Raw genomic sequence first — 70,686 nt, forward strand, 5'->3', positions numbered from 1 at the left:
CCCATACAAGGAGTGTGTGCTCCTGTATTTGATAAGTTTGGAACATTAAAACAAATTGATGTGTTCCTTACCCAAGATATATGTAGATACCTGCTCCTTGTGAAAACATTAAAGCAATACAAACAATGTTTTAAGTATCCTTTGACCACAGCCTCCAACCTCACCAGTGTCTACTCTCATAAGAAGTTACCACTGTTGGGACACCTAGATGGCTCAATCAGTTAAGCATCTGCCTTTGGCTCAGGTCATGATCCCAGGATCCTGGGAACGGGTCCCACATCAGGCTCCCTACTCAGTGGAGAGCCTCCTTCTCTCTCTCCCTTTCTGCCCCCCCGCTTGTGTGTTCTCTCTGTCAAATAAATAAATAAATTCTTAAAAGAAGAAGACACCACTGTTTTCATTTTGGTGAATACCTCTGCAGTCATTAAAAGATGCCTTTTTCTGTTAAGTCGTAAAAGAATATTTTTATTAAGCTGAAAGCAAGACTGCAAATATATTACGTTTTGCAAAAGGACATTTTGGGATAAGGTAAACACACAGAGTGACTTGGGGTCTTCCGAGCGCTGTCTCGTCTCTGGCTTGAGAATCCTCTATTTCTTTGAGAGGCCTTTGGCCGCCATTCCAACCTTCTCGGCAGGTGACAGTATTTGGGGTGCGTACGTGGGCAAAGCATCAGTGACGGCATTTAGAAGAAGGTGCTCCGATCCATCCGCTTCCGGTCCAGGTGGGGTAATAAGAGACACAGTTGTGGTGCGGGGCTTCACATCTTTTTTCCGGGATGTGGATGCTAGGGTAGTGTTCAGACGTGCTGGGCCTTTTTCATAGCCAGTTTTCCCCTTCCTCCGGGATCTGGGGGCTTCACGTCATGAGCAGAGGGCTTTGGTGGTGGCAAAGCTGAATGAGATTCCGCTTCTAGAAACTGGACGAAAAGCCCTGAAAAAGAATTCTTGGCCATAGGTCGGTGATTTGGCTTCACACGTGTGTTGGGGGCGCTTTTGGATCCAGGCCCCCGAGTCATCCAGCTGGTAACACCACCTGGCCCTTCATTGAACAGCTGCCAAATCTGGTCTTCTCGGATCCCCAGCATGCTTCCCATCAACCTTAAGGCTTCCTGCCGTTCAGCGTCAGGGGCTTGGAAAGATCCCAGGAAGAGTCTCCTTAGTAGGGTTTTGTCCACCATTCCTTCGGACTTACTGACTAAGTTCATCAGTTTCTTCTGTGTGTCCTCCAGGATTTCCTGCTGGACCTCATTCTGTTTCTGGAATTCTTGGAGTTGGTCTTCCTTCAGCTCCAAGTCAGCATTTGTTTTATGTAATCGTCCCTGCAATGACTTCAGTTTTCCTTCGAGGCTGTCTGCCTTTTCCATCCATTCGGCGAGTTCCAACTTGAGGTCAGCTAGGATGTGACCATACTGCCTTCCTTCTTCCTGCGAGGCAGCAAGCTGGAGCGCAGTGTCCTCTTTCTGCTGGGTCACCACGTGCAGTTGCTCCTGCAGCGACTCTACCTGCAGACTGGCTCCTCGGCTGGCATTTTCCATGGCAGTGGAAGACAAAACGAGTCTTCCCTGCAAGACCGTCACTTCCTTCCTGAGTTGAGCCACTTTGTCTTCTGAGGCCAGAGCTTCCCGGCGATGAGCGTCTTCGGCTTCTAGAGCGAGGTGTCGCCGTCTCTCCAGCTCCTGGGTTAGGCGTAATTCGCTCTCACGTAAATGGCGAACCTCCTTCTGGAGGGCACAGGTTTCCATTTGTTTCTGTGTCAGGGCCAACAGGACTTCATCTCTCCCCTGTTGGCACAGAACTGTCTTTCCCTGCATTGATGGAACTGCACTGACCGGCCGGTTCAATACCCCGGTCTCGTGCTCTTCTCTCTCTTGCGATAGTTGCTCCAAAGCAAGTGCCTTCTCTTTCATCGCAGCACCCTGGGATGCCTCCTCTCTCCGCATCACTGAAAGCAGCCTATCTGTCTCTTGCAATGCCTCATCTCCCACTGCCTTTTCTCGAGAGTTTTCCTCGACTTTTGCATTTTCCTCTCTCGGTTGACACACATCCATTTCCAACTCTGCTATTCTCTCCTTCAGATTGGTGACCGTCTGCCTCAAAAGTTCATTTTCACTCACTTGGCTACGGAAGTTCTCCTGCAAAGAAAGCAAGTCCTCACTTTTCGCTTGGATTCGGAGCTCCTGATCCCGAATGAAGTTTTGTAGAACGGCCTGTTTCTCCTTCAGCTGCTCGATGTCGGAATCCCTGTGTTCCTGTTCTGGGCCTTCTCCTTCCCACGTGGCAGCCACTGAATCAGTCCATCTCTGCTTATCTTCCTGGAGGGTTCGAATCATCCTATCTTTTTCTTGCATTGATTTTCTCAGCTCTTCTACCTCCACTTGGAGCAACTCAGAAGCCTCACCCACTCTGTCAGATTTCACGGGCTCCAGAGAGTCCGCTGACTCTGAGCAGTCGGGGGAGGGCTCGAGGAAAATCACGTCCAGTTTCCCTAGAAGGAGATCCTTGGCATTGCAAAGCTCCCCGATGCTGAGCTGAATTTGTGCCAGTTCCTTCTCTAAATGTTGTAATTTTATTTCATTGCCTTTGTACGTCTGCATCAGGTCACTAGAGGTCGTCGGTAGTTCAGAATCCTTCTCGCTGCTGGTGAAAGCCCGCGCCTGGAGTTGTGCCAGCTCTCTCTCAAGCTGGGGTGACTCACGCTTCATATTTTGGACTGTGGTCATCACCTGCTGTTTCCACTCTTCCATGATCTTCACTCGCTGTTTTAATGTGTCCCGTTCCTGTAGAAGCTGCTTGAACTGATCCATATGAACGCCTCGAACCTCATTACCAGGGCTGGAGGGTTGCAGGAGTGTCAATAAAGTCTGACATTTCTGACTTAACGCATCCACTTCGAGGTCTTTTTCTCGAACGATGTGTGATAAATTCTGAATCGTTTCTCTAAACATCTCCTGACCACTACTGTCCATTCTAGTGGACAGTTTTTGATTTTCCTCTTGCATCCGCCGGAGGTCTGCTTCTGTGGCAGCCATCCTATCCGCCATTTTGTCATACTCTGTCCTCAGATTGCTGTTCTCCCTCGTTTTCTCATTTAAGACCGCCAAGACCTGTTCGCTTTTCCAAGCGTACTCTTGCAATTGCCGCTGAAGTCGCTCCACGTCCCGGTTCTGGCTGTGAGAAGCCGCAGAGATCCTGCTGGAAAGACCCTGAATCTCCAAGTCTTTCTGCTGGATAATCTGAGTTAGTTTACCAATCTCCTCTTTGGAGAGCCGATCGATCTGTTCCGTCAGTCGGATGTTCTGTTCAGTTAGAAGCTTCATCTCCAGTTCGTGTTCTTTGATTCCTAGGACTGATATTTGAGTTTCGGCTTCACGTGAATCAAGCTTTTCACTTGCGTTTTGTCTGGGAAGAGGCTGACTGGTTGGGACTTCCACATCATCACAGTCTTCTGTCGGAATGTGCTGGCTTTTGTCAGGCAACCGGGCTTTCATTTGGTCTATCGTGTCCTGCAAATGCTGAATCTCCTCGTCTTTCGCTGAAAGGAGCTGAGCGTGTTCAATATTCATCTGCTCCTGCCGGTATTGGAGCTGCTCCACTTTCTGCTTCTGCTCTTGTAAAGAATGAAGCAGTCCTATATTCCCCTGCTGCTGGTTGTGAATGATCTTCTGCTGCTCTCTGATTTCCTCCTCGAGATCATCCTTTAACTCCTGGAGTTGAAACACCTCACACTCCAGTTCTATGATCTCGTCTAGGATTTTAGGGTCGATGGCAGGAAGAGAGACTCTGTTGTCTTAGGCTCTCCAGTTCTTCTCTCAGATGATGATTTTCGCTTGTCACGGATGGGAGACACCTGTCTTTGTCCTCCACGGATGGCTGGAAAATGTCATTGCTTCTGAAGGTTTGGGTAGACTGACCGAATTCCTCCTGAAGCTCTGGACTTCCTGTAAGTTCTTCAATATACATCTCTTTCTCTTTAATGAGTTGTATCAATTGCTTCTGCTCCTCCAGAGCAGAGGACAGCATTTCCTTCGTTTCTTTATGGTCGGCGTCCATCTGCTCGATCCTTTTTTTGAGGTGTACTATTTCCAGGTCTTTCTCTTGACTGTGTTGAATGAAATGCACATGCTCTAAAGGGGACAATTCTTTGATAGTTTGCTCATCCTTGTTTGGTTCCTCCAACAGCTTCTTTTGCACCCGAGCCAATTTTGCTATTAACCGTCCTTTTTCTATTTTTAAAGCCCTCACAGCAGTGTTGTTTTCCAGAGAATCCTCATTGTTCTGGACAATAGATTCTTCCAGTTGATGTCCTACATCCTGGAGCGCCAAAACCAACTTTTGGTTTTCTGCTCTGAGATCAGAAGCAACGTTGTTTAAACGGTCATTCAGCCGCTCCATTTCTGCAAGTTGTTGCTTCAACCTTCTAAGCTCAGTTTCCCTTTCTTGAAGTAAGTCATCTTTCCCATGACCGGCAGACTCTTGGTGTTGCAGGTCTTCTATCTGTGTTTCATACTCGAGGAGTTGTTTGCGGTGCCTGTCAGTGATGTCGGCCAGTTTTTCTTGATGGACACTGTGCAGTATCGCAACTCCGAGTTGATGTTCCTCGATCTCCCTCATCCGCCTCTCTTCTAGGTCCCTGATGGTGCTCTTCAGTTTCCAGATGGCATTGGAGTCTGAGCTATTTGGTCCCTTGGACAAATGTTTCCAAAGTGTAAGATCAGCCTCCAGTGTTTCGATCTCATTGAGGAGTGCCTTGGTTTGTGTCTGCGATGATATAACATCACCAAAGTCCATGGTGAGATCCAAGTTGTAGCCGGTCAAGGAAGTCTCACTGCCATCCACTCCCCCCTGGGAATGGCCTAGGCCAGAGCCCAGGCCACCAACCCAGGAGCACATTTTTGCAGGTCATATTAACTGTCGTGGTCCGCTGTGGAAAAGTGTCCAGCGCAGTCGGACTACCCCGCCAAGTGTCCCAGAACCCCTGCCTGCGCCAGGCTAAGAATCAGAAGACAATAGGCAGTTCTAGGCAATGCTTGCGTGGGTCTGGCACCCACCTCCCCTGCGCAGGCAACGTTGCTAGGAAAGGCCAAAACCTTGGGCCTTCCCAGGGCTGACTCTGGCCACCGCTCCCAGTCCCAGCCGCTCAGCCCCACGACTTCCCACACAGGGCTGGGCCCTTTCCCCTGTTCCCCCTGCTTCTTGGTTGTCCTGGGTGGGTCCCTAGTGAGTGCTCCTGCCTGACTGGCCCCAGGTGCCCGCCCACAGAAAATGCATCTGGCCCTGGACTTTCCCCCTAAGTGGTATCTTGGTACACAACTCCTGCGGCTTGTGCTTTCCACACAACAGTATCTTTTTAATCGAGGTGACTAGTACACAGTTACATGCATCCATTCACCTAGGAGAGCAGATCCTAGGTGCATTTGACAAATATCTACACCTGCACAGAGGCACAGCCCTCAAGGAGACTTTGGGCATTTCCGGCCTCCAGAGGCTCCAGTCTATTGATTTGTGTCTGCGATGAGATGACATAAGCAAAGTCCATCGTGAGATCGGAGTTGTGGCTGATGAAGGAAGTCTCACTCACTCCTGAATGACCTGTCCCTCCCTTCCTGGCCAGGTCTGTGGGGACAGTGTGTCCCACAATGGGGTTTGGTGGTTCATAGGCTCTCGCGAGCACCCTGCAGGTGAGCTGCCTCCCTCCTCTCTGCTGACTAGTCCTGGCAGGGGGTCGCGGGCCGCGATGGCGGGCCGGGTTTGGGTGCTACCCGCTCTGCACTGGGTGGCCTCAGGTCTCCCGCTGAGGAGGCCAGGCTGCTTACTGCGCCCCTGGCCTGGCCGGACAAGGCTTGGCGGGTGGTGCTTCTAGATGGACGTGGTGAGGGCGGGTTGCCGGCCTAGGTGGGGAATCAGTGTAGCTGTGTTGGTGGGCCCCAGAGCTGCCTGGCCCGAGCCCCACAGGTCGCCGCCGCCACCATAAAGAAGCAATTCGACCACATAAAGCAGCTGGCCAACCAGACCATGGGCAGGGGATTGTTCAGATCCAGGCTGGCCTCAGGAGCGCCCGGTGGAGACCGGGCCGGGGGCTGGGGGTTGAGGGGGTAGGGACGGAGGGTGGCCGCTCCGCTGGCCCCCTATTCTGGTCCTCCGCTGCCTCCCTGCGCCAGGGTCGCCGCCGGCCCGTAACCGTAAGCCATATGAGACTTGTCACCCAGCTCTTGGCCGCCAACCGGGTCCCCGCTGTCGATGGTTCTGGACCCGCCAAGCATGGCTGTTGAGTCCATTACCTCTCAGTGTGGACTGCTTCCCCCCGCCCCTTTCCCCCCGCTCTACAGATTCCCTCAGGAGAGTGTTTCATTTCTAGCCGCATGAAGTCATGGGTTTTTGTTTCTGTCTGCAGCTATTCACACATGGTGCACATGTTCTGGGTGTTTATGGGGAAAGGGAGCCGGGTGGGTCTGCCCCATAGATGGCTGTCTTCTTCCTGAGGGCATGCCAGTCCATCTCCCCAGTGCTGGAGTCCACAGCCAGGAAGATCATTTTGTCCATGGCCAGAGTGGGAGCCTCAAGGCCCTGGATCCAGAGATGAGTCCCTGGACGCGCTGGGAAGCAACAACACTAAGAGAAAGCAAGTGTGTGGAGGAGGGGTTTTGCACTGGGAGAGAGGTGGAGCACCAAACGGCCGACCCTCCACTTTTGTGTTTCTCATCAGCTCCTGGGCCCTGGGCTGCCATGGATGTGTACCTCAAAACCCTGAGGGCTCTGGAGGACACACGATAACAGGGAGAGGAGCTGCAGTTCAGGATATGGGCAAGGCCACTCCCATTGCCCGAACCACAGTGACTCAGGAAGCAGCCAGGGAGCCATTCTTACATCTCCCTGGAGTCCCGGCCTCCTTCCTTTCCTCTTCTGTACAGTATTTTATCATATATGTGTGTATCTCTAAACATTCCTTTTGCTTGGTTTGAACTTTATAAATATGTTCTATTTTTTCACTGCATATAATATTGCTTAACTTCAGCCATTGATGCTTGTAACTGGCAGCTCTAGTTCGCTTTCACTACTACACAGTTTTGCATTGTACCAGTTTTCCGCACATTCCTTCCTCCACATCTGAAAGGCGATTATGTGCGCAAATCCCTTACTTAGCACAACTCCTGGAGCAGATTGGGCGCTCGAGGAACATTTATTTGTTCAGTGGTTGAGACTGAGCCCCGACTAACTGTAACACTAACACTTGTTTCTTCCGGCTGAATTCCCTGTGCTGACGATCCTGGTACCTTTTCCCCTTTGTGAATGACAGCCTAAAATGTTCTGAGCAGCAAAAAGAAAACCCGTTCTCTCCTGGGGCACCCAAAACTACAATTCCCAGAAAGAATTGCCGTGCTCCTTTGCGTCAATTTCAGTTTACTTCGCCCCCTGAGCGGGCTTCCGGGTTGTGTGGGCGGGAACGAAGAATTATCCAATGATCGCAAACGCGGGTGGAGGGGGCGTAGAAATTGTCCAATGAGCGTCTGGATTGAGGCGCCAATGAGCCGGACGGTTTCTCGGGGACCTGACCTGAGCTGCGTCATTGAGCCGCGCGAGCTGAGCGCGGTGGAACCCAGCCCCTCTGTCTTATCCTCCAGGCGGCTGGCTCGTTCCCTCCGCGTCTGTGGACCCCGCTTCGATGTTCTCGGTGGGCGCAGCACCCCGGAACCTCCACGGCCATGGCCACTAGTCTGAGGACGCCCTCTTTCAGCTCCTGTTCTTCCTCCTCGACAGACACAGACGACGAGGGAGTGCGCGGCACTTGCGAAGATGCTTCTATGTGCAAGAGGTGTCTGCCGGGCGCGGGGTCAGGGGCCGGCGTCCCCGGGGGCCTGGGGCCTGGGTGGGGGGCGGGCCTGTGTCTCCGGAACACGCTCGTTCGCCAAAAGGGCGCCGTCACCTCGTGCGACCCTCGTTTCGCACGTGTGAAGTGCCCGGCGCGGGGCTTCATTCCTGGAGCGGAGAATGACCTCCCTTGTGCTGTGCGCCAGGCCTGGGGGGAGCGTGACTGGGAATGCGGCCTGCAGCAGGCCGGCGGGGTCTTGGCCTCCTTGGGGCTCGAGTCCTTATGGAAGCCCGACGAGAAGCAAGGAAGTCTAGCGTTGAGAGGGGAGGAGGAGTGCAGGTTCTTCCTCTTGCATAGGTCACATTCCGTTGGGGATCGTCAGGGTGCCCGTTGTGCACCTGAGATCAGGTCAGTCAAGGTGTGTGTGTGTGGCGGGGCGGGGGTGGGGGGGACCGGGGGGCGGGGCGGTGAATGATCCGCCCAGGAGCACGTAATATTGGTGCGCAGAACCAGTACTTTCCAGAGCTCTTGCGTGTCTGCCACAGGAGTCTACATTCTAGGGGTGCAGTGGGGGCAGCGTTGTGAGCAGATACGTGTCACATATCGGAAAGCAAGAGGCTGGAGTGTACTTCATTCGTTCACAGAAAGTGTTAAGAGTGTACTTTTTGGTAGGCCCTTCCCTTTGGGTGGGTGGTGGGTATTCAGTGATTGGGAACCCATGGTAAATAGGACTGACATGGTGTCCGATGTACTCACCACCTGGTTGGAAAAGACAGGAAGCAAATAATTACCCATGAAATACATAATTACAGTTTTGCGTTGAGTGCTGAGAAATACAGCGTGCATTATAATTTGTAATTTAGGCAATAATGGTTAACCTGAGAACAGAGGGCAAAGAACAAAACCGGGATGTGTGTGTGTAGGGGGGTGTTCACTTAGAACAAGGAAGGGGTGTGAACTGTTAAAGGAATTGAGAGAATGCCCTTGAAGCTGGGGCCACGTAGGGACTGTAGGGACTGTAGGGTGGGCAAGCCAAGGTTTGGGGTTAAGACTTGCACTTTTTGTAGGTTCCTGGAGACTAAACATAGTGATTTAAAGCATGGAGTCCAGAGCCAAGCTGATCGTAGTTCTGCCTCTTATGAGCTGTGTTCCTAAACCATTCTGGGTCTCAGTTTCCTGATGTGAGAAATGGGGATGATAATAATACCACTTCATAGATGATTGTAAAGATTAAATGATACTTTAATGAAACATTTAGTTTAATGAAACACTTAGAGCCATGTCTGACATGTAGAAGGTGTTAGTGGTGTTTGAGTCCATAAATAGATAAATACATACATTAAGTATTGAAGGCTTGGAGGCAGTCTGTGGTGAAATTTGTGAATTTAAATGGCTTCCACCCAACTTCATTTCTTCTCCAGTGTTCAGGTGCTGTAGACCACATGTGTAGAACTGTTGAATTAGAAATAATTTTTCTCATACCAACTGTTATTTGCTAAGAGAATCTGAAGTGCCATCAAAATGATCAGAGAAAAATAAAATACTTTTCAGGGGCATATCACAATTAGGTGTATTTAAAATTTGTTAATGATTTATTTAATATTTGTTGGTAACAGTTTGTGCAAATTTGCTTACTTAAAAAAGGAGTAAATTAACTGTAGAGTAACTCGGACACAGCGAAAGAACAGGGAAGTAGTTTAACTATAGCTTGCATTTTCTTGACTCTCCATTGGATAGTTTTTATAATTTTTCTGTTCTTGCCTGCGTCAGTTTCCAATGCCCCCTGTGTCTGCAGACGTCTAAACATTGTAGGGGAAGTTTGGGTTTGGAATGGCAGAGACTACAGTGGTACCCAGCCCAAAGTGCACTTCAGCAGAGCCTGTGGGTCTTTTTAAAGAAAATACAGATGCTCTCGTCCTCCTGTAGACTCACTGAATCAGAATCTTCTGGGCTAGGTCCCGGCTATAAAGACCAGGTATGTTTCCCATCTGGAAGCATTTCATGAAAGCTTTTTTTGCGCTGGGCTTTCCTTCAGGGGAACAACATGCAACAAGATTGGGAGAATCCATAAGTTAATATCTGAAAACATTTTGCAGACCTCTGTCCTTCATGTTCTGTGATATCTTGATCTGCATCTTCAATGTAATGTGTTAAACCCTTAAACCTTGTCAGAACGATGTCGTTCAGAAGAAAGGCACTCGCTCGTATCAGCCGGGAGAGAGGAGGATTGGCATTTTGGGGTGGGCACGACAAGCTGGTTTTTGTCTGTTTGGACAAAAGAGCAAGTTAACATCGGGATTCCTTGCATGAATCATGGCCATATCACTTTATGCCTCAGTCCTCTCTTTGGAATCAGGATAAGATTGGAAACCCAGCACAGAGTGTAGCCTTCAATAAAGTATTATTACTACTTTTGATTTCCCTCCATTCTTTTTTTTTTTTTTTTTTTTACAGATTGTATTTATTTTAGAGAGTGACTGCATGACTGTGGCGGAGGAGAGGCAGAGGGAGAGTGAGGGGGACAGAATTTCAAGCAGAATCCACATTGATTTTGGAGCCCACGTGGGGCTCGAACTCACAACTCTCAGATCATGACCTATGTCAAAATGAAGAGTCAGACGTTCAACTGACTGGGACACCCATGCGCCCCTTGATTTCCCTCCATCTGAATATTATTTAGTTGAAGTTACTGACTGTGGGTTAGGCTGGTTCCTGCTGCCCTAGGTTACAGCCATAAAGCCCCTAAAACCGCACTAAGAAAGCCAGTTAGCCTCCCAGGACACCTAGGATTCCCTCCAGGAGAGGGAACCATCCCTTCCTCCCGTGACGGTGGTCAGCATCCTCCACAAAGGCCACGGGAAGCACAGCTGTCGTTAAACACAGTGGCTTCGTTACTCATCCTGAGGGAGAACCCACGTCATGGGGACTGTGGGGCTGAATCGTAGGAAAGAGGGTGTTAGAAAGAACTTACAGGATTTGGGCTTTGGGCGGATGTTTTTGGGAGTGTTCAAGGAAGCAGGGGTGTGCTCTGGACTGGGTGCTGAGGCGAGGCGAGGCGAGACAGTTCTGGGATCGGGTAGCTCCATCAGTGTTTTCTAGAAGGAGGTGTGAGGAGCGTGACGGACGGTGTCATTCAGAAGGAAGACACTCGCTGGTATCAGGCGGGAGAGAGGAGGATTGGCATTTGGGGGTGGGCACGACAAGCTGGTTTTTGTTTGGACAAAAGAGCAAGGGGTCCTCTTTGGTGTCTCTTCATCACCGGGGCCACGGCACCTCAAGCTGCTGTTCTGCGAGGTCATTTGCGTGCAACCGGAGAAGCACGTGGCGTCTCCTGGAGCGCCAGGCCCGCGGCGACCAGCCGTGCAGCCCGGCTCATGGTGCCAGGCCGCCTCCTCGATGTCAGCACTGCTCTTGCTTCTTTGCCAGTGGAGGGGGGAAGCCTTCAAAAGACAAATAGGTGTTTGCAGGGCAGAAGAAACTAGCCTGGCCGTGGAAGCCCAGGGCTGTGTCATCGGCACCTGACATTGGGCCAGGGAGCGGGGAGCAAGAGAGAATTCTGGGGAGGTTGTCAGAGAATGACTCGTGCGAGGACCAAGGGGTCAAGTGGGGGAGCTGACGTGCTCCGGGTTTTCGGACGGTCCCCAGGAGCCTCGTGGGAGATGCACTGCTGACAAAGAGCAGGTCTGTTCCCCTTTCCTTCCCTGTGGCCACAGCCCTGGCTCCGGTCCCTTCTCCTACCTGCTCTGTTGCAGCAGGTCCCTCTTGTTCTGCCTGCTTCTCATCCAGCTCCCTCTCCCATCCACGTGCTCCTGCTCTGGCCAGGGTGATCTTCTTGGAATCCCACATCTTCTCCTGTTACTGCGTTCCTCGAAACCCTTTGATTCCCCATCAGCCACAAGGTGAGAATCTGTACTGTGTGGCGACTCACTTTGCTTTTCCTGATCCTCTCACGGTTCCCTGGGTCTCCCGCTGCCAACGGGAAATCTGTATTTCAATGTCTCCGAATTAGGGCAAATCCATTCTTTCCAAAACTTCTCAAGATCCCCTTCCTGTGTTCTCCTCCTCGCCACCCCCCCCCACCCCACCCCAACTCCGTGAATCGGGCCACTGTGTCCTTCAGTTCCCACGTGCAAAAGGGAGGAGTCCTCTTGGAACTCTGCTTTTACTTCCTTACCCCCTTGTGTGATCATTCTCCCAGACCTGTGATTTTATCTGCTAAACATCTCTGGATTCTACCTCCTTTTCTCCACCTCTGCTTTTGCCCTCTCATTCCGAGTTAAGGTCATTTGTGGTCTGCGCCATGGTTCTAGTCTGCTTACTGAGCTTCCAGGCGCTTCTACCGCCTCCAAATCCCTATCTCCCCCTGAAGCCAGAGGTTTGTGGAAGGCCCATTCGTTCATGTCACTGCCTAGTTTCCTGGCTTCTTGTTGCCGTTCGAGATAGACCCAAACGTTCCTTCTGTGTGTGCACGGCTGCTCCGTCCTTCTTCTCCAGTCTTGCTTCCCGCTCGCCTTCCCTGCTGTATACGATCCAGTCATTCCTTCCAATGTGCCCTGTGCCCGCCGGCCTTGGGGCGGCTCGGCTGCTCCCTCTGCCCAAGTTGCTTTTACCCCACGCCTCTTGCTCACGAGCTCTCATCTTCCCTCAGATGACTGCAGTCACTGCACATTCTTTATTGAACGCCTACTCAGTTGCCAGAGGCTCGGTTCTTGTGCGCTTCCAGATGTGACCCAAACAGACCACGGTGGAACTGTTAGTAAGCCTTTCTTCCAGTGAGAGAAGCAGCCAGTAAACACAGAGCCAAGGAATCCAGCGTGTCAAGGGTGCTGGATCCTGTAGGAGGGTTGGAAGGGGTTGTCCTCTGAGCTGGGATGGCCAGGGAAGGCCCCCTGAGGGCAAGGGTGGGGAAAGCCTTGCAGGAGGTTGAGGGAGTGGGCCCTGTGCATGTCTGTGGGAACAGTGTCCCAGGCAGAGAGAAGGGCGAGTAGGAAGCCCTCTGTGGAGGGAGCTGGCCTGACTTGTTCCAGGAATGACGAGGCCAGAGTAAGGGAGAAGGGGGAGAGTAGCAGATGGGGTGTTAGGGACCTGGGGTGGTGGCCACTGGGGGATTTTGAAGCGACGGATGAGGTGACCCGACTTGGGTTTTAATGGGATCACTTCAGCTTCCATGTTGAGAATAGCGAGGGTGGAAGCAGGACGATTAGTTAGTAGGCTACTGGAATATTCCAAGTCAGAGATGCTGCTAGCTTAGATCAGGATGGTAGGAGTGGAAGTGCTGAGAATCAAGCAGATTCTGGGTACATGTTGAAGGGAGAGCTGATGGGATGTACTGACAGATGGTATGTGTGTGAGGACGATGAGTCAAAGAAGGTGCCCAGCCTTCTGGCTCATGTGAGATGTGGCTCCCTCCGGAAGCCCCTGACAGCTGCAGACAAGGTCTAGCTCATTATCTGTTCTCTGTGCATCTCCTTTGTGGCAGTCAGTCCTGTTGCTACGCAGACATCTCGTTTAATGTTTGTCTCCCCCGCGGGAATAATGGTGCTGAGAGGGACCATGTGTGTCCAGTGCCATGTGCCTTGTAGACCCCTAGTAAGTATTTCTGAGCCCCAGAGTGATGAGGAACTGAATGTAGATGCTCAAGGTTGTATTTCCTGATGAGGTCTCCAAATTCCCATGTTCTTTCTCACTGGTTTTGAGTGGTGTGTGTGTTTTAGAAACCAGGCCAGGGCTATAAGATGGAAATTCTATTGTGAGAATTCCAGAAGTTTTTCTGTTGTCAACTGCATCGAAAATGTCCCCCTTGACATGCCAGTGGGTCAGTGGATCACCTCTTGGGAGAGGCAGCATTTTACGGAGGGCCTAGGCCTTCCAGCTTACTGATGGTATCTACACAGCTCTGTCCAGAGTGCAGGGCTGAGATTGTGATTCAGATATTCTGAAGGTGAGGGCTGCTGCTTTCCCTCCCCAAAGAAGACATGTCGCTGTATTTATTTATTTATTTATTTAGATTTTATTTATTTATTTGACAGAGAAATAGAGAGCACAAGCAGGGGGAGCGACAGGCAGAGAAAGAAGCAGGCTCCCCACTGAGCAGGGAGCCCGACGTGGGACTGGGTATCAGGACCCTGGGATCATGACCTGAGCCAAAGGCAGGCACTTAACTTTAAATGACAAATATGAAGTGATTTTCCCCACTTAGTAATCTTATTTGAATAGATGGTGCATATAATTTTTTGCATTGTTTTTTTTAATGGTTGAATGGTATTATACAGAGTGGTTGTATGTTACGTGACCATCCTTGTGTTCATGATTTGGGTGGCTATGATTTTGTTACTAAGATAGGGTTCCGAGGGGCGCCTGGGTGGCATAGTTAAGCGTCTGACTTCGGCTCAGGTCATTGATCCCAGGGTCCTGGAATCGAGCCCCACATCAGGCTCCCTGCTTCGCAGGAAGCCTGCTTCTCCGTCTCCCACTCCCCCTGCTTGTGTTCCATCTCTCGCTGTGTCTCTCTCTGTCAAATAAATAAATAAAATCTTAAAAAAAAAGAGATAGGGTTCTGATGAACATCTTTGCATGTGTGTTTGAGTTTTCCAGTGAAATGGATTTCAGGGGAGAAGCTTCTGCAAAATGGTCGTCAGAAGAGGTTTAGTCACTTTCTGTTCTCACCCATAGTAAATGAGATAATAACCACAGAGTATTCTCAGTCTCTTAAATTGTTTGTCAACTGGCAGGTAGAAAATAATGCCTCTTTTAAATACATATATATTTCAATGATGTATTTATATGAGAGAGAGCACGGGGGGAGGGGCAGAGAGAAAGGGAGAGAGAGAATCTCAAGCAGACTCCAGCTGAGTACAGAACCTGACTGGGGCTTGATCCCACAACCCTGATCCAAAGTCAAAAGTCAGATGCTTAAGTGATTGAACCACCCAGGTGCCCCTTAAATTTATATTTTCATAATCACTAGTAAGACTGAGTATTTTTAGTTGTTCACTATCACTGATAGCTTTTTACATGAACCCTCACTCCTGACCATTTTTCTGCTGGGTGGTTGTCTTTTTGTTTGGTTATTTATAGTTTTATTATCGATTTTGAGGAACTTTTTATATGTAGGATAGTAGTCCTTTGCCTCTGTAATGTTGCCGTATTTTCTCTCAAACTGTTGTTTATCTTTCAGTTTAGCTTGTACCATACATTTCATGATATGTTTCGTTCTGAATCTTCATGGTGCCAAATCTGGCAGTCTAACTTTATGGCTGGTGGCTTTTGGATTCTGTTTTAAAAACCATTTTCAATCACTATATTTTCTTTTAGTACTTTTATTGTTTTGGCTTCTATTGCTCAGACCATTCATCTGTCTTTATTATTTTGTATGTTATAAGGTAGCAGTTTTTGTCCCTACACCATCTAGTGATGGTCTGTATCCCCCAAGGATTTAAAACATCATTTAGATACTAAATTCTTATATATACTTTAATACAGCAATACCTGTATCATTCTTCACTTCCAGTTTGACTTGCTTTTTTCATTTTGATCCTTAAACATTTTGACTTGTGATGTAACTTATCTGTGAATTGATTGAGAGCTCTCATAGGTTGCTTCTAGAGTAAGAATAGGTTTGTACCAGGGAATAGCACCGTTTTCTTAGTTCATTTTAAGCAGCTGTACTCCAGGAAGGAAGAAAAGAAAGGGACACTGACAAAAGGTATGTGTCTCAGTCTGTGAAAGCAATAGCTTTTCAGGAAGCACTACTGTGTGGACTTCAACTTATGTGTCATTGGCCAGAACTAGGCATGTGGCCCTACCCCTAGCTGCAGGAACATGTGGGAGGGGAGAATTTCTCAGGGGGCAGATTATTACCTTGAAGAAAATTGGGGTCCTCTTAGTAAGGAAGAAAGGGCAAGGGGATATTGACAGGGGAACTTAGAGGGTCAGCTACATCTCTCATCTTTTTTTTTTTTTTTCTTTTAGAATTTTCCCAGGTAGGGGTGCCTGGGTGGCTCAGTAGGGTTGAGTGTCTCTTTTTTTATTTTATTTTATTTATTTATTTGACAGAATAAGACATAGTGAGAGCAGGAACACAAGCAGGGGGAGTAGGACAGGGAGAAGCAGGCTTCCCGCGGAGCAGGGAGCCCAATATGGGACTCGATCCCAGGACCCCGGGATCATGACCTGAGCCAAAGGCAGACGCTTAACAACTGAGCCACCCAGGCGCCCCGGGTTGAGCGTCTCTTAATCTCAGCTCAGGTCTCGATCTCAGGGTTGTGAGTTCAAGTCCCACAGTGGACTCCATGCTGGGTGTGGAACCTCCTTAATAAAAAAGAAAGAAAGAAAAAAAAAGAATTTCCCCAGGTATTCCTTTTTTTTTTTTTTTATGTTCTGTTAATCACCATACATTACATCATTAGTTTTTGATGCAATGTTCCATGATTCATTGTTTGCGTATAACACCCAGTGCTCCATGCAGAACGTGCCCTCTTTAATACCCATCACCAGGCTAACCCATCCTCCCATCCCCCCTCCCCTCTAGAACCCTTAGTTTGTTTCTCAGAATTCATCGTCTCTCATGGTTCGTCTCCCCCTCCGATTTCCCCCCCTTTATTCTTCCCTTCCTGCTATCTTCTTCTTCTTTTTTTTCTTTTTTAACATATAATATATTATTTGTTTCACAGGTACAGGTCTGTGATTCAACAGTCTTACACAATTCACAGTGCTCACCATAGCACATACCCTTCCCAGTGTCTATCACCCAGCCATCCCATCCCTCCCACCCCCCACCACTCCAGCAACCCTCAGTTTGTTTCCTGAGATTAAGAATTCCTCATATCAGTGAGATCACATGATACATGTCTTTCTCTGTTTGACTTATTTCACTCAACATAATACCCTCCAGTTCCATCCACGTCGTTGCAAATGGCAAGATCTCATTCCTTTTGATGGCTGCATAATATTCCATTGTATACATATACCACTTCTTCTTTATCCATTCATCTGTCAATGGACATCTTGGCTCTTTCCACAGTTTGGCTATTGTGGACATTGCTGCTATAAACATCGGGGTGCATGTACCCCTTCGGATCCCTACATTTGTATCTTTGGGGTAAATACCCAGTAGTGCAATTGCTGGATCGTATGGTAGCTCTATTTCAAGTTTTTGAGGAACCTCCATACTGTCCTCCAGACTGGTTGCACCAGCTTGCATTCCCACCAACAGTGTAGGAGGATTCCCCTTTCTCTACATCCCCGCCAACATCTGTCGTTTCCTGACTTGTTAATTTTAGCCATTCTGACTGGTGTGAGGTGATATCTCATTGAGGTTCTGATTTGGATTTCTCTGATGCCGAGTGATGTTGAGAAATTTTTCTTGTGTCTGTTGGACATTTGGATGTTTCCTTTGCAGAAATGTCTGTTCATGTCTTCTGCCCATTTCTTGACTGGATTATTTGTTCTTTGGGTGTTGAGTTTGAGAAGTTCTTTATAGATTTTAGATACTAGCCCTTTATCTGATATGTCATTTGCAAATATCTTCTCCCATTCTGTCGGTTTTCTTTTGGTTTTGTGGACTGTTTCTTTTGCTGTGCAGAAGCTTTTTATCTTGATGAAGTCCCAGTAGTTCATTTTTGTCCTTGCTTCCCTTGCCTTTGGTGATGTTTCTAGGAAGAAGTTGCTTCGGCTGAGGTCGAAGAGGTTGCTGCCTGTGTTCTCCTTTAGGATTTTGATGGACTCCTGTCTCACATTGAGGTCTTTCAACCATTTTGAGTCTACCTTTGGGTGTGGTGTAAGAAAATGGTCCAGTTTCATTCTTCTGCATGTGGTTGTCCAATTTTCCCAACACCATTTGTTGAAGAGACTGTCTTTTTTTCCATTGGACATTCTTTCCTGCTTTGTCGAAGATTAGTTGACCATAGAGTTGAGGGTCCATTTCTGGGCTCTCTATTCTGTTCCATTGATCAATGTGTCTCTTTTTGTGCCAGTACCATACTCTCTTGATGATGACAGCTTTAAAATAGAGCTGTAAGTTCAGAATTGTGATGCCGCCAGCTTTGCTTTTCTTTTTCAACATTCCTCTGGCTATTCGGGGTCTTTTCTGGTTCCATACAAATTTTAGGATTATTTGTTCCATTTCTTTGAAAAAAGTGGATGGTATTTTGATGGGCATTGCATTGAATGTGTAGATTGCTCTAGGTAGCATTGACATCTTCACAATATTTGTTCTTCCAATCCATGAGCATGGAACGTTTTTCCATCTCTTTGTGTCTTCCTCTATTTCTTTCATGAGTATTTTATTGTTTTCTGAGTAAAGATCCTTTGCCTCTTTGGTTAGATTTATGCCTAGGTATCTTATGGTTTTGGGGGCAATTGTAAATGGGATCGACTCCTTAATTTCTCTTTCTTCTGTCTTGTTGTTGGTGTATAGGAATGCAACTGACTTCTGTGCATTGATTTTATATCCTGCCACTTTACAGAATTCCTGTATGAGTTCTAGCAGTTTTGGGGTGGAGTCTTTTGGGTTTTCCACATAAAGTATCATATCATCGGCAAAGAGTGAGAGTTTGACTTTTTCTTTGCCAATTTGGATGCCTTTTATTTCTTTTTGTTGTCTGATTGCTGTGGCTAGGACTTCCAATATTATGTTGAATAGCAGTGATGATAGTGGGTATCCCTACCGCGTTCCTGACCTTAGGGGGAAAGCTCTCCGTTTTTCCCCATTGAGAATGATATTCGCTGTAGGTTTTTCATAGATGGCTTTTATGATATTGAGGTATGTACCCTCTATCCCTATATTCTGAAGAGTTTTGATCAAGAAAGGATGCTGTACTTTGTCAAATGCTTTTTCTGCATCTATTGAGAGGATCATATGATTCTTGTTCTTTCTTTTGTTAATGTATCATGTTGATTGATTTGCGGATGTTGAACCAACCTTGCAGCCCAGGGATAAATCCCACTTGGTCGTGGTGAATAATCCTTTTAATGTACTGTTGGATCCTATTGGCTAGTATTTTGGTGAGAATTTTTGCATCCATATTCATCAGGGATATTGGTCTGTAGTTCTCCTTTTTGATGGGGTCTTTGTCTGGTTTGGGGATCAAGGTAATGCTGGCCTCATAAAATGAGTTTGGAAGTTTTCCTTCCATTGCTATTTTTTGGAACAGTTTCAGAAGAATAGGTATTAGTTTTTCTGTGAATGTTTGGTGGAATGCCCCTGGGAAGCCATCTGGCCCTGGGCTTTTGTTTTTTGGGAGATTTTTGATGACTGCTTCAATTTCCTTAGTGGTTATAGGTCTGTTCAGGTTTTCTATTTCTTCCTGGTTCAGTTTGGGTAGTTGATACATCTCTAGGAATGCATCCATTTCTTCCAGGTTATCTAATTTGCTGGCATAGAGTTGCTCATAATATGTTCTTATCATTGTTTGTATTTCTTTGGTGTTGGTTGTGATCTCTCCTCTTTCATTCATGATTTTGTTGATTTGGGTCATTTCTCTTTTCTTTTTGATAAGTCTGGCCAGGGGTTTATCAATCTTGTTAATTCTTTCAAAGAACCAGCTCCTAGTTTCGTTGATCTGTTCTACTGTTCTTTTAGTTTCTATTTCATTGATTTCTGCTCTGATCTTTATTATTTCTCTTCTCCTGCTGGGTTTAGGCTTTATTTGCTGTTCTTTTTCCAGCTCCTTTAGGTGTACGGTTAGGTTGTGTACTTGAGACCTTTCTTGTTTCTTGAGAAAGGCTTGTATTGCGATATACTTTCCTCTTAGGACTGCCTTTGCTGCATCCCAAAGATTTTGAATAGTTGTGTTTTCATTTTCATTGGTTTCCATGAATTTTTTAAATTCTTTAATTTCCTGGTTGACCCATTCATTCTTTAGTAGGATGCTCTTTAGCCTCCATGTATTTGAGTTCTTTCCGACTTTCCTCTTGTGATTGAGTTCTAGTTTCAAAGTACTGTGGTCTGAAAATTGGCCCAGAATGATCCCAATCTTTTGGTACCGGTTGAGACCTAATTTATGACCTAGGATGTGATCAATTCTGGAGAATGTTCCATGGGCACTAGAGAAGAATGTGTATTCTGTTGCTTTGGGATGGAATGTTCTGAATAGGTCTGTGAAGTCCATTTGGTCCAGTGTGTTATTTAAAGTCTTTATTTCCTTGTTGATCTTTTGCTTAGAGAATCTGTCCATTTCAGTGAGGGGGGGTGTTAAAGTCCCCCACTATTATTGTATTGTTGTCGATGTGTTTCTTTGCTTTTGTTATTAATTGCCTTATATAATTGGCTGCTCCCGTGTTAGGGGTATAGATATTTACAATTGTTAGATCTTGTTGGATAGACCCTTTAAGTAGGATATAGTGTCCTTCCTCATCTCTTATTACAGTCTTTGGTTTAAAATCTAATTTGTCTGATAGAAGCATTGCCACCCCAGCCACCCCACTCTCCTATTTCCAATGACAGCCTAGCTGGATATAGTATTCTTGGCTGCATATTTTTCTCATTTAATGCTCTTAATATATCCTGCCAGTCCTTTCTGGCCTGCCAGGTCTCTGTGGATAGGACTGTTGCTAATGTAATGTTTCTACCATTGTAGGTTACAGATCTCTTCTCCCGAGGTGCTTTCAGGATTTTCTCCTTGTCTCTGAGACTCGTAAGTTTTACTATTAGATGTCGGGGTGTTGACCTATTTCTATTGATTTTGAGAGGGGTTCTCTGTGCTTACTGGATTTTGATGCCTGTTTCCTTCCCCAAATTAGGGAAGTTCTCTGCTATAATTTGCTCCATTATACCTTCTGGCCCTCTCTCTCTTTCTTCTTCTTCTGGGATCCCAATTATTCTAATGTTGTTTCGTCTTAGGGTATCGCTTATCTCTCGAATTCTGCCCTCGTGATCTAGTAGTTGTTTATCTCTCTTTTTCTCAGCTTCTTTATTTTCCATCATTTGGTCTTCTATATCACTGATTCTGTCTTCTGCCTCATTTATCCTAGCAGTTAGCTCCCCCATATTTGATTGCACCTCATTAATAGCCTTTTTGATTTCGACTTGGTTAGATTTTAGTTCTTTTATTTCTCCAGAAAGGGTTTCTCTAATAACTTCAATGCTTTTTTAAAGCCCAGCTAGTATCTTTAAAGTGATGATTCTGAACTCTAGATCTGACATCGTACTAATGTCCGTATTGAGTAGGTCCCTGGCAGTCGGTACTACCTCTTGTTCTTTTTGTTGAGGTGATTTTTTCCATCTTGTCATTTTGTCCAGAGAATAGATTAATGAGAGAACAAAATGCTAACAGGGTAACAACGTTCCCAGAAAATATACTCTAAACAAATCAGAGAAGACCTGAAGCAGTGGGAAAAGAAAGGGAAAGAGAGAAAAAAGAAAAAAAAAAAAGGAAAAGATAAGATAAAAACAAACAAAAACAGAACAAAACAAAAAAAACCCAGAATGTGATCAAATATGATCAGGCTGGTATATAGATCAGTGCCACACACTAGATTTTGGGTGTATTTGGTCTGTTAGAAGAAAGTGCCTCCCAAAATTTTAAAGAAAGAAAAACTTATATATGTACAAAAATAAGGGTTGATATGATGTAGGGTTGGAATATGACTGTAAAGATGGAAATTATAAAAAATTTTATAAAAGGAATTGATAAGAAGTTGTTTGAAAAAAGAGAGAGAAAAAAAAAGGGAGAGAATGTGATCAGGCAGGGGAGTAGAAAAAAACCATACACTAGAGATTTAGGGTATATTTTGATCTGTTAGAAGAAACTATCTCAAAATTTTAAAGAGAGAACAACTTATATATATATATATACCAAAAATACGGGTAACTACTATGAAGGAATAGAATATGACTCTAAAAATGAAAAATAAAAAAATTTTTTTTTAAAAAAGGGATTGATAAGATGTTGGTTGAAAAAGCGAAAAAGCAAAATTCAAAAAAAAAAAGTTAAAAAAAATTAACTTTGAAAGACTAGAGAATCATGGTAAAAAAGCCATGAATTCTATGTGCATTATTCCCCTAGTGCTGGAGTTCTGCAGTTCTCATTGATCAGTAAACTTGGTCTTGGCTGGCTGTTCTCGCTGATCTTCTGGGGAGGGGCCTGTTGCCGTGGTTCCCAAATGTCTTTCCCGGAGGCGGAATTGCCCCGCCCTTGCCCCGTCAGGACTAAGTAATCTGCTCGGGTTTGCTCTCCAGAGCTTTTGTTCCCTGCAAGCTTTCCCTACAGCTTTGGAGGCGGAGAGTGAAAATGGTGGCCTCCCAATCTCTGCCTCGGAGGAGCGGAGAACTTGGGCCCTGCTCCTCAGTGAGCCCCCAGAGAAAAGCCGCCAGTCATTCCCGTCTCCCCGGTCTCTGGCCACACTCCGTGCTCACCCGGCCTGTGACCGCGCGTTTCTGTCTCTGGCACCCGACCCCGTGTGGAGTCTCCAAACCCAGCAGATCCCTGCGGTGCGCTCCCGCTCGGCTCCTCCCAGGGGAAGAAGGTGAGTCTCCCCGGATCTGCCGCTTGTTGGGTCCCTGCTGAAGAAGCAGGGACCCAACTGTGCCGCGGATCATGGTTAATGGCAACCCCGAGCTGAGATCCCGCGCCTCGGCTCCGTCTCTGCAGCCGGCTTCCCCACTCCGATACCTGGGAGCTCTGCCACCCTTAGGCACCCCCGGTCTTTCTGTGACCCCGAGGGTCCTGAGACCACACTGTCCCACGAGGGTTCCACCCCCCGCTTAGCCATCAGAGTGACGTCCCTCAGCGGAGCAGACTTCTAAAAGTTCCAATTTTGTGCTCCGTGGTTCTATCACTTGCCAGAAGCATTCGATGGAGGCCCCTCCCCAGCCGTCTATCCTCCCAAATATTGCCTCGGATTCACTTCTCCGCACGTCCTACCTTCCAGAAAGTGGTTGCTTTTCTGTTCAGAGAGTTGTTGCTCTTCTTTTCTTCGATCACCTGTTGAGTTCGTAGGTGTTCAGATTGGTTTGATCCCTATCCAGCTGAATTCCTGAGAGGAGACGAAATCCAGGTCTCCTACTCCTCCGCCATCTTGCTCCGCCCCCCCCTATTTATTACTTATTTTTATTTTTATTATTTTTTTATTTTTTACTTTTTTTTAAAGATTTATTTATTTTAGAGAGAGTACGGGGCGGGAGAAGGGCAGAGGGAGAGAGAATCCTGAAACAGACTCCTGGCTGAGGACGGAGTCCGCCACGGGGCTTGATGCCAGGACCCCGAGAAAATGACCTGAGCCTAAACCAAGAGTTGGCCGTTCAACTGAGCTACCCAGGTGCCCCTCCATTTGGTTGAAATGTTAAAGACATTTATTAATTCACAAGATATCCATTGAGGGGCAAGGGCCAAAATGGCTTCACATGGCCTTTGGGATCCAGGCTCCTTTCCTTACTTCTCATTGTCCTAAGGCTGGTTTCCTCACGGTTGCCAGAAGACCTTCAGTGGTAATCTGGGCTTCAGCTCCCTGGTTTAGAACACTAAAACTTTGATTCCTTGTAGTGTAGACGGGATAGAGTTTAGGCTACCATAGCATTTTGCAGGTTGTGTAGACCAGAGAGTGCAGGCTCTTTCTTTTTTTTTTTTTTAATTCTTTATTGTACCAAATTCGACTTATATTAGGTGCTGAAGCATCTGAAGTTCAATGTCCTATTATTTATTACAGTTTTTTTTTTTTAATTTTATTATGTTATGTTAGTCACCATACAATACATCATTCGTTTTTGATGTGGTGTTCCACGATCCATTGTTTTCGTATAATACCCAGTGCTCCATGCAGTACGTGCCCTCCTTCATACCCATCACTGGGCTAACCAATCCCCCCTCCCCTCTCCCCTCTAAAACCCTGTTTTTTTCTCAGAGTCCATAGTCTCATGGTTCATCTCTCCCTCCAATTCCCCCCCCCACCCATTTTTCCCTTCCTTCTCCTAGTGTCCTCCATGCTATTCCTTATGTTCCACAAATAAGTGAAACCATATGATAATTGACTTTCTCTGCTTGACTTATTTCACTTAGCATAATCTCCTCCAGTCCCATCCATGTTGATGTAAAAGTTGGGTATTCATCCTTTCTGATGGCTGAGTAATATTCCATTGTATATATATATACCACATCTTCTTTATCCATTCATCTGTTGAAGGGCATCTCGGCTCTTTCCACAGTTTGGCTATTGCGGACATTGCTGCTATGAACATTGGGGTGCATATGGCCCTTCTTTTCACTACATCTGTGTCTTTGGGGTAAATACCCAGTAGTGCAATTGCTGGGTCATAGGGTAGCTCTATTTTTAAATTTTTGAGGCACCTCCACACTGTTTTCCAAAGTGGCTGTACCAACTTGCATTCCCACCAACAGTGTAAGAGGGTTCCCCTTTCTCCACAACCTCTCCAACATTTGTTGTTTCTTGCCTTGTCTATTTTTGCCATTCTAACAGGTGTAAGGTGGTATCTCAATGTGGTTTTGATTTGAATTTCCCTTATGGCTAATGATGATGAACATTTTTTCACATGTCTGTTAGCCATTTGTATGTCTTCTTCAGAGAAGTGTCTTTTCATATCTTCTGCCCACTTTTTGGCTTAATTATTTGTTTTTTGGGGGTTGAGTTTGAGAAGTTCTTTATAGATCTTGGATACCAGCCCTTTATCTGTAGTGTCATTTGCAAATATCTTCTCCCATTCTGTGGGTTGTCTCTAGCATTTTCTAGGTTGTAGCTGTTGTGTTTCTTTGTTCCTGGTTTTCCCCACTATGACGTGCTGAAAGCAACGACTGGTACCTAATACAGAGCCAGGGGAAATGCTTAGGTAGTCATTCGTGAGTTTTACAAAACAATTCTGGATCTTCTTTCCTACAGACACAGAACTTCTGGTCGAGCAGAGTTTTCTGACTGGCTCTTGCCAGTAAGTTTGCTGAGGGAATAAGTGGTGGCAGGTCTTCTTGGTGAGAAGGTGAGGTTCTGTCCTCTCTAGGGTTCTGGGGAAGGAGTTAGCCACATGAGTAAAGAGAGGGAAGAAATGGGCGCCGTGGGGAGGGTGAGGGGCCGTGTGTATGAGCACCAAGACGGATGGCTGAGTCTGCTGACATTTGTAATGGAGCACCAGACGTGCCTCTGTTGGTCTTTTGAGGTAGATGATTTTCCTTCTTGACCTGGTTCCTGAGAACTGGGTCAGATCCTACTGACCTCAACTCACCTGCCTCCTTTCCTCCTTTCCAGGTTTGCAGTAAGCCTTGGCTACTGGCATGACCCTTACATCCAGCATTTTGTAAGACTGTCTAAGGAGAGGAAGGCCCCCGAAATTAACAGAGGCAAGTGACCCCCTCCCTCCCAGCATCCCCTCATCAGCCCAGAGACCTGAGCTTTTAGGGATTCATTCTACAAAAGAGAGAGTTCAAGTGTTCATTCTCTCCAGTGGCGTATGAAAGTGCTCATTTTCCAACATCCTCACCAACACAGTGTATTAGGAACCTTTTCATCATGGTTAATCTGATACATGAAGGATGGTATCTTACAGTAATTTTATTTTATATTCCTCTTATGTGGGGGTGAAGTTGAAGATCATTTTTATGTTCTTAAGAGCCATTTATATTATTTTTTACTGTGAACTGTCTGTTCAAGTAAGGAATTACTTTCTTGGCCTTAGTAAAATGATAGTAACACTGTCAGGCTCTGCAAGTCCTTTGTATCAAGTCAGTGAAAGGATTTGAGACAGGAGGGTGTCTCAGTCTCAGCGAGATTGAGAAGTTCACCAAATGACCACAGTCCTTGTGCATGCAGGGAATCCTGGCCCTAAAGATGGAGCCTATGGGTAGATTGTATAAGAAATGCAAAGAAAGTGTAAAGTGGTGGTTCCTGAGAATAAGGACATGGACCTTACTTGGAGCTGAGGGTGAACCCAGGCATCGGGGAGATGGGGCCAGGCCTGGCTAAGAGGCCTGAAGACTCCCTCCCGGGCTCCTGAGGCAGCTTTCCTAACCACGCTGCAGAGGTGGGAACCCACCTTGGGGCCCCGGGAGATGGGCGCCCCAGGCAGCGTGTCAGCTGACCTTCTTTCCTTCTTTCTCTGCCTGGGCTGGCATCTCCAGACTGGGGCCCACTAGGAGAGTGCTTCCCTAACAGTGTGTTATGAGCCTCTTTAAAGTTTTGTTCCAATAACCAATCTGTTGTGGACAATATTCTATAACATACATTAAAAATGATTTCCTAGAAAAATAAAATGCAAGAAACACATAAAATAGAAGCTCAAGTTCCTTATTAGGATAATCAATAGACATAGAATTCCTTGTCACATTGCAGTAAGTTTCTAAATGCTACTCAAATTTTGTTCTTAAAGTAGTTATACTTAAGTAGCAGGGCTTTAGAATAGATATTATCTTCCTTTCCCTCTATTTTTATTTTTCATTGCCTTTGCTCCAGCTTCCCATTCCCTTGGAGCTGAGCAAGTCCATTTATCAGCAATGCAGATGGTCTGTGAGGCCATTTTATTTATTTTTGTTATTTTTGGAAAGATATTATTTATTTGAGAGAGAGCGCAAAGGAGGGGGAGCGGCAGGCAGAGGGAGAAGCAGGCTCCCCACTGAGCAGGTAGCCCAACATGGGGCTGGATCCCAGGACCCTGAGATCATGACCTGAGCTGAAGGCAAACAGTTAATCGCTTTAGCCACCCACGTGCCCCGTGAGGCCATTTTATAAACAGAGGCTCTTACCCGCACGGATGGAGATGAAGGGAACACGGTAAGAAATACGGCCTTTTTTTCTTTCTTTCTTTCTTTTTTTTTTTGCTGTGACATTTATCTGTCCCATATAATGACCCCAAAATATTATTTTCATCATGATCTCGTCATTTTGACTTTTTGCTGAGTCCCTAGTAGCTTTCACCTAGCCACAAAAAAGCACATTTCCTGAAGGAATATTTAGATCCAACTTGTCTTTCATAAGTAAATTTACGGACCATTTTATTTTTAAGATAGTTAATTCTACCATTAAATAGATTGTACTTACTTTGGTTCTAGCAGCTTTAAATTAAAAAAAAAGGAAGAGAATGTGAAAGTCATTATTTCTCCCATGAAGTCCAGAGATAAACCACTGACCCCGAAGAAGAGCAGAAGAGTCCTCATTTGCTCTTCTCCTGGGGTGGGCTCTGCAGGGATGATTTCTGACCTCACTGAGCGATAGCTTGTCCCTGTCTCTCTCTCAGGATATTTTGCTCGAGTCCATGGCGTCAGTCAGCTGATAAAGGCATTTCTACGGAAGACAGAATGTCATTGTCAAATTCTAAATCTTGGGGCTGGGATGGATACCACCTTCTGGAGATTAAAGGTAAATGAAAATGCCCCTTCTTTCCCGAATTGTTTCATTTGTGAAGGTGCCCGCCTGGTTCAAAAATGTTAAAAATATATTCAGAAGGAATGCAGTGACTGCCTGTCTCGCGCCCCTGTCCCCAGCTGCTTGTACCTGCTGCCACCCTCAGCCACATACGTGATGTCCCCAGGGCCTCGCTGAAGGATAGGTGCCTGGCTTCCCATCCTTTGCTGTTGCAACAGGGGTTATGATAAAAATCCTTGTAGACATGTCCCAGCACGTGTGGAAGAGCCCTGCCAGTGGAATTGTGAGACCCAGAGCCCCTGCATCTGCCATATTGACGATAAGGAAGATTTTATTGTCATCGTGACAGTATCCTCAATACAGTTTGGGGATGTGCAAGGCTGGGTGATGGTGATATGACACAAGGCCTTTTGTAGCTATTCCCTGATTTGATCCCTCACCTGCTCTGTTAGGGGGCAAGAACAGGTGTAACTATGCTCACTCACAGGAAAGGAGATGGGTCCGGTTAGTGCAGAACCAGGACCAAAGCGCTGGTCTTGGATTCTGGGCTGGAATTGAAGTGCCCAGTCTGTTCCCGATGACACCCTCACCCATTGCATTTTCTTTCCTGTACATTTGTACAGAATTTTCTGTTTTTTCTCTTAGGTCAGTCATGTGGCAGTGATGGGTTCGGGAGTTTCCCCAGAGTTATTGCAGACATACACCAAGATAAATTAGAGCATGTGGGCCTAACGCGACCTGCATATGTGTTTTGTCCCTAATGAGCTCTCCTGATAAGAAGGTCTTTGGTCATCAGTGTTCCCGACCTTTCTGTTACTCAGGAGAAAACTCAGCAGCCTCAGCCTGGCCTGAGTATCAGTCATTTGCCTCTGCCTTTTTCATTCAGGTTAGGAGAGCTCACGTTTATGAGGTGCTTGTACTTCCATGACCTCATGAATTAACTTGGGAGCTCTGTGGGGCGGTGGGTTACACAGATAGGGAAAGGGGGGGCGCAAGAGCCTGTGTCTCCCCCAAATTGGACAGCCAGTGGGGCTGGAGCGTGGAACAGACAATGGACTGCAGCTCCTCCAAGTCCAGGTTCCTTCCCTGTTCTCTACACAGAGCCTTGTGCTTGTTCAGGGGGGTCTTTGTGGTCTTCTGTCCGTGTTGCGTCTGTACCTCAGTGGCTATGGTGTGGTTGAAGGAGCTGGAACAGAATGCAGGGGCAGAACGTGTGCAGTGTGAGCAGAAGCCACTGGAGAAAAGCCTCCTCTCGGCCCAACTCCCTTTTGCCTTGGTCCCGAGGTTTGGTTTCTCCCCCTGTCATGTAGGTCGGTTAATAATGAATAAGTCTGACATTTTTATTTCTGGTCAAGGTACACCGAGACCTAGGTACCCCTTCCAAGAGAAAGGTTATCTGTCAGGAGTGAGGAAAACTAATAGCCTAGGGTCTAAAAGATTTTATGGAGGAATTTTGGTTTGTTTGATAATTATATTGGTCCAAAGGTTTTTTTTGTTTTTGTTTTTTTTTTTAATCTAAGTTTCTTTAAAAAAAAAATGCTTGTTTGCTCTTTGGAGTCTAGGTCAAATGGGCGAAACTTGCCTGCCCTCACTGTGGGGGATGCTTTGTGATATTTGCTGTTGTATCCTATTTGATCCCCCAAATGCTGGTCCCACCCTCCCCCCACATTGGTTTCCTGACCCTCCCTAATCTGTCTCAGTCTGGGTTTGGGAGAAGTCTGTTAGGTCCTACTTCCCCAGCACCTCTCAGTGCCTCCCCACATCCATCCCAGGGGCGGCTACCCCAGTTCAGGCTCCCCATGACTTCTTCCCTGGACCTTCTTCCTGGATGGCTGTGAGATCCTCCTAACTTTTGTCCTCCATCCGTTCTCCATGCGGAGACCAAAGTCACCTAAAAAATACATTTCTGACCGTATTGTTCCTAATTTAAGGCCCTAAGGCCCTAAGGCCTTTGCTGTTTGGGGCCTAGTGTTCAGTACGTGAAGATGGTCAGTCAATGTATGAGGGAATATAGAATTCGAAAACTTACTGTGTGTTTGTCCTCAGGATGAAGATCTTCTCCCAAGTAAATATTTTGAGGTCGACTTTCCAATGATAGTCACGAGAAAGCTGCACAGCATCAAGTAAGTGTGGCTTGGACCAGAGGACAGAGCCGGGTAGATTCAGAGGCAGCGGTCAGTAGGGGGCTGATCTGCATGCTGGAGACCTCATTTTAGGGGGCTCTTCCCTTGGCCCCCCCCCCCCTTCTTTCTTGCTGGCCCCAGGATCCTCATTCCATACCTGTCGAGCAGTCTTCCAAATGCAATACACACCCTCCCTTGAGACTCTTCTGTCCATGAATGTCATTTCTCTGAACCTTGAAAAGAAATGACCTACAGTAGTTTAATCATCGGAATTGTTCTGTGTCTTTTGTCTACTTCGATATCTCCAGGGCATAGAGAGGTGCCAGACCCAGAGCAGATGCCGAGTATATATTGTTCGAGTAAATGATGACGAGGCTGAATTTAGTCATATGTGAGATTTTCCAGGGGCGACCCTGAAGCCAGGTTTTAAAAAGTTTGCAGAGTTGTAGAGGATGAGTTTGTGAATCTCTGCTGGGACCTTTTGTAGCACCATGTGAAATGCTTCACTTGGATCATCATTCAGTACTCAGAGCAGACTCGTGAATTCTGGGGGGAACCCAAGGCTCAAAGCAGTGAAGCGAATTTCCGTCAGGGCACCTGTGGACGAAAGGGTGGAGCTGAGATTTAAACCCTGGCCTCAAGCCCAAGGTCAAGGTTTCTTAGTGGTTTTAACCTGTACTCCCTTCCCTGTTTTTAAATGAGTGATTTCAATAAAATGCCAGGTCTTTTTTTTTTTTTTTTAAAGATTTTATTTATTTATTTGAGACAGAGAGAATGAGAGACAGAGAGCGTGAGAGGGAGGAGGGTCAGAGGGAGAAGCAGACTCCCTGCCGAGCAGGGAGCCCGATGCGGGACTCGATCCCGGGACTCCAGGATCATGACCTGAGCCGAAGGCAGTCGCTTAACCAACTGAGCCACCCAGGCGCCCTGCCAGGTCTTACATTTAAAAAAATTTTTAGTGAACCTAAAAGTTTCAGCTTGTCCTTCATAGATGTCTGATTCTCATCATCTGGAAATACTTTTCAAGTATGAGGTTGTTCTACTTTATCCTATGAAAACAAGGTTTTCACCCTTTCCAAATACAAGATTCTGTTACAGTAAATATGCTTTTTACTTGCCGTCTGGCGTCTGAGGCTGGGCATCTGCAGAGGACAACCTAGCTTGTTGGATCCCCAAGTGAAGTAAGAGTAAGTGGGTTCTCACGTAAGCCCAGAGGTGGCTTCTGGGCTGAAAAATGCTTTGGCCTTTGTGTATGGTTGTTTGATAGAGGATTCGGCTCTCTGAGGTCTGATTTTTGCATATTGTGAAGGAGGAGACTCATCACATAAATGTTACTGACTTCAGGTCTGAATAGGAGTCTGTTTTTCAGTTAACTGTGAGAATAAGCACTGTGTTAAAAATTTTGTTGGAGAAGAGGCAGGAAACGAGAGACGGCTTGGAAAACACTGGAACATCGGGAACATTCTTGATGACTTATCTTGATCAAGTTCTGAGTCTTCAGTATTTATGATCAGACTGTGACTGGACATCCGATTCGGAGTGTCCTGCTTAGTGACCTCGCCTGAGCCCCGATCCACTGAAGTGTGAGTGCGTGTGCCGAGGGCCAGATGTCATGAAGCAGAAGGCCCTGTGCACCGAGTGGCCCTTGCTTTGAGCAGGAGCAGGATGTAGTTGCCGCTTCTGGAGTGGGTGTTTGCAGTTTTGCTGAAACTGAGCTCCTGGACTCAATTCTCTCGCTTTCCCATCTCCCCACAGAGTCAAGCCTTTCTTATCACAACCCATTATAGAATTACATTCAGAGGACCCACTTCAAAACGGCAAGTACCCTTAACCTACGTGGTGCAGTACGGACTGTAGAACTCTCTTTGCTTTTTTCCCCCCTTTTCTTTTGAAATATGGGGTGTGTGTGTGTGTGCGCGCGTGTCAGAATGTGTGTGTGTGTGTGTGTGTGTGTGCGCGTGCCCATGACGTCACACAGCGGGTACTTCTGCGGATACATTTACACCGCATCACATTTACCGTGGAGGAATTTAAAGCAGATGTCCATAGGTCCCCGTTCTAAAGTCTTTTACAAAATGTGTTTCAATGATTTGCAAATGGTGCAAAAATAGATTTTTTTCCGGAGAATCTCCGTTTCCAGCTTTCCTTGGGAACATCCAGTCCGGCCGCATCAGACCCTCCCTCCTACATGGCTGCCTCGTGGAGGGGGGCTGTCACCCTGCAGTCCTGCCCCCGCTGCTCCCCGCTGTGTGTACCTGACCTGCTCCACCTATTAGGTCACCTCCTTGGCCCCTGTGCTCGGGTTTTCCCCCCTCACGTTTTAATTATGAGTGTTTGCAGCAACACTCTGCTCACTTCTAAGCCTTTCGAACCAAGGGAAACCTCTTCCAGAATGTTCCATCGTTTTCTGTCTGTCTGGCAGAGTAGTTCAGGGACTTATTAATAATTCAGGTCAGAAGACCTGCCCAGAAGGATGGCCTTCTTGGATGGTGGACACAGATGCCACAGGAAACATCAGACAACTAGACAGGCCTCTGTGCAACCACAGTGCCATAGTCATGCTCCTCGTGAAGAAACTCCTCCAGGAAAGAACATCTCCCCCATACTTTGTTTCCTCCTACAAATTATAAGTAGAACGTGTGCAGCTTTGCCCTGTGCTGGCCTAGCTGATTTCTCCACACTGTAGCTATCACAGTTTTCTGTGTATTTGGTGAGTACTTGTGTCAGAATGATTACCTGTAGTGGAAGAGCTAACACTTTGCATCACCTTTGATCCATCAGTACACAAATGTATGAAGTAGAAAGTAAAGACCCTCCACAATCTCTCCCCCCATCAAGATAACCAGTGTTGGGGCGCCTGGGTGGCTCAGTTGGTTAATCGACTGCCTTCGGCTCAGGTCATGATCCTGGAGTCCCGGGATCGAGTCCCGCATCGGGCTCCCTGCTCAGCAGGGAGTCTGCTTCTCCCTCTGACCCTCCCCCCTCTCATGCTCTCTCTATCTCATTCTCTCTCTCAAATAAATAAATAAAATCTTTAAAAAAAAAAAAAAGATAACCAGTGTTCAGAGTGTTTTCTCCTGTGGATGAACAATGCACCTAGAGACGGATCAATATCACACATGAAAAAACACACACATAAATAGAATCCAGTGCTGGCACCTAGAAGGTTCGATAAATTTTTGTTGAAAGAATGTATATACACATTGAATAAATACAGAGGTTGTAGTTCAGTATGTATCTGTTGAATGAGTGAATCTATAGTTCTCAAAATAAATAGATCTATGTGTAAATTTAATAAAGTGAGTAATTTACACATCCTGTTTTGTAACTCGCTCTTTCTGCATCGTTAGTGATTCGTGGCTGTCTTCGTGTCATCATATATAGGTCTGCCTCATCATTTCTGATGGCTTTCTAGTTCTCCTTGGCATGAAATTCCATTTTACTTAATGTATTTGGTACTGACGGTCCTTTACATAGCTGAGTTTTTTATGGTTTTCTATTAAACAGTGTTGTAGAAAGCACAAATATGCACACGTGCATATTTGCAGGAATTGCTGGTTCAAGGGATTGTCCTTTATGAATTCTAATAGCTACTGCCAAACTGTTCTTCGAGACCCTCTTTAGTAAATTGTATTTTCACGAGAGTAGACGAGGATTCTCTTTCCCTACAGCCTCACTGACAGTGGCTGTTACCATTAAAACAAAAATTTCTGCTTATCTTCCAAACCTATTAATTAAAAATTTTTAAATTAACTTTGAAACTGCTCCTGAGATGGAGTATCTTCCTTCCTTTTTTGGCCTGCAGGATTTCCTTGTAAATGTCCATCGGGAATGTGTCCATGGTATCGTTTCATTTTCTCCTCAATTGCTAGGAATCCTTTAGAACATAAAGATACATTCTTTGATAAAAGTCCCTCATCATCTTTTTTTGGGCTGATTTTTTTGTTAGTTGTTTGCTTGCTTTTGAACTCTGTGTTTGTGTCTCATGTACACACATTTTCTGGTTCTGTGCTTTTAGTTTTTGATCTTGCGGGCATACCGAGGAAGGAGAATTCGAATAAAACAAGGGAAATACAAATGTGAGTGAAGGCCTGACAAAAGTGATAGGTGGTCATAAAAGTGGCACAAATTTCATTGAAACATTACCCTCCTTCATCAAACATATGAGGCTGTGATTGTAAGATTCACTGCTATTTCTTTATCGTTAGGAAAGACAACTTGCTGGCAAATTAATGGGTGTGTTCTTGACTGTTCGATGCGTCCTGATTTCAGGAATGTTAAAGTGGAAAAAAAGACGCATCTTTGAATTGACACTTTTTTTAAGCTGGACTGTGCACGGGGAGGAAAATTCAAAGTATATAAACGGGCACCCAGTGAAAAGTCAGAAGGAGTAAATCAGGTTCTCTTACTCCCCTGCTTAAATCTTCCCGCTGGTTGGGATCCGCACGGTTAAGCATTCCTCTGTCTGCCTCCTGATTCTACTTTTGACTACAGTAACTCTGATCTGGCCACATTGTCCTGCTGTTGCCTGTCACCTTCGGATCTTCCACTTCCTTCTACCATGGAACTCTTTTCCCCTAATTTTGCCTACCAGGCTCCTTCTGATCACCTCTGTCTCAGCTTAGCTACTGCCTCCTCTGAGAAGCCCTCCATGACCACCAGGTGAAAGACTGAACCCTGTCCCTTCTACTCTTTTTTTTTTTTTAATCACCTTTTATTTGCTTCTTAGCACTTAATACTCTGATATTCTCTTAATTCTTCCTTTTTTTTAAATTTTTTTAAAGATTTTTATTTATTTATTTGAGAGAGAGAATGAGATAGAGCATGAGATGGGGGAGGGTCAGAGGGAGAAGCAGACCCCCCGCTGAGCAGGGAGCCCGATGTGGGACTCGATCCCGGGACTCTGGGATCATGACCTGAGCCGAAGGCAGTCGCTTAACCGACTGAGCCACCCAGGCGCCCACTTTTTTTTTTTTTTTAAAGATTTTATTTATTTATTTGAGACAGAGAGAATGAGAGGGAGGAGGGTCAGAGGGAGAAGCAGACTCCCTGCCAAGCAGGGAGCCCGATGCGGGACTCGATCCCGGGACTCCAGGATCATGACCTGAGCCGAAGGCAGTCGCTTAACCAACTGAGCCACCCAGGCGCCCACATTCGCAGTATTTCTTTTTTTTTTTTTAAGATTTTTTTTTAAAATTTTTTATTGAGAGAGAGAATGATAGAGAGAGAGCATGAGAGGGTGGAGGGTCAGAGGGAGAAGCAGACTCCCTGCTGAACAGGGAGCCCAATGCGGGACTCGATCCTGGGACTCCAGGATCATGACCTGAGCCGAAGGCAGTCGCTTAACCAACTGAGCCACCCAGGCGCCCAATTCTTCCTTTCTTTAATGATTCATTGTCTCTCTCCCTCCTCTGGGGGGGTAAGCCTTATGAGAGGCAGCGACCTGTCTCTTGTTCATCACTGTGTCCCCAGCACCTAGAACAGTGCCTGGCACGCCAAGATTGTTGGTTAAATAAATACACACCTGAATGGTCAAATGAACGGATGTGTTGGTGTTTTTGTAGTACATCTCAACTCTTTTTTTTTTTTTTTTTTAATCAGGGATGGAATAACTCACTCCAAGCACACTTTTTAGTAACATGTTCACTATTTGCAAGAAGGTGCACAGATATTTATTATTTGATCTCACAATAGGGCAGACAAGTGCCTTCCTTCATAGTCTTTATATTCCTTTTCTGACTTGGGCATTGTGGCACCTGGGGCTCCGACGTCGGGTTTCCCTGCTTGCCTGAAATCTAGCAGGTGCCTAGGAGGTACATCTTTTAGCTTATGGTGTGTGGCCCAGTGTATTTGAGTCAGCTGAATTGGGTTATCAGCATCATGAGAGTTTTCAGACACTGTGGTTTAGCCTCTTTCCCTTTTTCTACTGTGACCTCTCAGAGCTGAGAGAACTTGAGCTATTAGCAATGATATAGAATGGCTGTTGGATGTTCCAGTTCCTTCCATGGTTTGTACCCTTGAGGAAGCTGAGCAAGCAATGCTTCGGGTAAACAACCAAGCAGTTTCCTTTTTTTAAAAATTACAATCCGTTTTTGGGGCACCTGGGTGGCTCAGTTGTTAGGCATCTGCCTTTGGCTCAGGTTGTGATCCCAGAGTCCTGGGATCGAGCCCCACATTGGGCTCCCTGCTCCGCGGGAAGCCTGCTTCTCCCTCTCCCACTCCCCCTGCTTGTGTTCCCTCTCGCTGTGTCTCTCTCTGTCAAATAAATAAATAAAATCTGTAAAAAAATAAATAAATAAATTACAATCCATTTTTTAAACTTTTAATTGACAACATTTTTAGGTATACATAAAAATAAATCAGTGAACCTCCACGTGCCCAACATCTAACTATAACTATGACCAACTTCATCTGTACCAGTGGTTCTAAAAGTTAGTCCTAAACTAGGGGCATCAACACGGCCTAAGCACTTGTTAGAAATACAGGTTTCTAACTTTTAAAAGAATTTGAAAAAATTTCTACTTTTGAAAGATCTGCTGAATCAGAAACTCAGGGAGTGGAGCCCATCAGTCTGTGTTTTAACAAGTCCTCCAGGTGATTCTGATGGCTGCCAAAGCTTGAGAACCAGTATAAAAACCATTCCATCCAATCTCTGCTGGAGTATTTTAAAGCAAATGTTATCATCTTATTTGTAAATACTTTAGTATAGAGACAATTTTCCTTCAAACACAGTATCTCACAGATTGGCAAAACATTTAGAGAGCAGCCAGCCAATCAGTACCATTATTTACATAGGCTTACCCTTTGACCTCCTAATTCCACTCAGAGAGACCTACCTGACAGGTGCTTCATGATGTCTATATAAAGATGTTCATTGCAGTGCCTCAGATGGAGAAAACTTGGAAATACCACATGCCTGATAGTGAGAGATTGGTTGAGTAAGTTGTTTTATCCACTCATGGAACTCTAGGAAATCATTACAGCGAATGATGTCATTGATATTACTGTTAAATAGGAAAAGCAGTTTCTGAAAGAATTGGCCCTGTTTGCTTTTTTCTGTGTGAGGTGTGTGTGTATGTTTATGTGAGAATGTGTTTATTTTGTATATATGAGTTTGAGCACATAGAAAAAAGGACCGGGATGTTCTACACTCAAATACTAATAGTTATCTCTGGAAGGTATGATTTTAGTTCATTTCTCCCCTCTTCATTCCTGACTTTTTTTTTCCCCCCACAATGGAGCATGTATTTTTATAATGGAGAAAAACAATAAGTTTACTTTAATTTTGAAAGAACCATACCCATTGAAATTATAATCTCTTGGTTAATTTCAGTTGAAATGATAATCTCTTCTTGGATTTGCAGATGGACACCTGTTGGATTCAAAGAGATACGCCATTATTGGGGCAGATCTCCGAGATTTACCTGAACTGGAAGAGAAACTAAAGAAATGTAACATGAATCCACAGTGAGATTTTTTTTTTTAACCTCTTCTGCATTTGTAACTTCTTGCTAATATGAAATAAGGCCAGTTAAAATTGCAGTGTTATACCTGTGTCCCATTTTTTATTCTGAAATGTTTATCGTTTCATTGCTACTGAGAGTGGTGTTCTGAAGTATTTTTAGAGGCAAAGTTTCTCAAGCTTGTTTTCACATCAGAATCACATGTATTGCTTTTGTAACATACTGAGGCCTAACATCATAAAGTTTGAGAGAAGATAATTATATGCATAGAAATGTATAATTGCGATATATAAAGGATTAGTATGCAGAATAAAGGTAAGCTACTATTAAAAAAAAAAGTAAGTCCCATATGAAAACAGGCAAAAGAGAGATGACAAGGTAGCTCAAAGAAGAATTTGGATATCATATGAAAAAGGTATTGAACCTCAGTGGTGATGAGATGGAACTCTATTTTACTCCAACCAAGTTGGCAAAAATGTGAAAGTCTGACATTATCAAGTGTTGGCAAGGTTATGTGAGAATGAGAATGGTCGTGCGCCACTGGTGCAGGTGAATTATGAGGAACAATCTGGAAGTATCTACTAAAATTGCAAGCATGTGTACCATGTGATTTAGTAGTTTGTTCCACTTTTGGATGTGTGCACTCCGAGAAAGTCTGTGTGCCTGTACAAGGAGGATGTTCATTATAGGCACTGTTTTTAGTAGCAGAAAATTGGAAACATTCTAAATGTTCATCAGGAGAAGAATGAGTGAGCAACATGTAAAATGCATGACCTAGATCAGCATGGAGAGAGCTCAAAAGGGTAATGTTGCATAAAACAAAAAATCAAGTTGCAGAATAATATGCATAGTGTGATACCAAATGTGTAAAATCAAACCTTCAAAATACAGTACTTCCATGATTATACCTATGTATTACAGAAGTATTTTAGAAATGGACCAGAAGGGTTCACACCAAATTCTTGGGAGCAGGTGCCTTTGGGGAGCAGTGGAGGGGAGTGAGATGTGTGGTTTTAGCACACTGATGCTGGTCAAAATTAGATTGGAATTTAACAGTAGTGGGGGATAAAGACATGTCTACACAGCTTACTGTCAGTGAAGATGACACTTTGAACAATATTTGGGGTGAGTAACTCAAGAGAGAGGCTTGAGGGGAAGGTGGGGAAAACAGAAAGTTACTTTAAAAATAAATTGAAGGCAAAGAATCCGTGGCCAGTGATTAAAGAGAGTACCTAGTAGGGAAATCCCTGGTAGAGAAGAGGCCGTAGAGCCCACAGAGGCTAGGAGCCTTGGAGGGAAGGGAAAGCTGTCGTTCTGAGAGGAGAGGAAGAGGGTGAGGACAGGTGCAAATACAGGTGAGCTTTGGGCGATGCAGGGCAGGAAGTGTAGGGAGTTGAAGCTTGACCTTCCGGATACATCTTTTGTTAAAGTGGTGATGGCTGACCCCTCTGCACTTTGAAGTTCTTGTTTACGTGTTTAGCCTAGAATCATAAACCAGGTTATCATCGTTGGGATTTGTATGTCCACCTTTGCAGATGTCAGGGATGGTGCTTACTGACCCAGTACTTATTTTCTAACTCTTTGTGTGTCTCACTGAGTGTTCAGAGAGCAAGGTCAACGCACTGTACGGAATATGCCTCTTTTTTCCTTTGGGGAACCCTTTAGATGGTTCCCAGATCGTAGCGTGTAGGGGGTTCTTCTTTCAGCAGAAGGGAAGTTTCGACGTTCAAGGACACCACTGATTTTCTTGGGGGCAGGTTAGTGAGTGGTCAGTAGATTGCCTCAAGGTGACGCTGGTAAGCCTGGAGCCCTCTCAGAGTGAGGAGAGCCCGAGTGTTGGAATCTTATCCTGGATTCCAAGCGACCTCTCCTGCTTACAAGTTATTTAATAGGGGCAGTTTTTTTCTTTTTTTTTTAAAGATTTTATTTATTTATTTGACAGAGAGAGACACAGTGAGAGAGGGAACACAAGCAGGGGGAGAGGGAGAGGAGAAGCAGGCTTCCCACTGAGCAGGGAGCCCGATGTGGGGCTCGATCCCAGGACCCTGGGATCATGACCTGAGCCGAAGGCGGATGCTTAACGACTGAGCCACCCAGGCGCCCCATGGGGCAGTTTTTTTCGTAAACAAACAAACCCCCTCCAGAAGCCTCTTTGAGCCTCAATTTCTTCACAACTACACAAGTAAAAACTACTTCACAAGATGGTCCTGAAGATTAAGTTAAGTATGCTGTGAAAGCAGTTGAACAGAAATTGGCACATAGACTACAGTCTCCTTTAGATTACTATGGTCACCATGGTAACCAGCTGCCACCTATTGCCACCATAGTAACCCGCTGTTGGAGCAAATCTGCTGAAAGATCAGGGAAATAATCAGTTATAAATCAGGCTAGCTCTTGATAGGGAAGTTTGCCTCGCTTTTGGACATCTACAAAATGGATGAAGAGCAGTGGCTAGAACAAGTATTAGAATTATACATATAATTCTATGGGGCTTCATTTGTGCTCTGCATTTTCCTTTACTACTGTGTTTGCTTTGCTTTGCTTTCACTTATATTTTGAAAAGTATTAATCCGATTTTTAATATTGCCAATGGCTACCTCTTAAAACTACACTGACAAATGTTTAACTTTACATTTTCAAATAATTCGAATCTACAACAAAGTTGCAAAAATTGTACAAAAAATTCCCACATAGCCTTCTTCACCTGGCTTCCCCACTGTCTTAAGTAAAATTGGGCACCTTTTGCATTAAAAAGGTTTTGGGAGCTATAGTTCTCTAATTATCAACCTATTAATTGAGGTTTTGGAACTTTTTCCCCACTCATTTACTTTTTCTAATAATTTATGTTGATATAATCTGGGGTTTTAAAACTTAGGTTATTGCTAATTTTAAAACAATTATTCTTTCTGATTTTCAACTTTGTTTGCAACTCGGACTTCATTGACTTTCCTCTGGATTTAGTGCCCTCAGTTTCTTTATACCATGTTCCAGTTGGGGCCAGAGAGCATTTGGATATCTATTTTTAAATAACTTGAGTTATATACCATTTCATTGTCAAAAAAAAAAGGAAATCCAGATGAACAGTAACGGTGGATAGTTGGTGCTATATGATCAGGTCAGAGCCGGCACTTACTGGTGGGGAGCCTTTCTCTCTAGTGATTGTGAATCCAGGCCCTGAGCCCAGCTGTACATTCTGATGGTAACATACACCATGTTCTTTTCAACTACTTTCCTGGGTATTCAAGTTCAGACAATTTATTTGTTTTGAGATCCCTCGCCAATAAACATGGACAGAAACAACCTACTTGCAGTGTGCCTGGGTGGCTCAGTCAGTTGAGCGCCTGACTTTTGATTTCAGCTCAGGTCATGATCTCAGGGTCATGGGATTGAGCCCCGTGGCAGGCTCTGCGCTCAGCGGGGAGCCTACTTGAGATGCTCTCTCTCCCTCTGCCCCTCCCCCATCCCACGTGCACACACACTCTCTCTAAGATAAGTAAATCTTAAAAAAAAATTTTTTTTTTTAAAGTAACCCACTTGCTTTGTGAGAAAAATAGCAACTAGCCATGAGGGACAGCGATATTTAGGGGCAGAGAAAGAAAGAGGATACAGTGAAGGAGTCAGAGAAGGAGCAGTAAAAGAACCAGGAATAAACCAGCAGAGCTCATATAATTTGGGGCTGTTTGTGTTCCCTTTGAAGAATTAAGGCTTTTGGAGATTTCTCTAGGAGTTTATTGCTTTTCATATTTCATAATTTGTTCATTACTTCAGGTCTTATCAATCAGAGTGCTTACTAACAAATGTAATTTCCTGAAGATTGTTCTTGGTTGTTGTCAATTCTTGATGATTAAGATTTATATAAGAATTAGATTTGGTTAAATGAGTATCACTATTTCTGCATTGTATCTGTCAGTTTTTGATGTGTAACAAAATCTCTCCAAACTCAGTATGTATATATGTGTGTATGTATATATATATATACACACACACGCCACATCTCCTTTATCCATTCATCTGTCAATGCACATCTGGGCTCTTTCCACAGTTTGGCTATTGTGGACATTGCTGCTATAAACATTGGGGTGCAGGTGCCCCTTTGTTGGATCACTATATTTGTATCTTTGGGGTAAATCCCTAGTAGTGCAATTGCTGGGTGGTAGGGTAGCTCTACTTTCATCTTTTTGAGGAACCTCCATACTGTTTTCCAGAATGGCTGCACCAGCTTGCATTCCCACCAACAGTATAGGAGGGTTCCCCTTTCTCCACATCGTTGCCAACATCTCTCATTTCCTGAGTGGTTAATTTTAGCCATTCGGACCGGTGTGGTTTTGATTTGTATTTCCCTGATGCCGAGTGATGTGGAGCAGTTTTTCATGTATCTGTTGGCCATTTGTATGTCTTCTTTGGAGAAATGTCTGTTCATGTCTTCTGCCCGTATCTTAATTGGATTATTCTTTGGGTGTTGAGTTTGATAAGTTCTGTATAGATTTTGGATACTAGCCCTTTATCTGATAAGACATTTGCAAATATCTTCTCCCATTCTGTCGGTTGTCTTTTGGTTTTGTCGACTGTTTCCTTTGCTGTGCAAAAGCTTTTATCTTGAAGTCCCAATAGTTCATTTTTGCCTTTATTTCCCTTGGCTTTGGAGACATGTCTAAGCAAGAAGTTGATGTGGCTGAGGTCACAGAGCTTGCTGCCTGTGTTCTCCTCTAGGATTTCGATGGATTCCTGTCTCACATTTAGGTCTTTCGTCCATTTTGAGTGTATTTTTTTGTGTATGGTGTAAGGAAATGGCCCAATTTCATTCTTCTGCATGTGGCTGTCCAATTTTCCCAACACCATTTGTTGAAGAGACTTTTTTCCATTGGATATTCTTCCTGCTTTGTCGAAGATTAGTTGACTATCGAGTTGAGGGTCCATTTTTGGGTTCTCTCTTCTGTTCCATTGATCTGTGTGTCTGTTTTGTGCCAGAACCATACTGTCTTGATGACGACAGCTTTGTAATAGAGCTTGAAGTCTGGCATTGTGATGCCACCAGCTTTGGTTTTCTTTTTCAACATTCCTCTGGCTATTTGGGGTCTTTTCTGGTTCCATACAAATTTTAGGAATATTTGTTCCAGCTCTATGAAAAAAGTTGATGGTATTTTGATAGGGATTGCAGCGAATGTGTAGATTGCTCTAGGTAGCATAGACATTTTCACAATATTTGCTCCTCCAGTCCATGAGCATGGAACGTTTTTCCATTTCTTTGTGTCTTCCTCAACTTTCATAAGTGTTCTGTAGTTTTTGGAGTAGATCCTTCATCTCTTTGGTTAGGTTTATTCGTAGGTATCTTATGGTTTTGGGTGTGGTTGTAAATGGGATCGACTCCTTAATTTCTCTTTCTTCTGTCTCATTGTTAGTGTATAGAAATGCAACTGATTTCTGTGCATTGACTTTATATCCTGCCAGTTTGCTGAATTCCTGTATGAGTTCTAGCAATTTTGGGATGGAGTCTTTTGGGCTTTCCACAATTTGTCATCTGCAAACAGTGAGAGTTTGACTTCTTTGCCGATTTGGATGCCTTTTATTTATTTATTTATTTATTTATTTATTAAGATTTTATTTATTTATTTGACAGAGAGATCACAAGTAGGCAGAGTGGCAGGCAGAGGGAGAAGCAGGCTCCCAACTGAGCAGAGAGTCTCATGTGGGACTTGATCCCAGGACCCTGGGATCATCACCTGAGCTGAAGGCAGATGCTTAACCGACTGAGCCACCCAGGCACCCCTACCTTTTATTTCTTTTGGTTGTCTGATTGCTAAGGTTAGGACTTCTAGTACTATGTTGAACAGCAGTGGTGAGAGTGGACTTCCCTGCCGTGTTCCTGACCTTAGGGGAAAAGCTCTATTTTTCCCCAGAGAATGATACTCACTGTGGGCTTTTCCTATATGGTTTTTATGATTTTGAGGTATGTTCCCTCTATTCCTGCACTGTGAAGAGTTTTAATTAAGAAAGGATGCTGTATTTTGTCAAACGCTTTTTCTGCATCTGTTGAGAGGATCATATGGTTCTTGACTTTCCTTCATTTATGTAGTATAACACATCAATTGATTTGTGGAAGTTGAATCAACCTTGCAGCCCAGGAATAAATTCCACTTGGTTGTGAATAATCCTTTTAATGTACTGTTGGATCTTATTGGCTAGTATTTTGGTGAGAATTTTTGCATCCACGTTCATAGGGATATTGGTCTGTAATTCTTTTTGGTGGGGTCTTTGTGTAGTTTTGGGATCAACGTAATGCTGGCCTCATAGAAAGAGTTTGGAAGTTTTCCTTCCATTTCTAGTTTTTGAAACAGCTTCAGAAGAATAGGTATTAATTCTTCTTTAAATGTTTGATAGAATTCCCCTGGGAAGCCATCTGGCCCTGGGCTCTTGTTTGTTGGGAGATTTTTGATTACTGCTTCAATTTCCTTGCTGGTAATGGGTCTGTTCAGGTTTTCTATTTCTTCCTGTTTCAGTTTTGGTAGTGTATACGTCTCTAGGAATGCATCCATTTCTTCCAGATTGCCTAATTTGTTGGCATAGAGTTGCTCATAATATGTTCTTATCATTGTTTGTATTTCTTTGGTGTTGGTTGTGATCTCTCCTCTTTCATTCATGATTTTACTTATTTGGGTCCTTTCTCTTTTCTTTTTGGTAAGTCTGGCCAGGGGGTTATCAATCTTATTAGTTCTTTCAAAGAACCAGTTCCTAATTTCGTTGATCTGTTCTGCTGTTCTTTTGGTTTCTATTTCATTGATTTCTGCTCTAATCTTCATTATGGGCTCTATTTGCTGTTCTTTTCCCAGCTCCTTTAGGTGTAAGGTTAGGTTGTGTATTTGAGAGCTTTCTTATTTCTTGAGAAAGGCTTGTATTGCTATATACTTCCCTCTCTTTGCTGCATCCCAAAGATTCTGAACAGTTGTGTTTTCATTTTCATTTCCTTCCAAGAATTATTTTAATTCTTCTTTAATTTTCTGGTTGACCCATTCATTCTTTAGTAGGATGCTCTTTAGCCTCCATGTATTTGAGTTCTTTCCAAATTTCCTCGAGTTCCAGTTTCAAAGCATTGTGGTCTGAAAATATGCAGGAAATGATCCCAGTCTTTTGGTACCAGTTGAGACCTGATTTGTGACCCAGTATGTGATCTCTTCTGGAGAATGTTCCATATGCACTTGAGGAGAATGTGTATTCTGTTGCTCTGAATATATCTGTGAGGTCCATCTGGTCCAGTGTGTCATTCAAAGCCCTTGTTTCCTTGTTGATCTTCTGCTTAGATGATCTGTCCATTGCAGTGAGTGGGGTGTTAAAGTTCCCTCCAATTATTGTATTGTTATCAATGTGTTTCTTTAATTTTGTTATTAATTGGTTTATATAATTGGCTGCTCCCATGTTAGGACATAAATATTTACAATTGTTAGATCTTTTTATTGGATAGACCCTTTAATTATGATCTAGTTTCCTTCCTCATCTATTGTTACAGTCTTTGGTTTGAAATTTAATTGGTCTGATATAGGGATTGCTATCCCAGCTTTCTCTTGATGTCCATTAGCATGATAAATGGTTTTCCACCCCCTCACTTTCAATCCAGAGGTGTCTCTGGGTCTAAAATGAGTCTCTTGCAGACAGCATATTGATGGGTCTTTCTTTTTATCCAGTCCGATACCCTTTGTCTTTTGATTGGGGCATTTAGACCATTTTCATTCAGAGTAACTATTGAAAGATATGAATTTAGTGCCATTGTATTATCTGTAAAGTCACTGTTTCTGTAAAATGTCTTTGTTCCTTTCTGGTCTATGTTACTTTTGGGCCCTCTCTTCACTTAAAGGATCCACAGGTCTCTGTGGATAGGTCTGCTGCCAGTCTAATATTTTTACCCTTGTAGGTTATGGACCTCTTGTCCTGAGCTGCTTTCAGGATTTTCTCTTTGTCTCTGAGATTTGCAAGCTTCACTATTATATGTTGGGCTGTTGACCTATTTTTATTGATTTTGAGCGGAGGTTCTCTGTGCCTTCTGGACTTGGATGCCTGTTTCCTTCCCTAGATTAGGGAAGTTCTCGCTATAATTTGCTCCAGTATACCTTCTGCCCCCCGCTCTTTCCTCTTCTGAGATCCCAATTATTCTAATATTGTTTCACTTTACGGTATCACTTATCTCTCAAATTCTCCTCTCGTGATCCAGTAGTTGTTTATCTCTTTTTCTCAGCTTCTTTATGCTCCATCATTTTGTCTTCTGTATCACAGGCTAAGTAATCTGCTCGGGTTTGCTCTCTGTGGCTTTTGTTCCCTGAAGGCTTTCTGCACAGCTTTAGAGGATGAGAATGAAAATGGCGGCCTCCCAATCTCCGGCCCTGGAGCCCAAAGCTCAGGGCCCCACTCCTCAGTTAGCCCTCAGAGAAAAGCAGTCAGTCACTCCTGTCTCCCTCATCTCTGACTACACTCCGTGCTCATCCAGCCTGTGACCGAGCATTCCTGTCTCAGGCACATGACCCCATTTCAAGTCTCCAAACCCTGCAAGCTCCTGCGGTGTGCACCTGCACCATTCCTCCCAGGGGAGGAAGAGGGGTTTGTGGTGGTTCTGCCAATTGCTGGGTCCCTGGTCCGAGAGCAGTCACCTGACCGTGCCTTGGTTCACAGTTTATGGCAACCCCGAGCTGAGAGCCCACTCCTCAGCTTGCTGATTACAGCCGTCTTCCCTGCTCCGATGCCTGGGAGCTCTGCCACACTCCGGCACCTCCTGAGGTCACACTGTCCCACCTAGGATTCTGCCCTGCTTCACCACCTGAGTACCTTTCAGGCAGGGGCGTCACTCACAGGGGCAGACTTCTAGAATTTCTGTTTTTGTGCTCTGCCGCTCTATCACTTTCCAGTGCCGGCTGATGGAGGCTCCCTCTCCCCATGGTTTATCTTCCCATATACCGCCTTGGATTCACTTCTGCATACCTCCTACCTTGCAGAAAATGGTCGCTTTTCTATTTGTAGAGTTTCATCTATTCTTTCCTTAGATCTCCGGTTGAGTTTGCAGGTGTTCAGAATGATTTGATAGCTATCCAGCTGAATTCCTAGGATCAGATGGAACTAAGATCTCCTACCCCTCCACCATCTTGGACTATCGGGGGGGGGGGGCAGGGGGGGAGGGGAGAATTTGTAGCCGTGTTTACACACTACCACACGCCTTTAACACTTTCACAAGCCAGACAAATCGTTGCTCATTGCTCACCTTTTTACAGTCTAAAACTTTTTACAGTCTAAAACTATTACATTGATTGTTGATGTGCTTGTTCAGTGTGTCTTGTTTTCCTGGGCTGTGAAAAACAGGGTTTTCCTGCCCCGCCAGTACCGCCCCATGTGTGCCATTAGAGAGCTCCAATTTTTTTTTATGTATACTTGACATTTATTTATTTATTTATTTATTTGAGAGAGAGCGCATGTGCAGGGGGGGAGCATAGGGAGAAGGAGGGGGGAAATCCCCAGCACATTCCCTACTGAGTGGGGAGCCTGATGCAGGGCTTGATCTCACTACCCCGAGATCATGACCTGAGCCGGGTTCTTACCTGACTGAGCCACCCAGGCATCCCTAGAGAGTCCCAGTTTGATGAATACATATGTATGTGCCTTTTTTTCTTCTCTTAAGATTGCCAACACTCCTGATAACTGAATGTGTGCTGGTTTACATGACTCCGGAGCAGTCGGCCAACCTTCTCAAGTGGGCAGCCAGCAGTTTTGACACTGCCATGTTCATAAACTACGAACAGGTAAATGGGAGCACGAGACATTTGCATTCTGCATATATGCCCGTGGTGGCTTAATACTCTCCGAGCAACCTCAGTACGTACTCCCACTTATTCTTTTCCTTCTGCCTCTGGCCATTCACATACCTCCTTTTTCATTGATTCTAGCAATCCCCAACATCCCTCATTTCTTGATTTCCTATGAACTTACAGCCAGAGTTTTTGGAACTTCTATTTGGCCTCTTTAAAAGTTTTTTGAGTTCTTCTTTTATCGTTGTATTTACTGTAGAGTCATAGACCTTGGTAGAGGGTATTTGGGCTGTCCTGTGGGTATAGAGGGTAGCAAATTCAGAATCCTTCAGAGGCAGGCCGGTGATGCAAATGGATGAAGTTGGCTAGTATAGGGCAGGCGGGAGTGGTGGGGACTATGGTGAACCAGAGCATCCAGGTCCCATCTCACGGGAGGGGCCCCTGCTCAGTGCCAGCCAGTTGTTACCATGTAGGTGTCTGAGCCTAGAGTTGAGAACTCCCAGTTTTTCAGGAGAAGTTACAATGCAGGATTTTAAGATAAAATTTCCTGATTTCTAAGATTACTGAGTTTGGACCACTGGCTGCCTGTTTTTCTCTTCTGATCTAGTGGAAAGGGTTATGCTTTAGAGGTTTGGAATTATTCAGCTTGTGTCTGAATCCTGGTCCTGGCTTTTATCTGTGGCTGTGTGACCTTAGGAAGAATTGCATGGTGATTGGGAGTCCATGCTCTGGAGGTAGACTGCTTAGCTGTGTGACCTGGACAAGTTTCATAACCTCTCTGTGCCGGTCTCCTTATCCAAAAAATGAGAATAACAACAGTCCCGACTTCATAGAGTTGTAGTGAGAAGTAAGTGAGTTAATTTGTACACGAGCATTTATGGCATTTCCTGGCTGTTAGGCAGGCATCAGCTGTTCTTTGGATCTCTCTGAGCCCCAGGTCCTTGTTTTTAAAGGGATAACTTCTCTGGATTATTATGGGAACTTGTGAGATGATGTGTAGCAGTGTGCATGTGACAAGTACTAAATACACGGTAGCTATTTTTATTGCTTCTTTTATTTTGCTTTTATTGATTTTACTTTATTTTTTTATCTCATTTTATTTTTAAATTTTATTACAGACAAGAACAGTAAAGACCTTACCCACTGCAACATACTTACAGACAGATCTAAGGCTAGACCTGGTTGACCTTTTTGCCACCCCATGCCCCAGGCCAGATTCTTGTATAGGTGGTTCTTGGTTGAGTTTTCTTCCTTCCCTCTCCTTAATTGGGGGCACTCCTCAGACTCAGTCTGCAGTCCTGGTGAATGGGTGTAACAGTAGCCAGGTTTCACTCCGTTGTCCACAGCCGTCCCTAAACTGGCTCAATTCCCACCTCCCATCCTCACTTGGTGAATAATAAACATTTAACTTAATTTTCTAACAAAGACAAAATTATCAGCATCCTCACGTGTATTAATTACTCCCATGCCTTCCATGGTTTTCTGATCAGTAGTTTAAAATGACAAAAACTGCATAAATATACATGATGAACGTGTCAATACTGATGTAAGAAGGATAGCAACTTTGTAGAATTTGCTGACTAGTAGGCGCATCCCATAAGTTTTACATGTGTTAACTTACTTGATTATCACAATAGCCCCGCAGGTTTTGTGAGTAAGGGGACTGAAGCACAGAGAGATGAGGCAGCTTGCCCACAGCCACCCAGCCTCACAGCTAGAGAGAGTCAGGCCAGGATCCACCCAGGCAATGAAACAACAGAGCATGTATTCACAGACACCCCTCGATCCTGAAGGAATAGGGGGCAGTGTGACCTTGGTACCCCACAAGCCTCACACATCCACCAAAAGAGAGTAATACTGGGTCTTGTCTGGCGACGTCGTCACGGGAACTCTGGGCATCATTTTATATACTAAAGCGATGAAGTTTTGATACCTTGCGTGTGACAGGATAATAGCACATACGCTAGATAATGTACATTGTGTTCTCTCTTGTGGCATTTGTGTGTATATACACATTAGTGGTTTTTTAAACTGGTTTAAAATGGTTCTTTATGCAAAAAGTAACAGCACATGCAAAATTTTTTAAAAATCAAATAGTACAAAAGGATAGGCAGGGAAAGGCAAGTCTCTCTCCTACCCTGGACTTTAGCCCTCTAACGTGGGAAGCGACATGGCCAGATTCCAGAATTATTCTGGGCATATATAAATGTAGACAGAGTCGTGGTTTTTTTTTTTTCTTAAAGGCAGATAGGAGCATATTCGACACATTCCTCTGTACCTTACCTTTCAAAAGTTTATTACCTAAGAAACCATTCCGTATCTGTGTCTGTGTCTGTATCTGCATGTATATCCTCTTCTTTTCCCATTTTCATGGCAATGCAATGTTCCATTAAATGACCATGCCAGAATTCCTTTGACCGCAGATGATGGGCATTTAACTTCTTCCCAGATCCTTCCTGTTATGTGTAATGTTGCCGTAAACATTCTCACACCCCTGTGCGCGCACGCAAGTAGACCTGCAGAACAGCGTGCTAGCGGGCCGAGCACAGCCCATCCAGCCGCCCTTCTCTGGGGGCTGTCGCAGTGTATGCCCTTGTCAGCCCTGCGTACTGTGCCTGCACCCGACTCCATGACCTGCCCTGGGTATCAGCCTTGACTGGTTAGAAATAGAGTGGTAGTGTCTTATTTTGCACATTCGAGAAACAGAAACCCTTGTGGCCGTGCCCAGCCTCCTCTTTCCCTTCCCAGGTGAACATGGATGACCGGTTTGGACAGATCATGATCGAGAACCTGCGGAGGCGACAGTGTGACCTGGCGGGAGTGGAGACCTGCAAGTCGTTAGAGTCACAGGTCAGAGAGTGAGGACTCTGGTGCCCTGAGCCCCCAAGGGAAGGGCACCTTCTCTTCATACATCTGAGAAGCTGGGGCTCCACGGGGGCCGCTAATTCATCAGGCTAGGGAAGTCCAAGCCCTTGGTGTGGAAAATACACATGGACGTTTCCTGTACACTAGGATTTAAAACTTTCATCATGTGGATTTTCAAACAACATGAAAGTAGAGGGAATAGTAAAAGGAATAGCGTGTGCCCATCAGCCCATTTCAGTAATTCACATTTTGTCCATATTGTTTTATTTATCCCCAGTTTTTGTTGGTGTTGTCACTGGAATATTTTAAGGCAAATCCCAGACAGTATATCGTTCTGCCCGTAAATGCTTCAGTGTGAATTTCCTACCAGTAAGGACTTTATTCCCCCTGGGATCATGGTAATACCATGGCCACACCTCACAAATCAGTCAGAACTCCTTCATAGCACACACTACGCAGTGTGTGTTCAGATCTCCCGAGTTGTTTAAAAAAAAAAAATTCTATAGTTGGTGTGTTTGAAATAGGATCCAAACATGGTCCAATCTTTGTATTTGACATGCCCCTTAAGTTTTAAGATCAAGTGAAGTTTCTTAGAATCTTATAGACCTTGTTTTGAAGACTTTATTTATTAGAGAGAGAGACAGACAGCATGCGTGGGAGGAGCAGGGGGCGGGAGGCGGGAAGAGAGAATCTCAAGCAGACTCCACATTGAGTACGGAGCCCAACTCGGGGCTTGATCCCAGAACCCTGAGATCACGACCTGAGCTGAAACCAAGGGTCAGACGCTTAACTGACTGCGCCACCCAGGTTCCCCACTGGAATCTAATAGATTTTTCTAAATATCTTCTTTTTTTTCTGCCTCCATTAAATAGGTTAGATTTTACATGTCTTAGTCACATTACCACTCGAATGCTTTCAAAAACTATTGCTCCTAGAGAAGTTTCTATATTTCTCTTTAATATATACTTTAGTGACTTCTCTCCCATTATAGCAATGCATGTTTGGTGCAGAAAATTGGAAAATAAGAAGAAGGAAGATAGGGGCCAGGATAGGCTTCTGAAAGAGGAGTCATCTAAGAGAAATTTTCATGTGCTTTAAGAGTGTCTTGGATTTGTATGCCAGTGCCTTGTACCTTCTCCGTTTCTCTCCACCACACATTCTAGAAAGAACGGCTCCTGTCGAATGGGTGGGAAACGGCATCAGCAGTCGACATGATGGAACTGTACAGCAGATTGCCTCAAGCTGAAGTGAGCAGGTGCGGGATCACCAATAGTTAGCCTCACGGTGAACAATTATGAGTTAAAGACATAACTGTCTTTAATGTAAAAACAACAACAACAACAAACCCTCAAACCCTAACTAGATTTATTTTGAAACAGGTTAATCTGCTAATACAGACTAACCACTAATAGCACCTTGAGAGTAACTCATTAGCCACTCACTGAGATAGGGTTTATGCCAGCACAGATTATTTTAGTCAAAATAAGCAATTGCACCTGTAACACTCCCAGAGCACCCTCTGCAAGTGGAAATTTTGCACAATCCCTGTGTTTTGGAGGAGGAGGAGAATGATGTTGTCCAAGGGCTTCAGGGAAAAGTCTGCTCGCAGATTTTTAAACGGACTTCTCCCCTCATTATAAAATAGATTGTTTGAAAACAATTTTCAAGCTATGTATGATGTGCCTGAAATAGAAAATAGTTTCGCACTCTGTAGCTGCACCTTCAGAAATTGCTGTTGTTAATAAGCTGAGGTGCGTTTTTCTATGTGTATATAAAGGTGAATATTTATTGATATATAGGTTTCTGGTTTTTGAATTAGTAGATTGATACTACATGCATTGGTCTATAAATCACCGTCCTCTTTTAGAAACTTAACAATTGCTTGTATTTCTCTTCACATACCAAAATATACCCAAATATAGAAGGTTCCCGTGTCCTGTTCAATGATGCATAGTATTTATATTGTTATGTGGATGGATTAATTGGTGATAATAATTTTATAGTAATTAAAAAGTAGCGTATAGAGCTGGGCATTTAGTTGTGCCTTATTGTTTACTTTGTTGTGCTTTAATTTCCCTGTTATAAACAACACCACATTTATCTCTGCGCAGTGTTCGTGCCAGCTTTAATTCAGTTCTTGTTTTATCGTTACTTTATACTCCCTGGTTTGTGTTTCCTCTTGCCTCTGGGGACCTACAGGTATAGGTCTCTGACAAGATAATCAGAAGAATTTTAGGCCTTGCTTCTCCACAGAAGTTGCTATTAATTTTTTAGAAGTATGACTATTTTTTCCAAATGTTTACATCAAGGCCTTGACGGGTTGTGAAAGAGATGTCTCCATGTGATCGGGTCCATGTTTTCTGTAGTCTTCTAGAATTTTCCTTTCCCACAGGCTGGTTTTCTTTTGCTACATGTCTAGGTGCTATTTTGAATAGCCCTGGTCAGGCATCTAAAGTAGAAAGGCTCTAGCAGCTCTTCTGGATGCCCAGGGGTGAGTCCGTAACTGGTGGCAGCTGTCACGGGAGCAACTTTTTTCTAGGCCGTCATTTGTCTTGTATTGCCATGGCCTAGTGTAGTCAGCGCTGTGTATCCCTGACAGAGGAGGGGAACGAGGTGGGAGGGCTTTGGTCTGTCTGCGCAAGGCTGCGCACGAACAGCCCTCCCAGGTGTGGGAATGCCTGGTAGTTTGTGTCTGCATTTGCCCCGGGGCTTCTGCTGGATACTATGTATAAAAAAGAAGTCTAAGGCAAGCCTGTTTATTTAACAAATACGAGTGCCAACTGTGCACCATGTACTTTCCTAAACACAAGGCGACCAACAGAGATCAAAATGGTCCAAAAGATACGCCTGCCTTGGAGTTTCATGTTCTAGGGAACGGCTTCACAATCTAGTGTCTCCTAAGAGCTGAACTTGGTGCTAAACATCCTGGAGCCTTCATTATGGTGCTGGTGTTTTGTAGAAGCAAATCTGCCTCGTGTGTCTTCTGGTAAGATGAGTTGGGAGACAAGTCAAGTACCTTATGCATAGTCACTCTCAGTTCAGATGTGACCCTTAGGCCTGCCTACCAAGACAGGAACAAAAACACAAATACAGAAACGTGTGTAGCAAATGCACATATGTACGCCCCTCCCTCCACCCCCAGCCTGGACTAATGGCAATACCTGAATGTTAGCAATGACTATTATGAATAGTGGACATATGGATCATTTTAAATTTTCTTCTTAATACTTTTTGGAAATGCCTGAAATTTCCCCCAGTGTGCCCATATTTTAACAGAAAAAAATTTTTAAGCTATTTTATATGTTTTGCATATTTCTTTGTGTGTGCATATGTTTTAAAGCTTACATTTTAAATGCTTTTTTGAAAAGAAATCATACCAGCACATGATAAAAGAAAACAGACAGAATAAAGTAATGTAGAATAAAAACAAAAACCAACCCTTCAATCCTGTTCCCCTCACTACCAGTCTACTACATTCCTTCAAGAGACAAGCACCATTACCAGTTTCTTCTGTATTTTCCAGAGGGGAGCTATGCATATACAAACGTGTATATCCCCCACTTTTTCTTTCATAGATAATAGTATGCCCTGCACATTATTTACTACACAACTTAGGTTTTGAACTCTGTGGTAAGCATTAGAGGCTGTTCTGTGTCAAGGCATATAGACCTATTCCATTCTTTCAGATAGGTGCATATTATCCTATTGAATGAATGTGCTTTAATTTATTTAACCCAGCTCTTCTAGTTTAAGGTTTTATGCTATGATGCTGCAGTGAATATTCTGGAACGTACCTCTTTGTACTCATAGGGTAAAATCTTTTTAAAAAAAATTTTTAATATATTTATTTGAGAGAGAAAAAGAGCAAGAGAGAGACCACGAGCTAAGGGAGGGGCAAAGAAAGAGGGAGAAGCAGACTCCCCACTGAGCAGAGAGCCTGATGTGGGACTCGATCCCAGGACCCTGAGATCATGACCTGAGCTGAAGGCAGACGCTTAACCGACTGAGCCACCCAGACACCCCTCATAGGGTAAAATCTTAAAGGCAGAATTGCTGAGTAAAAGGATGTGCATTTTCAACATTGATAGAGGAGATCAAGTTGCGTGCAGAGAGGTTGTACCATTTTGTAATCCGACTAGTAATGCAGGAGAGCACCTTTCCCCCATGTCCTTGCTAAAGTCCATATCGGCCTTTTTTTGATCTTTGTCAATCTGATAGTTGAAAAAGTATCTCGTATTTTAATGAGATTGAGAGCGTCTTATTTTTCTTTTTCGGTGAATATGTCTTTTAAATGAGTTTTAAAAGTTTTTCTCATGAAATATAACAACTCTTTACAGAGCAGGGAATCTACCCTTTGTCATTTGTGTTGTAAGTTTTTTTGTAGTTTGTCATTTGTCTTTTGACTTTATTTATGGTATTATTTTTATAATAAAGATAAAATGGAACCCCACCATACATACTATATTGCACCCTCTTCTTCTTTCCTCTTAGTATGATATGAACATCTTTCCATATTCATAAACTTTGGGTCATCATCTTCATTTTTAATTGTAGAGCTTGTTATTGTCCTACTTTTGTTCTCCCCACAGAATAGAGTCACTTGAATTCCTGGATGAAATGGAGCTTCTCGAACAGCTCATGCAGCATTACTGCCTTTGTTGGGCAACCAAAGGAGGACATGCACTAGGTACGTGATTTTACTTTTGTTGATTTGCCCTAGAAGTGGGGATCTGTTTGTCTCCAAACTCCATAAGGCATGCCTGGAAAGAACTAGAGTATCGGATGCATGTGTCCAAGAGCAATAGGCAGAAAATGAGCTGTTGTATCCTCTGGTTTTGTAGCACAGAGACCAGGTGAATCGTTCAGGTAAATCACGTGTACCAGCACTAAGAAACCCACAGCCCTTTAGAGGTCTCCTCGGGCGTTTCCTCTGTTGGAGGGGAAGAGACCTTGAGAGTTTAGAGCAGTAATCTTAATAAAAGTAACCGATGTTTGTCTTTTGAATCACCTTATAACCAGGTTTCCTAGAGGTCAGGCACACAAATCATTCTGTGTGTCTCCAGCAAACACATGCAGCTGTGGGTCACATTTCTCCCCTTACCTTCTGTGATTAAGGTGAAGTCCCCTCGCCTAGCAGAGGAGGGCTGTGGCGGGAGCGTGGATCCTTGTTCAGTGTTACTCGCTTCCTCGGTCTTGACCCAGTTCCTCCTTTACAGCTGCCCCACGTGGGTCTTGCTTCCTCCGGGGTCCTCCCTTGGGCATCTCTCCGCCCCGTGGAGACTATTTGAGATCCCAGTGTGACCTTAACTGGAGTAGCCGCCATTCAGGTGTCCCGTGGACGGCGTCCTGCAGACTCGTCCAATGACATACAGCCTTAGGCAGGGAGCCCAGACAAAACACAGAACATGACACAGCAAGGGCGGCCTCCCACTCGAACATTCCATGCTGACATGAGGCTGTTAATCATCCCCCTGGGGCTTAGCCATCCAGTAGTTTATAAATTTACCCAGCAGTTCAGCCCACAAAATCCTTTTAAATTTGTCTTTTTATTTAAGAGAATTTATTAGTGGGGTTTTATACTGTTACCCACACACACCTCCAATTTTAAAAACGTCATCCTTAATAGAGACTTTGGAAGCTTCTAAAAAGTCCAGTGAAGAAGAGAAAAATCAGCTGCGTGCCCATCACTCAGAGATAAGATCTGGTAGCTTTTTCCTTCCACTCTTTTTCTAGCTATGTTTTCTTTTTAGCAGAATTGAATTTCTGCGCTTATGTACTTGGAGTCCTGATCTTTTCCACTTAAGTATCCTAACAGCCGTTTCCCCTCGCTGTGAGAAACGCTCAGTGAGCATAGTTTTCACGGCATTATAAAACTTCTGTCATGACACTATGTCCAGATTGACTCAGCTTTGCCACACTTTTGGAAATGTAGCTCTTTTGTAATCCTATTAAGCTGGTTCTAGTTTTTATAAAGTAACAATACCGGGAACATTTTTCTGTCGGGGGCTGCTGTGTGATGTCAGTACTGTACGTGTGAGGTGAAGATCGCCCGTCTCTGCATTTGCTCGGGGCTCATTGCTGAGTGGGTAGACTTCTGGAGTTAACCGCAGAGCCCATAAGCTGTGACAGTGCTTTCTGAATCCCTTCGAAACCCCCATAAACACAGCCTCGTCCAACCCCTTGCTTCCTTGTGGATGATCTCCTCTTGCCACGCAATAGAGCAGAGCTGCGTGAGGAGGTGTGTGGCCTGTGTTCCCAAGCCGGTGGCCGTGGGCCTGGGGTTCGGTAGTGCCTTGTTCTCCCACCTTAGTCTGCTTGCTCTGCTCTACGGTGTGAGTCTCTTAACAGCGTCTGTGTGTTTCCTTCCCTCAGGTTTGAAGGAAATCACTTACTAATCTGTTGGAGGCCCGTGCTGAGCCAGGAGCTGAAGCCACTGACCTTCCCAGAGTTGCTGGGCTACATTTCCTGGGTGGTGGCCAGACCTGGCCCGCCAGCCTCATCCCACACCCTGAGAAGCCTCAGCACCTAGGGCTGTCACATCACCTTCTGTGCCCGTTGACTTCTCGTTGAAATAAACCTGTTGTTGCCAATCGCCCACGCGTTGGTCCTCCGCCGTTCCTCGCTCCCCTGGGTGGGCTCTTGTTTACCTCCATGTCAGCTGGAACCAAAGATCCTGAATCTTCCTCCAGCCTTGGCTTGCTCCCTCTGAGTCAGCCTCAGCTCGGGCCCCAGCATCCACGTGGGGGTTTACCTTGACCTGGGCCTTCACCTCCACCCAAGGCGAGAGCTCTTCTCGGCTCCTGGCTCTGCCTTGGCCGGGATCTGCCTGCTTAAGTCCTTCTTGTTTATTGCAACCGACTGGATGATGGCCCCTAAAATGTCCCCTCCTGTCCCTCGAACCTCTGAATGTGTTACCTCATACGGCAAAGGGGGTCTGCAGGTATGATTAAGCTAAGGACCTTGAGATGGGGAGATTACCCAGGAGTATCTGGGTGGGCCCAGTGCAATCACAGGGTCCTTACAAGGAGAGGCGGGAGGGTGGGAGGAGAAGGAGGTGTGCTCATGGAGCCAGAGAGGAGCAGTGCATGTTGGAGATAGGGAAAGGGCCAAACCAACTGTGTAGGTGGCCACCGGATGCTGGGAAGAGCAGGAGAACAGACTCTTGGAGCCTCCAGAGGAACCAGCATTACTGACAACTTGAGCCCAGTGAAATGGATTCCAGATTTCTGGCCTCTTGAGCTGTAAGAGAGTATTAGTGTTTTAAGCCACAAGGTCTGTGCTGATCTATTACAGCAGCTACAGAATACTAACAGAGTTAGACAGATGTGTAGGGCCCAGGGCGCTTATCCTGTGATTCAGAAATGTAAGGCCCGTCCACCCCTGACGAACCCTCTGGTTGTTGACTGGGGCCGTGAACCTGATCCTGTGTGTGCAGGATGGCAGCCCTAGAGAGAGGACAGCCCCGTCTCCCACCAGGCAGAATCCCCGGTCAGTGTTCTAGAGAGTGGGACAGCATGTCTGTTGGTGGGGTTGACTGATACAGTGTGAAATAACATCGAATCGCCCCTTGAAAAAGTAACTTCCTTTTCAGGGGTCTTTTGAGTCTTAAGAAGTTCAAGGAGAAGCTCTCAGGCTGGTACTGGTATGTCTTTAACACTCCTGGGGACCACTAAGAGTCCTGGGGACTCTTGGGACCAAGCCATTAGTGGATGGATGGTGAATCCATTTAGTGGATCATGTCCACTATTTTAGAAAACTATAGAATAGAAAATTTTAACACATAACTAGTAGGAAAGGTGAGTATTGCTTTTTGATACTTTTCATTTTTTTTTTAAAGATTTTACTTATTTATTTGTCAGAGAGCACAGGCAGGGGGAGCGGCAGGCAGAGCAGGCAGAGGGAGAAGCAGACTCCACGCTGAGCAAGGAGCCCGACGTGGGGCTTGATCCCAGGACTTTTTCCTCCTCTCCGTGCCCAGTGCTTCCTCCTCTTCCTGGAAGCCCAGGACTTGGTGTTCATGGGTCACCATAGGCTTCTTCCTCCCTCCGCCTCCCTCCTTCTCCCACATTTTGGTTATTCATTCATCCATCAAAGGACATTAGATGTTTCTAACTCTTGGGTACCGTGAATAATGCTGCTGTGAACATTGGTGTCCAAATACCTGTTTGAGTTCCTGCTTTCAATTCTTTTTAGTGTATATCCCCAAAGTGGAATTTTGGATTATATGATAATTGTTTTTCATTTTTTGAGGAGCCTCCATACTGTTTTCCATTTCACATTCTTGTCAGTTAATGTAAAGATTCCAGTTTCTCCACAACCTTGCAACACCTGCTATTTTCTGGGTTGGTTTGTTTTGCAAATAGGCATTCTAATGGGTGTGAAGTAGAATCTCAAGGTAATTTTGTTTTGTGGTTCCCTAATGGTTGGTGACCTTGGGCATCTTTTCAAATACTTGTTAGCCATTTGTATATTTATAGTTTTAGGTCTTATATTGAGGTCTTTCGTACATTTTGAGTTAATTTTTGTACATGGCAGGTAAGGCTCCATCTTCATTCTTTTGCATGTATCCATCCAGTTTTCCCAGCACTATTTGTGGAAGAGACTGTCCTTTCTTTGCCTACTGAATGGTCTTGGCATCTTTGTCAAAAATAATTTGACCATATACAGGAGGGTTTATTTCTGGGCTCTCTATCCCCTTGGTCTATTTGTCTGTCTTTATGCCACTGTTTTGTTGTACCTGTGTAGTAAGTTTTTAAGTGAGGAAGCATGAGAATTCCATCTCTGTTCTTTTTCAAGATTGTTTTGGCTATCTGGGTTTCCTTGAGATTCCATATGAATTTTTGGGTGGGTTTTTCTATTTCTGCAAAAAACATTTTTGGGATTTTGATAGGTACTGCATTGAATCCGTGGATTGTTTGGGTAGTAATAACATCTTGACAACATTAAGCCTTCCTATCCATGAATATGGGATGTCTTTCCATTTACTTATTGAAGTTGTCTTTAATTTCTTTTTTTTTTAATTTTATGTTAGTCACCATACAGTACATCATTCGTTTTTGATGTACTGTTCCATGATTCATTGTCTGCATATAACACCGAGTGCTCCATGCAATACATGCCCTCCTTAATACCCATCACTGGGCTAACCGATCCTCTTACCCCCCTCCCCTCTGAAACCCTCAGTTTGTTTCCTGGAGTCCATAGTCTCTCATGGTTCATCTCCCCCTCTGATTTCCCCCCCTTCATGTCGTCACCTTTAATTTCTTTCAGTCATATTTTATAGTTTTCAGTGCACAAGTCTTTAGTCTCTTTGGTTAAGTTTATTCCCAAGTATTTTGTTCTTTTTGATGCTATTCCATTGCAAATGGAATTTTTTTAAATTGCTTTTTGGATTATCTTTAGTGTATAGAAATGAAACTGATTTGTGTGTGTGGATTTTGTATCCTTCATCTTTGCTGAATTTGTTTATTCTAATAGGTTTTTTGGTGGCATATTTCCTATTTCCTATTCTATTGAAATAGAGACAATTTTCTTTTATCCTTTGCAATCTGGATGCCTTTTCTTTTTCTCACTTAATTGCCCCAACCCAGACCTTCCAAAACTGTGTGGAATAGAAGTGGCAAAAGTGGGCATCTTTGTCTTTTCCTGATCTTAGAGGAAAAGCTTTGTTTTTCCCCATTAAGTGTGATGTTAACTGTGGGTTTTTTCATATAGAGCTTTTATTATGTTGAGGTAGTTTTTTAAATTCCTATTTTGTTAAGCATTTTTATCATGAAAGGATGTGATTTTTGTCCAATACTTTTCCTGCATCAATTGAGATGAATATGTGGTTTTCCCCTTCATTTTGTTACTGTGGTGTATTACATTTATTGATTTTAATATGTTGAACCATTCTTGCATTCCAGGAATAACCTCACTTGGTCATGGTGTATAATCCTTTTAATGCACTGCTGCATTTGGTTTGCTAGTATTTTGTTGAGGACTTTTGCATGAATAATCATAAGGGATGGGGCGCCTGGGTGGCTCAGTCGTTAAGCGTCTGCCTTCAGCTCAGGTCATGATCTCAGGGTCCTGGGATCAGGCCCCGCATTGGGCTCTCTGCTTGGCGGGAGGCCTGCTTCTCTCTCTCCCACTCCCCCTGCTTATGTTCCCTCTATCACTGTGTCTCTCTCTGTCAAATAAATAAAATCTTAAAAAAAAAAATAATAATCATAAGGGATATTGGTCTGTAGGTTTCTTATGGTGTCTTTGTCTGGCTTTGGTACTAGAGTAATGCTAGCCTCATAGACTGAGTTAGGAAGTGCTCCCTCCTCTTCAATTTTCTGGAAGAATTTGAGGATTGGTGTTAATTCTTATTTAAATGCTTGGTAGAATTCACCAGTGATGCCATCTGGTCAGACTTTTCCTTGTTTGGAGGTTTTAAATTATTAACTCAATATCCTTACCATTTATATGTCTGTTCAAATTTTCTATTTCTTCATAATTTGGTCTTGGTAGCTAGTGGGTTTCTAGGAATTTGTCTATTTCTTCTAGGTTATTCAACTTGTTGGCATATGGTTGTTTATAGTACTCTCATAATCCTTTTTATTTCTTTAAATTCATTACAGAAATCACTAGTAACGATTAGTAAAATCATTAGTAATGTCCCCACTCTCATTTCCAATTTTAGTCATTTGGATCCTCTCTTTTTTTTATCAGTATAGTAAAGGTTTGTCAGTTTGGTTGATCTTTTTCAAGAATATGTTTTTGGTTCTGTGTATTTTCTTTGTTCTTTTTCTATTCTCTATTTCATTTGTCTGTGCTGTAATCTTATTTCCTTCTATTAGCTTTGGGTTTAGTTTGTTCTTTTTCTAGTTCCTCAAGATGTAGATTTAAGATGTACATTTTTTATTTGAGATCTTGCTTCTTTTAAAAAAAATTTTTTTTTCTCTCTCTTTTTTGGGGGCTTGCACTCATGATCCTGAGATCAAGACCTGAGCTGAGATCAAGAGTCAGACACTTAGGGGTGCCTGGGTGGCACAGTCAGTTAAGCATCTGACTCTTGGATTAGGCTCAGGTCATGATCTCAGGGTTGTGTGGTCGAGCCCCACATCGGACTCTGTGCTCTGCATGGATTCTGCTTGAGATTCTCTCCCTCTGCCCCTCCTGCTGTGCTCTCTCTCCCCCTCTCTGAAATAAATAAATCTTAAAGAAAAAAGAAGAGTTAGACGCTTAGCTGGCTGAGCCACCCAGGCACCCCACATCTTGTTGATGTATGTGTTTAGAGTTATATATGTCCCTTTTAGCCCTTATTTTGCAACATTCCATACATTTTGGGGTGCTGTGTTTTCATTTTCACTTATTTAAGGGTATTTTCTAATTTCCTTTTTGATTTCTTTTGTGGTGCGTTGGTTAAACATTTCCACATATTTGTGAATTTACCAGTTTTCCTTCTGCTGGTAACTTCTAGTTTCATTCCATTTGTGATAGGAAAAGATATTTTCTATGATCCCAGTCTTTAAAAATGTATGTATTAAGATTAATCTTTGTAGCCTAACATATAGTCTATCCTGGAGAACATTCCATGTGCACCTGAGAAAAATGTGCAGTGTTCTGTTACTGGGTAGAATGTTCTGCAGATGTCTGTCAGGTCCCATTTGTTTACAGTGCTTGTTCAAGTCCTTGATTTCCATCTTGATCTTCTGTCTGGTTGTTTTCACCATAAGCTTTTGATTCCCAGAGCTTGTCTTCTGCTTTATGCCTCCTGGACTGCTTTTCCAGGTGAGCATCTTACATCTCCTCTTAAGTGACTGAGTTACTGGCTCCGCAAACTCAGCATTCCTAAAAGCAGCGACATCCCTTCCCCCTCCTACATAGCTCTTCTTTAGAGGCTCTGCCTTCTCTGCCAGTAGACCCCCCACTCCACTCAGCGTCCTCAGAGTCATTGATTCTCTGCTTTTTCTTGTTCTGTTCATCAACTGGGGAGCCGCATTCTGTTGCTCTCTTACAAGCAGCATGAGTTCTCATGTCCATCTCCCCGGCCCCCTGGTTTGGTCTTCCACTGTCTGACATCTGGGCTTCTGGGCCTTTGTTCTCAACCTCCTGCACTCCTGTATGCCACCCTGAGCCGGTCCGCCCCGGCCCTGAGCACCTCGCCCCCACAGTCGAAGGCCGGCAAGGAGAGCATGCTGGGATGGAGCCTCATCCTGCATTTATAGTCTTACTCTCCAGCTGACCGTCACTGGGCCTTAGGTAATGCTCTTGTCTCTCTCTTTGGATTGTGCTTTTTCTGGGTTTCATTTCCATAGCACACCCTCACAATCCATCCCCAATGCAGACTTCTTTGTCCCTTTCTTCCTTCCATCAACCTTTTTTTTTTTTTTTAAAGATTTTATTTATTTATTTGACAGAGACAGCGAGAGAGGGAACACAAGCAGGGGGAGTGGGAGAGGGAGAAGCAGGCTTCCTGCGTAGCAGGGAGCCCGATGCGGGGCTGGATCCCAGGACCCTGGATCATGACCTGAGCCGAAGGCAGATGCTTAACGACTGAGCCACCCAGGTGCCCCAACCTTTTATTACTATATTCAACAAAAAACCAGCAGGACATGATACATGCCCTTCAGGAGCTTCCAATCTTGAGAAGACACAGTTAAACATGACTTGCCATCCAGCGTGGCAAACATGTGGGACAGCCACAGATTCACATAACTGAAGCAGCTTAGCCATTGTAGGCTGGTCAAGAAAGCTTTCCCGAGGAAATGTCACACAAAGAGGTGAGGGAAGAGCGCCGTTGGCTAGATGATCAGCCACGTGTGAGGGAGCATGCCTGCATGCTATCTGGGATCACTAATAGATTATGTATTTGTGTTTCTAATTGCTTTACTTGTATTAACTCATCCTGTCCTTATAACATGTCTATGTCACGTTCTGTTTTCATCCTCATTTTAGATGGAGAAATAAGGGCACATGGAGATTTGGTAATTTGTCCGAAGTCATACAGCCAATAAATGATAGAAGTAGATTTGAAGCCAGGCAGGTTGGCCGTAGAGCTTGTACTTTTGGTTTTTTGTTTGTTTTCTTTGTTGTTGTTGTTGTTGTTTAAGATTTTATTTATTCATTTGAGAGAGAGTAAGAGCAGGAGGAGAGGGACAGGGAGAAGCAGGCTCCCCACCGAGTGGAGAGCCGCATGTGGGGCTCGGTCCCAGGACCCCGGGATCATGACCTGAGCTGAAGGCAGACGCTTAACCGACTGAGCCACCCAGGCGCCCCTAGAACTTGTGCTTTTGACTGTTGCATTATATGTATCCCCTCTATCCCTGCCCCTAACAGCTCAGGAAAATCCCCTGCCATCAGTATTGCTTAAGGGTGTGGTTACCCTGCTGCCTCATTTACTCATGTATTCCTGATAAATTTCCACATGTATGAGATTGGATCGTTTCTAACTTTGAGGCTGTTCCTAGATGTCAGTGATGAAGAGTGACTCCTTTTCTCCAAAATTACAGTTCTTAGTCAGGCTTTTGAGTATTTAGTAGCAGAAATGGCTACTAACAACAAGCAACCAACCAACAAACAAAAAACAAACAACTCAAACCCACCAAAACACCAGTGAGTATCTAGAATGCTTTCAGTTCAGTAATAAAATATTGAAGAATATCATTAAAGACCTCAGTTTGCTCTTTATGCTCTGTCTTCATCAAGATGTTGACTTTTAATCTTCTGTTACCTTATGATCATAAAGTAGCTGCTAGACTGCCAGGCATCACAGCTGCATTCCTGGTAGTAAAAAGATGGGTCTTTTCTTCAGTGGTCTCTGTCTTTTTATCCAGAATAAAATTATTCCCAAATGTGCTCCAATATACTTCCCCTATATCTCATGGTAGGAACCGGGTAGGATTGCCAAATAAGATACAGGGTGCCTAGTTAAATTTGAATTTCAGGAAAACACCACAGAATTTTTAAAGTATAAGTAACATACTTATACTAAAAAAGTTGGGTGTTGCTTATCTGAAATTCAGCTTTTCCTGGGTGTCCCTTATTTTTATTTGCTAAATCTGGCCACCCTAGAACTTGGTCTACTTGCAATAGGGGCTGGCACACAGAATATCTGGATTTCTGGCTTTTGTAATCCAAGATGGGCAAGAGAGAAAGAGATTAGAAAGCTTTTAGGTCATCAGCCACCCAATGTGGAGTCATTCTGATTGTGTTTGCTCTACTGCACAGAGAATATGTTTACATAATATCACAAAATTTACGAAGTTCAAAGCAGAATCAAACTATATTTTCATTTTAGAGTTTTTTTACTTTCTTTGGGTAGGGGGAGGTATAGATGGTTATGAATAAAATGCCTGCCATGGGCAAAGAATTTTTTTATTTTTTTATTTTTTTTGTTTTCTTTTTTATATCCCTCCTTGTTCCACGAAAGGAATTGAGAGGGTTAATAGAACTACGCAAAATAAATATGGGAGTGGAACATGAGCTCAACAAATTGCAAAAGGCCCTGAGTTGTGCGTATTTTATTGTTCACACAGGTACTGGAAGCAGGCTGCAAATCTGACTTCCCCGAGTCCTCACAGGGATGGAAACATGCTCCAGTTTCCATAAAATCACAGCCAGCCTCCATACTCAAGAGAGGCACAACTCCTCCTCCATGGAGACCCAAGAAGCTTCTCCAGAGCATCTTCAGTGAGATCTCTGTGAAAGCTGGGGTTCTGGGTGTGCAACTGCTTCCCCAGGACCCTTTGGCATGCGCCTGTGCCTTAATACTGAAGTTCCATGGGTCCAAAACAGTGCAGTCCAATTCTACATCTCTGGGACACTAGATCAATTCAAGAGTAGAAGTGGGACAATCTGGGGACAGTGAGAGAGGCCTGCAGAACTGATGTGCCTAAGCGTTGTTCTTGAAAGCCGGACATTTTATACAAGATTCCCCAGCAGTGAGTTTGAGGTCAGAACCCTCAGCGAAGACCTGGGGGTCAAATTGACCAAGTGGTCCAGATCCAAATGCTTTGAAGAGCCAGCCAGGTGGAAGGGCGAAGGTCTTCATAAGAAAGTAAAAGAGCCTGTACAAGGAGCAGAGCTTCATTCCGAGGTAGTTGCCTCAAATATAAAACGGACCATTTCATGACCACACACCCCCCCCTTTAAGGCCCCAAGGACCCTTCTTCCCCTTGGTATGAAATCCAATTCCTTCCCCTGGCCCACAGGACCCAAGACCCTATGTGGTCTGGCTCCTCCTCCCGTCTCCCATGCCATCTTCCTCCTGCCTATTGACACTCCCAGCCTTGCCTTCTTTCTTTCCCTTAACCTGCCCAGACTCTGCCTCTGCTGTTCCCTTTCCTGATTCAGCCCTTCCCCCTTGAAGCTTAGTGGGAACATCACCTCCCCAGAAAAGCTCTCCCCCATTACCCTGTGTAAACGTCCCCTGTTGCTGGAACTCAGCACCTTTGCCTTTCATGGTCCTTCCCTGAGCTTGTCATCACTCTTAGGCATTGCACAAGTATTTATCAAGCACCTTCTATGTATCAGGCACTGAGAGTGAAGCCGATGAACAGATAAATAAACCAATATAATTACCGTGCTAATTGAGTGCTCTGATGACTCAGTAGTCATGGTATGAAGGATGATGTAATCCTACCTTATCAAGGCATTTGATTTATAGCTACTCGAGGTAAACATGCTTGGAATTCAGTTGAGGGGGGAACTCAGGCACTATCCTGAATGATGGTCACCCCAGTAGGTTATGAATATGGTGACACTTGGTAGGCGGTTACTTAATGTTTGTCAGCTTAAAGATCCGAACAAGGAGTGGGTGGGCTGGGAGGGGCAGGGGAGATGGCTGCAGGAGCAACAGCACCTGCAACGATGCAGTAGGGCTTAAGTGAGGCGCCTCTCCAGGCTGGGCCTCAGATGGCCGCTGAGCCCCTGGAGAGAAGGAGAACAAGATCCAAAACCTGGCTAAGCTCAATGGGGGAGAGATCGCCTTGCTCTGTCTGCAAACAGAGAACTTGTTATGAACTTAGTGATGGAGTAATCAAGTGACCTGGGAGAGTTCTGGGAACTGGGTAAGGCTCATTGTTCCGGTTTTACCCACCCATTGTTTCTCAATTGTGGATGAGTTTGAGTGCTGGAGGTCTGAACCCTGAAGGGTGGATCACGGCTTCCAGAGCGCAGAGGGGAGAGAATTTAGAGATCGCAAGGAGATGGGAGCCATTGAGGGAGTGAGAGGTGGGACTGGTCTTTGGGGATTGAGAGGCAGGGAATGGGGCTCTTGGAACATCCTGGCGAAAGCTGCTAGAAGGAGCATCGCAGGAAACCAAGTCTAGGACAAAGTCACGAAGGGCAGTAGCTCTTGTTTTGGTGTGGGTGGTGCGGTGTGGCCGATCACAGAGGAGGGTCGTAAAGCCTTCCCCAGCCTCTAGGACTTGAATCGGGAGTGGCCAGGCAATTCGCTTTGGCCCATGGGACGATAAGAAACAAGACGCGAGCAGCAACTTGAAGGTGCTCGCGCACTGGGGTTCTCTTTCTCTTGCTGCAGAGGAACCCTGTGGTGACCAAGGTGTGAATAAGCCAGCTTGCCTGTGGGATAGGAAGACCACATGGAGCAGAGATGAGCTGTCCCAGATGAGGCCCTCCCCAGACGCAGGCCCCAGCCAACACGCCAGCTGATCACAGATGTTCAGGAGAGTCCAAATGAGATCCACCAAGGCAGCCCAGACTAGAAGAACTGCCCCGCCGGCTTGCAGAATTGTGAGCTAAATGAATGGTTATTGTTTTAAGTCAGTATGTTTGAGGACAGTTTGTTACCCCTCAGTAGCTAACCGATACAGGTGTGTGTGGGGGGGTGAGGGTTGTAGGGAAGAAGGCAAGTCTCAGTTGCTCGGTTCTTCCATTGATGCCGATTCGGTGCCAGGCTGTGTGCTGGCTCTAAAGTTTTCACAATGGGCACGGCAGACACGGGCTCTGATGGGGCAGAGCACCAGCCAGCAGTGGCCCCTGACAAGGAACTTAGCCATTTCAGTATCTCATGGCAAGTCCAGGAGGTGCTGTGGGAAGTGCTGGGGATGGAGGTGAGTGGGACCTAGGGTAGAGGTGGTGAGAGAGAGGGCGCGTAGAGACTTCCGGGCCATAAGAGAGTCTGGATGGTTGAGGAAAGAACACTGCCACTTGGCAGGAGCAGTGTACTTCAAAGGGGCACACGTTTCCTCCGGAGTCACGGAACACTCCCAGGGGAACCCCAAGGATACTTGCAAGGCATCCATTTCCAAGGCGCTGAAGTACATAAATAAAGGTAGTGTATCAGTGGTATTAAAACTTAATGGAGGGCGCCTGGGTGGCTCAGTTGGTTAGGCGACTGCCTTCGGCTCAGGTCATGATCCTGGAGTCCCGGGATCGAGTCCCGCATCGGGCTCCCTGCTCGGCGGGGAGTCTGCTTCTGCCTCTGACCCTCCCCCCTCTCGTGCTCTCTGTCTCTCATTCTCTCTCTCTCAAATAAATAAATAAAATCTTTAAAAATAAATAAATAAAATAAAATAAAGGGCCAAATAATTAATATTTTTGACTTTGTGGGTCAAGAGGATATTACAGAGGTTTGATAACCCTTTAAAATATGAAAATCTTCTTAGCTTTTAGTCAATAAAATAACAGGCAACCAGCCAGAGCTGGGCCATAGGCCATAGGTTGCCAGACTCAAGTACACATCATCATTTAAAATAACTACTTACTTAAGGAGTCTTCTGTTAATACACATTTATATGGCTTCCATATTAATTTGCTATGATAAATAATGTGGCAGGCAACAATGTGTGTAAATCCTTTCATATTTATCTATTTACTCCCAAAGGGTAAATTCCTAGAAATAGAATTGATAGGTTGGAGCATATGATATTTTATTCTGTGATACATATTGTCAAAATATTCTCATTTATATTTACATTCTCATCAATTATGTACAAGAGAGCCTGTTTTACCATGTACTTATCAACACTGGATATTATCAAACTTCTAATTTGTCAGTCCAGTAAGTGGAAAAAAATGGTATCACACTGATGTTCTTACACTTACTATGACTGTCTTTTCACATATTATTGTGAATTTATTATTTACAAATTCCCTGTTTGTGCTTTTTGCCCATTTTTCTCTGTGATTTTTTTCACATTGATTTGTAAGAACTCTTTACATAGTAGGGAGAGGAATACTGTATAATTATGTGCAATATTTTTCCCCCCAGTTTTTCATTTTTCTTGTTTCTGGTAATCATTTTTCCTTTCTGTTTTAGAAGTCCTACATTTTATCTGGTTAGGCTGATAGACCCTTTTACTATATAGTAAAATGTGTCTAGTATGTGTGCCATGCCTCTCCCCTTTTATGATTATGAAAGCATTTGCCTATGTTTTATTTTAGTGCCTTTTTATGGTCTTTCTTTTACATTTTAACCTTAGGTTTATTTAGAATTTATTTTCAGGTTCAAAATGAAGCAGAGATTCACCTTTATTTTTTTAAAGATTTTATTTATTTATTTGAGACAGAGAGAATGAGAGAGAGAGAGCACATGAGAGGGGGGAGGGTCAGAGGGAGAAGCAGGCTCCCCGCCGAGCAGGGAGCCCGACGCGGGACTCGATCCAGGGACTCCAGGATCATGACCTGAGCCGAAGGCAGTCGCTTAACCAACTGAGCCACCCAGGCGCCCCGAGATTCACCTTTATTTATTTATTTTTTGAATAAGGATAGCCAGTTTTCCTAACACTATTTAGACCTCTTTTTTTTTTTTTTTAAAGATTTTATTTATTTATTTGACAGAGAGAGACACAGTGAGAGAGGGAACACAAGCAAGGGGAGTGGGAGAGGGAGAAGCAGGCTCCTGGCTGAACAGGGAGCCCGATGTGGGGCTTGATCCCAGGACCCTGAGATCATGACCTAAGCCAAAGGCAGACACGCAATGACTGAGCCACCCAGGCGCCCCAGACATCTTTTTTTTTTTTTAAGATTTTATTTATTTATTTGACAGAGAGAGCACAAGCAGGGGGAGTGGCAGGTAGTGGGAGAGGGAGAAGCAGGATCCCCGAGGAGCAGGGAGCCCAATGCGGGGCTCGATCCCAGGACCCTGGGATCATGATCTGAGGTGAAGGCAGTTGCTTAATCAACTGAGCCACCCAGGTGCCCCTATTTAGACATCTTTAATCCATGATTTTGAACCCCAATATAAATTTCCATGCATAAATTGAGCCTAAAAGGACTCATTAAAAAAAAAAAAAAACCTCACAAGGTATCAAGGAACTGAGTATTTTGATTCTAGCAATTTATTCACTCCTGGGCTTAAGTGAAGAATTCCTTGAAATACAAGGTATGCTTTATCTTTAACTGGAAATTTTTAAACTGATAACAATCTGTATATCAAAGATAAAATTCTTATTATTCGGGTTGATAGGATTGTTTGTGTTTCCCCTGAGCAGAAGGACAGTTATTTAGAACTGAGAAATATAACTCTACCAGTGCTGTGCCTTTGTACTTTATCTGTACATATGTGTGACCACCATTCCAGACAGAAAATAATTTGCACAATGAGTCGCCAAACCTAAGGAGTAAAAAAAAAAAAAAATCATAGGATGACATTTTACCAAGTTTAAAGAGTAAAAAAGGCACCAATTTGGATGCAGTCTTGGCTGAATTCCAGCTCCAGAGTTCACAGGTGTGCGGGCCCGAGAACGGCCCTTCCCCCTCCATGGGCCTCAGCTCTCTCTTCTGTAAAATGGGCTAATAGTTAGAACACCTGCCTCACACCGTTGTTGGTGTGACTTGAGGAAGAAGGCAGGAATCCACTGTGTCTGGGGTTAGCCATTGCTATCCAAGGACCTTTACACCTGTGGTCTTAACTTAAACTCCCTCCCCATCTCACACTGACACCTCCAGTTTCTGTTTTTTTATTGAACAAGCCAGTGCCTGACTGCAGAGTACACTTAGCTGAGTCCTTGACCTTGGCTTTGTTCCTGTCCACCCCTACCCCACTGCTCCCGGGGTCCTGTGCCCGTTACAGTCCAGTGCCACTTGACTTCCATTCTTGTTCCAGCCCAGAAAGTCCTGGCCCAGCCGTGGGCACGACCTTGTAGCTCCAACCAGAGGTTGCCATGTCTTTTGAGCCCTCTCCATTGGGCTGCTGGCTGGGGTCCCACTTGGTCCCGCCACCTTTCCCTTCCCCTTGAGGATACTTAACTCTCACCGAGGTATTTGCACTCCCAGAGAGGATGATTGGGAATGCAAATGTTTGCTCTTACTGTCAGAATTTCTGGCATCGTGACAGAGGGCACAAGGTGTCTGACGGTCTGGGGGCCGGTCATCATGGTGGCAGCCATAAACGTTTGCCATGGTAGTTCATCTGAAGGTGACTTTTGCTCTCACATTTTGCCTTATGTAACAGTTATTTATGTGTCTGATACATATCCCTGATTTAACTGTAGAGTTCATGAGAGATTATCTCTTAATCACCTCTATTCTGGGTAGAAAGGTGGCCACCCCAGGACTAAGGAGTTGCCCTGCCCCTCACCTACCAGCAATTGTCTGTGGTCCTGAAACACCAAGGACAGTTTTGCTTGCTCAGATTTCAGGATTCTGAAATGAAAGCTGTGGAAGAAAAGAGAGTGTGTTTAGTGGATTCTTTGTTTCTTTCTTTTGTGTAAGGGAAAGAAACCCAGCTCCAACTGGCTGAGGAAAGAAGACCTGAAAAGGCCAGGGAAAGTCCAGCATGGCTGATTTGGGGGTTGGGTGGGGGCGCGGATGGGCATAATAAAGATGTCACCCACCTTGTTCTCCCAGTTCGTTCTCTTTGCCTCTGTGTGCTTTCCATTCTCTTCAGGCTCATCCCTCACGGTGGCAAAGACCGATGCTGGTGGCTCCTTGTGTCTTGCCCCCATCCCCGCCCCCAGCAACTCCAGAGAAAGAGCATGTCTCATTCCCAAAAAGCTCCAGAAAAAAATGCCCAGAATTGCACGTTCATGGTCATGTGGAGCATAAGTTCATCCCTGAGCCAGTCAAGATGACCTGGGGCTTGGAGTGTCTGCTTGGCTGGACCCAGGTGGTTGTCCAGCCCTTGGAAGGGTGGAGAGGACAGGTTGGGGAGCAGAATGGTGGAGGGAGGCTACCAGCTCTGCCAAAATCATGTAAACTGAGAGCCAATGGAAGACCTGTGGTTTCCCCCAGGAAAATAAAGAGGCTGTCACCAAAAGAAAGAGGAATTAGCTCTTAAGCAGATGCTAATGCCAGATATCCATTACAGGGGCAGAGAGGTGAGAGAGCAAGTGAGAGAGAGAGAGAGATGTTAGGGAAGCCAACCACTGATACAGAGGAAAAAGGCAACTTCTGTAATTTTAAGGAAAAAGG

At 44.6% G+C, this 70,686-nt stretch overlaps 3 protein-coding genes across 3 annotated transcripts in view; 2 read left to right on the plus strand and 1 right to left on the minus strand.

The window, feature by feature from the left end:
- Window positions 1-799: 799 nt before the first annotated feature.
- Window positions 800-4,892, minus strand: LOC135364307 (thyroid receptor-interacting protein 11-like). The gene is made up of 2 exons (XM_064590321.1): window positions 3,914-4,892; window positions 800-3,747 (listed from the first exon to the last, which is right to left on the minus strand). The coding sequence occupies exons 1-2, from the start codon at window positions 4,890-4,892 to the stop codon at window positions 800-802; spliced, it is 3,927 nt and encodes a 1,308-aa protein (XP_064446391.1).
- Window positions 4,893-7,554: 2,662 nt separating this feature from the next.
- Window positions 7,555-55,933, plus strand: LCMT1 (leucine carboxyl methyltransferase 1). Its single transcript, XM_064592868.1, has 11 exons — window positions 7,555-7,812; window positions 25,000-25,091; window positions 26,981-27,102; window positions 29,155-29,231; window positions 30,987-31,048; window positions 36,596-36,698; window positions 46,347-46,467; window positions 49,222-49,323; window positions 50,502-50,593; window positions 53,928-54,025; window positions 55,711-55,933. Exons 1-11 carry the CDS (start codon window positions 7,703-7,705, stop codon window positions 55,731-55,733), a joined length of 1,002 nt encoding a protein of 333 aa, XP_064448938.1. The 5' UTR covers window positions 7,555-7,702; the 3' UTR covers window positions 55,734-55,933.
- Window positions 55,934-65,548: 9,615 nt separating this feature from the next.
- AQP8 (aquaporin 8) overlaps window positions 65,549-70,686 on the plus strand; it is a 21,794-nt gene continuing 16,656 nt past the window's right edge. The window contains exon 1 of the mRNA XM_064592869.1: window positions 65,549-66,063. The gene's annotated coding sequence lies outside the window, so the exon portion shown is untranslated. The remainder of the gene's footprint in view (window positions 66,064-70,686) is intronic.

This window comes from Mirounga angustirostris, unplaced genomic scaffold (genome assembly GCF_029215605.1).
Source record: "Mirounga angustirostris isolate CCGP_5_RB_7025 unplaced genomic scaffold, mMirAng1.0.hap1 SCAF_5, whole genome shotgun sequence".
Classification (NCBI taxonomy): Eukaryota; Metazoa; Chordata; class Mammalia; order Carnivora; family Phocidae; genus Mirounga; species Mirounga angustirostris.

Bases quoted from the DNA above. Each gene is read 5' to 3' on its own strand.
- LOC135364307 (XM_064590321.1), bottom strand. From the start codon at position 4,892: ATGTGCTCCTGGGTTGGTGGCCTGGGCTCTGGCCTAGGCCATTCCCAG. The intron at 3,748-3,913 runs GTCAGTCTACCC...CTAAAATCCTAG, and splicing joins AGAGCTTCAGGAGGAATTCG to ACGAGATCATAGAACTGGAG.
- LCMT1 (XM_064592868.1), top strand. From the start codon at position 7,703: ATGGCCACTAGTCTGAGGACGCCCTCTTTCAGCTCCTGTTCTTCCTCC. The intron at 49,324-50,501 runs GTCAGAGAGTGA...CACACATTCTAG, and splicing joins GCAAGTCGTTAGAGTCACAG to AAAGAACGGCTCCTGTCGAA. The intron at 54,026-55,710 runs GTACGTGATTTT...TCCTTCCCTCAG, and splicing joins CAAAGGAGGACATGCACTAG to GTTTGAAGGAAATCACTTAC.